The sequence below is a fragment of the Elephas maximus genome, chromosome 4 (assembly GCF_024166365.1).
Source record: "Elephas maximus indicus isolate mEleMax1 chromosome 4, mEleMax1 primary haplotype, whole genome shotgun sequence".
NCBI lineage: Eukaryota > Metazoa > Chordata > Mammalia > Proboscidea > Elephantidae > Elephas > Elephas maximus.
In genome coordinates this window covers 115896987-115952589 of record NC_064822.1, presented here as the reverse complement: position 1 = coordinate 115952589, position 55603 = coordinate 115896987, and the positions used below count along the sequence as shown (strand labels likewise).

The 55603-nt window shown below is 45.7% G+C and overlaps 4 protein-coding genes across 16 annotated transcripts; 2 read left to right on the top strand and 2 right to left on the bottom strand.

Annotated features, from left to right (window-relative positions):
- Positions 1-982: 982 nt before the first annotated feature.
- On the bottom strand, positions 983-7382 carry CDK2 (cyclin dependent kinase 2). Of its 3 annotated transcripts, XM_049883506.1 has the most exons (8): positions 7047-7382; positions 6264-6341; positions 6040-6160; positions 4612-4782; positions 3848-3949; positions 3045-3188; positions 2535-2738; positions 983-2247 (listed from the first exon to the last, which is right to left on the bottom strand). In XM_049883506.1, the coding sequence occupies exons 1-8, from the start codon at positions 7160-7162 to the stop codon at positions 2143-2145; spliced, it is 1041 nt and encodes a 346-aa protein (XP_049739463.1). In that variant the 5' UTR covers positions 7163-7382; the 3' UTR covers positions 983-2142. The 3 variants fall into 3 exon arrangements, with proteins under 3 accessions (XP_049739463.1, XP_049739464.1, XP_049739465.1); XM_049883507.1 differs by lacking the exon at positions 3045-3188 and having other exon boundaries at positions 2535-2795; XM_049883508.1 differs by lacking the exon at positions 3045-3188.
- Positions 7383-8134: 752 nt separating this feature from the next.
- PMEL (premelanosome protein) lies at positions 8135-15737 on the top strand. 2 transcript variants are annotated; one of them, XM_049883504.1, is made up of 11 exons: positions 8135-8211; positions 11147-11257; positions 11413-11559; positions 11739-11873; positions 12253-12414; positions 12621-13304; positions 14069-14185; positions 14413-14497; positions 14603-14808; positions 14912-14999; positions 15596-15737. In XM_049883504.1, the coding sequence occupies exons 1-11, from the start codon at positions 8136-8138 to the stop codon at positions 15735-15737; spliced, it is 1953 nt and encodes a 650-aa protein (XP_049739461.1). In that variant the 5' UTR covers position 8135. The 2 variants fall into 2 exon arrangements, with proteins under 2 accessions (XP_049739461.1, XP_049739462.1); XM_049883505.1 differs by having other exon boundaries at positions 14888-14999.
- A 203-nt stretch (positions 15738-15940) lies between these two features.
- On the bottom strand, positions 15941-35284 carry DGKA (diacylglycerol kinase alpha). 7 transcript variants are annotated; one of them, XM_049883498.1, is made up of 27 exons: positions 34325-34431; positions 32244-32287; positions 31124-31257; positions 30402-30506; positions 29289-29433; positions 28812-28888; positions 28356-28488; positions 28037-28111; positions 27525-27574; positions 27128-27202; positions 26823-26942; positions 26613-26727; positions 25809-25897; positions 25567-25686; positions 25251-25349; positions 24996-25079; positions 24664-24737; positions 24401-24475; positions 23917-24002; positions 23736-23825; positions 18169-18329; positions 17858-17922; positions 17536-17626; positions 17032-17227; positions 16797-16917; positions 16544-16604; positions 15941-16276 (listed from the first exon to the last, which is right to left on the bottom strand). In XM_049883498.1, the coding sequence occupies exons 5-27, from the start codon at positions 29350-29352 to the stop codon at positions 16193-16195; spliced, it is 2205 nt and encodes a 734-aa protein (XP_049739455.1). In that variant the 5' UTR covers positions 29353-29433; positions 30402-30506; positions 31124-31257; positions 32244-32287; positions 34325-34431; the 3' UTR covers positions 15941-16192. The 7 variants fall into 7 exon arrangements, with proteins under 7 accessions (XP_049739455.1, XP_049739454.1, XP_049739460.1 ...); XM_049883497.1 differs by lacking the exon at positions 30402-30506; XM_049883503.1 differs by lacking the exons at positions 30402-30506; positions 31124-31257.
- A 2269-nt stretch (positions 35285-37553) lies between these two features.
- On the top strand, positions 37554-53899 carry PYM1 (PYM homolog 1, exon junction complex associated factor). 4 transcript variants are annotated; one of them, XR_007517224.1, is made up of 4 exons: positions 37554-37972; positions 38245-38621; positions 46748-46838; positions 52408-52493. XR_007517224.1 is itself a non-coding variant. In XM_049883493.1 (4 exons), the coding sequence occupies exons 2-4, from the start codon at positions 38375-38377 to the stop codon at positions 53395-53397; spliced, it is 825 nt and encodes a 274-aa protein (XP_049739450.1). In that variant the 5' UTR covers positions 37555-37972; positions 38245-38374; the 3' UTR covers positions 53398-53897. The 4 variants fall into 4 exon arrangements, 3 of the variants coding, with proteins under 3 accessions (XP_049739450.1, XP_049739452.1, XP_049739451.1); XM_049883493.1 differs by lacking the exon at positions 46748-46838 and adding an exon at positions 52914-53897 and having other exon boundaries at positions 37555-37972; positions 52408-52501; XM_049883494.1 differs by lacking the exons at positions 37554-37972; positions 46748-46838 and adding exons at positions 37980-38142; positions 52914-53897 and having other exon boundaries at positions 52408-52501.
- The last annotated feature ends 1704 nt before the right edge of the window (positions 53900-55603 follow it).

Below are 55603 nucleotides of genomic sequence, written 5' to 3'. Positions count from 1 at the left end.
CATCTAATCAGGTGAGCGATGGAGGCGGGCCAAAGTGAACCTTTAACCAGTACAGCGACAATTGTGGAGTTGACTGGCAAGCAAGGCGGGGTGAGAGAAGCCCTAGGAAGGCCAGTACTGACCTTCGCCCCTCCCCCCCGATTTGGCGGGGGGATGATTCTAGTGCCCCGCCCTCTATGACAAATTCGCGGGTGTTAAGGGAAATACCTCTCTTAAGGACCTGGAGCCTGGGAATTTAAGTAACCCTCACGTCAGTGCTTCCTCCTTTTCGTGGGGCCTCAGAGGACAGGAGTTTTTCGAGTGACCCGCGGGCGGTCTCAGATGTTTTTTGGTGGGGTGAGACAATGGCAACGAGGAGAAATGATAGCTTGGAGACGCTTTACCCCCTTTACAAGAATTTTTCATATAAGCAATTGTTTTCTGAATCGTATGTAGATGTGAATAAAAACATCTTTAGAAAACTTTGCTGTTTGTGATGTGCAAGGAAAAAGAAAAGCAGGTAGTTTTCTGGAAAATGCAGTGTTAACGTGAATTCCCATGGAGACAGAGAGAGAGAGAGAGAGAGAGTGTGTGTGTGTGTGTGTGTGTGTGTGTGTATTGGGAGGATGCAGGTGCGTGGAGACAGTGAAGTGGGAAATACACAGGCTTTGAAATTAGAAAGAGCTGAGCTCTTCCCACCACTGTGGTTATTCTACTTAATACCTGTGAGATCTGGAAAGTTACCTAGCCTCTCTGAGCTTCAGTTTCCCCATCTGTAAATGGGCAGGAAAATACTTTGCCCACTCTCACTACTATCCCAACTGTATCAAAAGAACCCAGAATGGGGTGGAGTGGGTAGCCCTGCACAAAGAGAGATTAGGAAACAAGGGATCTGAAATCAGTTATCACACATACACATTTATATTCTCTCAGGTACACTCTTCTTTCAGTAAAATAAGTAAAAGTAGCTGAGGAAAGAGATGAAACTACACAAAACCAGGAACATTTTTTTTTTTTAATGAATTACAAACTAAATTACAAATAATGTTAATTGCAAGAACATTGAAGGATAAGGGGTGGAGGAAGAGACAAAATCATAAAAAGAAAAAAATACTTTTTTTTAAAAACATTTACATTACAAAACCCCAAGGTGTGTGTGGCAACAAATCTCCCTACCCCAACCCCCACTGATTTTAAAAACTACTATAACCTGAAATATAAATATAATTGTTCATCCTTCTTTTAAAGAAATACTTTTCCCAATGCCCCTGCTCAGTCACAGCCCTGAAAAAGTCTCAACATTCTCAAAATGATGTCTAAATCCTAACTTCCATTTCTGGAGTGGGGGTGGCTTTCAGAAGAAGATGGGAACAGGGATCCCTGGCAACCAAAGGACTAAGAATCCTAAAAGAAAAATTCAAACATCTCTCACCGGCCTCATAAAGGCCTCAGTTAAACAACAGGCCTGGATGCCATACAAATCCTGTCCTAGAAACTCCCACATTCCTCTTGGCCATAGGAGGGGCAGACAAGGGGGTTGGGAGCAGTCATTTTTACTGCAGCCCCACCAGAGTTGGATCTTGAGCCTCCCGGCCTGTTAGGTGAGGTGAAACACTAAAACTAGGGCATAAACTGGTTGGATCTATTTCTTAACTTAATTCCTTAAAACTGACACCTCTCTGTGTTTTTGTTTTGCTTGGTTTTCAAAAGTTCCAACTTAGCCCTCTGCTATCAGTTGGCCTTACAAAAGCATTGGCAGCAGGAGGCTTGGGGGGCCTTGTCACCCCAAACACAAAAAATAACAATTACAGGGCATTCAGAAATGGCCTGGGATGGCAAACCCAATGTGGAGTTCAGGGAGAAGAGTTAGTCTTTTTTGTTTTTGTAAACTGGCCCTCCTCAGTAATGACTAAGAAGAGGAGGAGAGGGTTGTAGAGGCTGGCTTAAGTGCATCTAATACTGAAACTCCCTTTCATTTCCATCCCTCTTTCTCCTCCACTCCCTGCGTCCCCAGAGCTGGCTGGCCAAGAGGGTAAGGTGGGTGTTAAGGCAGTCAGACAAGATCAGAGGGCCCACCTGAGTCCAAATAGCCCAGAGCCAACCCAAGTCAGGCATACACTGGAGGAGGGGGTGAAACTGGGGGTGGGGGCTGGAAGAAGGACATCAGAGTCGAAGGTGGGGTACTGGCTTGGTCACATCCTGGAAGAAAGGGTGAGCCAGAGCTGCCTTTGCTGAAATGCGCTTGTTGGGGTCGTAGTGCAGCATTTGCTGGAAGAAGGAAAGACAGATGTATACTGACTTCAGTTGATATAATAGCGGACTAGGTTTTTTTAGGTAGGCAGTAAGGATTCAGAGAAATCAGGAAACCAGAATTCTTTTTACCCAAGGCAAAGTTTCCATTTCCCTCCTCCCACATCCAAACCCTCTCAGGGTACAGAGAGGGGCTAAGGAACACTGAGATCCAGACTCTAGGGTCTCATCCTTCCTTCGTAATGGAAAAACTACGCTGTTGGGGAGAAAATGAGGGGAAGCAGGTGCCCACCCTCCACTCTCACCGATAACAAGCTTCGTCCATCTTCATCCAAGGGAGGCACAACTTTGCTAAAATCTTGCCGGGCCCACTTGGGGAAACTCGCCTTATAATCAGGCATAGAAGTAACTCCTGGCCAAACTGTCTCATCTGGGGTCCCCAAAGTTCTAAAGATCCGGAAAAGTTGGTCAATCTCAGAATCTCCAGGGAATAGGGCCCGGCGGGTCACCTGAGAACAGGGAGAGGAGAGGCCAAGATCCACACTGACGTCAGTCAAAACTGCCCCCTATAGAAAAGAGGTTCCCACAGGCAGTGGAAGGTCAGCAGGGCCCCATGACTCTCCCCCCTCCCCAAGGCCTTTCATGGGGTCAGTCACAGAGAGCCTGAGACAATGAAGTCCCTTCATTTGTCTCCTCACCCCCTCCTTCCTTCCCCCAACTATGGCTTTGCAGATCCCCAAAGCTGGATGGGGCTGGGAGGGGGTGAATGTCTGGGGTGCCACTGACACGTAGCAAAGGGATCCCAAGCCACTCACGGGGTGTGGGGTAGACACTGCGGTCATCCCCCCTCCTTGTGATGCAGCCACTTCTAGATAGGAGCACAGCGGGCAGAGACTGTGTCTTCCATTTCTTCTGTGTTCCCCACAGCACCTAGCATGGTGCTGGGTACACACTAGGTGCTTAACAAATATTTTTTGATGAATTGAGAGAGGAATATGGGCAATTGTAAGGTAATGTACTAGGGGAAAATATATATATATATACGTATATATATGCTAATAGTCTCTAAGCCCCCAGTTATAACCCAGATAAAGGACCATAAAACAGATTGCTGATATGATTTGAAAATTCGGCTCACTTTGCTGTTGTATTAAAGAGATTGGGCACTCCCACAGATTCTTCAGTCTGAAAAGCCAGAGATTGAGGGGGCACATGAGCTAAGTCTGCAGTTTAAATTAAGGGTGTGGATAAGGTGAATACAGTTGGCTTCACCACATTTCTGCACCCTACAACATGATCTACAGGCCAAACGAAGGAGGTGCTAAATGGAAATCATTTTTCCAAATATACGCAGACTGAAGCTAAAATAGCTGCAGAAATGATTTAGCGTATTTTGGGGATAAGAGATGCATACTGGATGGTGAGGCTGTTTGGGGATATTCTAATATTGTGGTTGACATCAGGGGCAACAGTCCTATCTACCCCCTCGTCCTTGGTACAACTCTAGAGAGATCCCCAAGGGGGACAGAAGGGCCATGAGTCTGAATCAACAGTTAGTTCTGTTGTTCTTAGATGTGGGGAGGAGTGGGCTGGGTGGAACCCGGGCATGCCTACATACCATCTCTGCAAAGATGCAGCCCAGGCTCCAGATATCCACAGCTGTGGAGTAGTATTTGCATCCCAGAAGGATTTCAGGTGCACGGTACCACAGGGTCACCACCTGGCGGGCACAAGAGTAGGGAGGGAAGGGATGGTTTGTAGGGCATGGAAATTCCTACATCCCATTGCTCTCCAAAACTCTCAGCCTCTTAATACATAGCTTCCTTCCCTCCATCCTTCTCGCCCTCTGATTTCCCCTAACTGAGATGACTACAGATGATTTCTTAGCCCAGAGTGAGCCTTATCCTGGCACTGTTGTTTGGTCATGTGCTGTCGAGTGAGTTCCAACTCACAGAGACCCTTTAGGACAGAGTAGAACTGCCCCATAGAGTTTCCAAGAAGCGGCTGCTGGATTTACACTGCCAACCTTTTGATTAGCAGCCCAGCTCTTAACCATTGCGCCACCAGGACTCCAATCCATGGCTCTAAAGACCATATTTTCTGAACCTCCAGTGTGAGACTTTCCTGGAAAATCTAAGACAAATAGTCATGATTTTAAAGGTGTCCCGTTATTCAGCTATCCTGATTTGGCATTATCTAAGCTCAGGTGGCCCCACAAGCCCCACAAGTGAATTCTGTGCATTCTCTAAGATCTCTTAGGGTATCAGAGATTCTTTCCACCTACTAAGACAGAGAAACAGCTGGCCAGATATTTTTAGTAATTTTGTGAATGCACTTGTTATCACCTCTGCAGAGCTCAGAGAAAAGCATAGAGGGACTCACCTCATGGGTGTAAGTACGAACAGGGACTCCAAACGCTCTGGCTAGTCCAAAGTCTGCTAACTTGATGGCCCCCTCTGCGTTGATAAGCAGATTCTGTGGTTTGAGGTCTCGGTGCAGAACTCGATGAGAATGGCAGAAAGCTAGCCCCTGGAGCAGCTGGAACAGATAGCTCTGACAAAGGGGAGAGAGAGAGAGAGAGAGAGAGGACTGAGTTTCTCCAACACAGGGAGCAGATTAGGGCTCTGTGCCCCCAAAGCTCTTACTCTATTGGATTAGAATTACATGTTTTTGTTGATTTTGTTTTTGTTGTGTTGTTGGTTTTTGACTCTGGAGAGACTCCATCTATTACAGAGTAGAACTGCTCCATAGGGTTTTCTTGGCTGTAACATTTATAGAAGCAGATCATTAGGCCATTTCTCGGTGCCACTGGGTAGGTTCGAACCACCAACCTTTTGGTTCCCAGCTGAGTGCAAATATTTGCACCACCCAGGGACCTTTGGGTTAGAATTACATGTAGCAAACTATTTCTCCCATTGGAGTGTAAGCCCAGTGAAGATAAAGACCAGGCTTTATTCAGTTTTGCATTGAAGGCATTCAATAAATATGCATTGAATAAAACCAAAAACCAAACCAGTTGCCATGAAGTCAATACCAGCTCATGGCAACCACATGTGTTTCAGAGTAGAACTGTACATAGGGTTTTCAAGGGCTATGATCTTTTGCAAGTAGATTGCCAGGCCTTTCTTCTGAGGCACGTCTTGGGTGATTCTAATCACCAACCTTTTCGTAAGTAGCCAAACTCTATACAGTGGCACCCAAGGACTCAGTACATTGAATAAACATTTGTAAAAAGATTAAAAGTTACTCAAGGAGTAAAGAATCCAGCCTTAAAACAGACAACAGACTCACTGGCTACTACTCCCACCAAGCAACAGGTGGAAAGGCTTTTTGAAGGAACCGACAAATGCCCTCAAATTTCATTCATCCAGAGTTTCCTCTGACCTCCCACCTGTGCTGCTAAGTTGACTCACTAGAATTTTAACTTCTTTGATCCTCCTGGAAACCCTGGTGGTGTAGTGGTTAAGTGCTACAGGTGCTAACCAAAGGTTCGGCAGTTGGAATCTGCCAGGCGCTCCTTGGAAACTCTATTGGGCAGTTCTACTCTGTCCTGTAGGGTCGCTATGAGTCGGAATCGACTGGACAGCACTGGACTTGGGCTTGATTCTCCTGCCCAGTCCTAGGGTTAGTGAACATAACGAGCAGAGAAAGAACCACAAAAGGTGTGTGTATGTGGGTGTGTGTGTGTAGGGGGAAAGATGAGGGCTGGGAAGGGAACCAAGATCACAAATCATCACTCAGTCTGAATTGCCTACCTCTGGTCCCCCCAAGACATGATCATCCTGGGGAGGAGTTGATGAGAAGTGTTACCTTGATGAGGGGAAGAGGTATGCCAGTGAGAGCAGAGGCATCCATGAATTTCTTGAGATCCTGGTGCAGAAACTCAAAAACCAGGTAGAGTTTGTTTTCTGTGTGGATGACATCCAGCAGCCTAGGGAAGGGAGGTCCGGAGTGGAGGTGAGAGAGAAATGCTCAGACTACACAGACAGAACTCATACCCCTTTGCTATCAGACCACTTCCCAGGTATACTTACTTGACAATATTAGGGTGGTTAAGCTCCTTAAGCAGAGAGATCTCTCGGATGGCAGTACTGGGTACACCCTCTGTTTCACTTGGAGGGGTTGGGAGAGCAGAGATGGGAATTTGGTTACAAATACTCCTTTTCTCCCAGGCCAGTCGTTTCTTTCCCCCAAAGGAAGCACGACCCAAGGACAGTGAGAAAATAGAAAGAGTGCTGAAGGAGTTAATTCCTGGGTGGAGCAGGGATTAGCTTTTGGACACATTAAGGTTATCATTTCCTCTTTTCCAAAGGTATTTAAGTGAGGCCACCTGGTGAAGGTGAAGCAGAGAGAAGGTAACAGAAAAAATGAGGGAGTAGCACCCAGCCTCCCCAGAGGGGCCAGTGAAGTTCAACTGCCATTCCTTTGAAATAGGTAAAGAATTCTAAGATGAGGGTGGGGTTGGGGCAGAGAGGAAGGCCCTTCATTCAGAAAGGTGCTCTTCACTAGTTTCCGAAAACCAACTCTAAGGGGAGTTCTGGACCCCAGCCCCAAGGCCTCCTTCCTCATCTTGAGTCTGTCACATTGCACGTTTGGGGGCATCACCCGGCTCAGTTTGGAGGGGAAGTTTTCCGTGGATTCTAACGCACACTATACTTTCCCTGGGGAAATTCTTTAGTCGGTCCCCCAACCCACCTTCCCACTTCAAAAAAAGTCCCTTCTTACTACCTTCCGGTCTCTGGACCACTGCCCGCCTGCGGAGGGGGGCACTCAAAAGAGCTCCTCAGTTAGGAGTCCCAGGTACAGAAGCCACTCACGTGTCCAAACGGATTTTCTTAAGCGCCACCACTTCTCCCGTCACCTTGTTTTTGGCTTTGTACACAACTCCGTACGTGCCCTCGCCGATCTTTTCCACCTTTTGGAAGTTCTCCATGAAGCGCTAGAGAGTCGGGTCAGCCCGGCCTTGGAGCGGGGGCCTGGGAACCCTGCAAAAGGCGGGCCCCGGCTCTGGAGGGCGGAAGAGGAAGAGACACCGCCGGGCACCGCGGCCCCAGGTCGGGATGGAACGCAGTGTATCTCCAGCTCTTGTCAATTTGTCCAACTTGAAACAATGTTGCCGTCGCCCCAGTTCCCGACCGCCACCAGAGGCCCCGCCCCTCCTTCCCGCGTTTCACTGGCTCCGCCCCCGGCCCTTCCTATTGGCGGACGTCAGAGCGGGGGTGACTAGCCGAGCGCCCGGAGCCCGTGGCCGCAAGTGACCCCACCCCTCGCAAGTTCGACTCCGAGGGCGTTAAGTTTCTGGCTTGTTTGGGCTGCCGATGGCGTTTTTCCAAGTACCTGATTTGGCCTCGAGTTTTCTGCCTGTTTCCCAAGTCTGTGGGGATTCCTTAATCACCCCTGGGGATAATGTATTTCGACCTAAGATTAAATTCCACTTGGCCCAAGGAGCTACCTTGGAAAATCAGAAAGCTGGGAATCTCACCGTCATTCTAAGGAATTCCTGCCCTCAGCCTACCCCGATACTGTCTCTCTCTGTGTTTGGATGCGAAGTCTCTTTCTGTCTTTTTAGGAGGTTCCTGGTTTGACTCAAACAACTGATTAATTCACTCTTCCATGATGAATTGTGTGTGCTCGGTATTTTTTATGTAGCTGCCTTTCAGTCAACTGGGGTGGGGGGGATGGAGTGTGTCAAGATGAGAGAGACCTAGTGAAAGGAGAAACTCATTGGATATGGAGATGGGAAGGGAGTGTCCAGGGGCCAGAAACCCGAGTCAATGCAGCCTCTCCCTAGTTCCCTCGTCCCTCCCCGGCTGAGAGGAGGAAGGGCTATGCAAATAAGCACCCCTTTCTTATAAAGGGATTGCCTCAGCCCCCTGGCACTTTGGAATGCTGGAGAGAAGGACAGGATGTATCTGGTGCCCAAGAGATGCCTTCTCCATGTGGCTGTGATGGGTGCTCTGCTGGCTGTGGGGGCCACAGAAGGTGAGCGTGGGGCAGCATCAACATGGGCGGGTGTGAATTTAGGGATGGACACCTACTCTGGTTTTTTGCCATGTGTAATTGGTAGTTGGTGGTTTTGAACCCACCCAGTGATGCCACGGAAGAAAGATCTGGCAAGTTGTTTCTGTAAAGATTGCAGCCAAGAAAATCTTATTGAGCACTTCTACTCTGTAACTCCTCTCCCAAAATAAATTAATTAATTTATTAAACCCAACTCATAGTGAACCTGCAAGGACAGAATACAACCGCCTCATAGGGTTTCCAAGGCTATAAATCTTTAGGGAAGCAGACTGCCACATCTTTCTCCCACAGAGTGGCTAGTGTCTTGGAACTACTGACCTTTCGGTTAGTAGCCAAGTGCTTTAACCACTGTGCCACCAGGGCTCCTTACTCTGTAACACATGGCATCGACTCGAATAAAACTTTTTTTTTTTTTTTTAATGGGAGAGACCAGCTCTTCCGGGCACTGCTTCAGGTTTCTCCCACCCACCTGATTAAGTGAGAGAACATGGGCACCTGAGCTCCTTCCCCACATGGAGGTTTGAGATTGAGCTTGAAAACAACCCCGTCTGCTTGCTGGGCAAAAGATAGTGGGTCTTTGTGGCCCTAGATCTGAGGCCCCCAGACAATGAGCTAGAGCTCCAAGGGGGTGAAATGGGTGGGAGAACCTTCTAGGTAATGTCTCAGGCACTTGAGGCGGGAGATTTAAAGTGGGGAGTAAGAGAATGTGGTATTGGATAAGAAGGCTAAGGTGGCATCACCTTCCCCCCTTGGGATGGGAGTGGGTGAACACGGTCCAGGCCTTTTGTTCTGGGGCAGGGAGAGACAGGCAGAGGGGTCTCAGCTGAGCATCACATGAAAGGGCTCTCCCAGGATTGAAGCCTCGTGACAGGAGCAAGGGGTGGGGTTAGATGTGGTGAGAGGGTCTGGAATGTCCCATGCTGCCCTAAGGAGAGAGGGTTAGGAATGGAGAAAGAATGGGGCATCTCATGACTCTTGCTGTAGCGGTGGGATGTTCAATGTGATAATTTTGGATCCTCTCCCAGAAGAATCAACTAGGTTTCCAGTACACAGCAGAAAAGGGGTGGGAATAGTTTCTGCCATGCTGAAATGTATACATTATGTTTCAGCCCCCATTTCTCTCTCTAGATCCCTAGGCTCATACACTTCTGGGAGGTTCTCTTTCATCTGACCTCCCTCATGTGTGCTACAGTCTCCACGTCCTTTTCTTTTATTATGTTCTCCAATGTATCCTTTTCTTGGAACATTCTGTTCATACTCACCCACCTGAGGCTCTTAAAAGATTGTGCTTACTTTTCAGATTCTGATTTAAAAAATGAGAAAATGGCATTTTAAAAATATTCATGACAATTTTATATGGACTGCACTTGATCATTTCATTTAGTTATCACGCTTATGCAAGAAAACATTCGTTATTTTTTACAGGTACATACTGAGTCTGTAGGTTTAAAATAACAAGATGCCTGGGATTTACTTTTAAATACTTTAGCCAAAAAAAGCACACAAGCAAAAATCAGATGTAGCAAACTGTTGATGGTTGTTGGATCTGGGTGAGGGCATGTGGAGGTCATTAGATCCTTTTTTTTCCGACCTCTCTCTTGATCAGTTAAAATAATTTTCTGTCTGCTCTGTCCCCACCCCTAACCTCCCCCTGATTCTGATTTATCCTGCTCACTGCTTGCTAGAGTGATCTTTAAAACACAAATCTGATCATGTTCAAAAACCTTCTGAAGGGTGAATTTTTTATGTCATATGTCTTAGTCATCTAGTGCTGCCATAGCAGAAAGACCACAAGTGGATGGCTTTAACAAAGAGAAATTTATTTTCTCACAGTCTAGTAGGTTACAAGTCCAAATTCAGGGCATCGGCTCCACAGGAAGGCTTTCTCTGTGGGCTCTGGAGGAAGGTCCTTGTCCTCAAACTTCACCTGGTGGAGGAGCTCCTCAGGCTCAGGGACCCAGTGTCCAAAGGACAGGACACGCTCTGCTCCTGGTGCTGCTTTCTTGGTGGTATGAGGTCCCCAACTCTCTGCTTGCTTCCCTTCCCTTTTATCTCTTGAGAGATAAAAGGTGGGGCAGTCCACACCTGAGGGAAACTCCCTTTACCTTGGATCAGGGAGGTGACCTGAGTAAGGATACTGTTACAATCCCACCTAATCCTCTCAACATAAAATTACAATCACAAAATGGAGGACAACCACACAATACTGGGAACCATGGCCTAACCAAGTTGGCACATATTTTTTGGGGACACAATTCAATCCATGACAGCATATGGATGAATTATATCTCAATTAAAAACAAACAGACAAGAAATGCCTTCTGAGGTGATCTTGCCCACACGTTAAAGACCAAAGTTCTTAGCCTGGCACTTAAGCCCCCAACCAGGCTTCTAACCTCATCTCTCACAGTGGTGCATCAGCCACATTGCTGTTCCCCTAACATGCCATGTGCTTCCATGCCTTCATGCGTTTACGCATTGCTGGTCCTTCTGCTGGAATGCTCTATCCCACAGCCCAAATGCCAACTCCTCATTGAAGCCTTTCCAAATCTGCCAGAGGGAGATTAATCTGTTTATCTGTCATTTCATTCTATTTTATGGGTGTTTGTTATGGTACATATTAAACAGTGCCTTGAATTATATAGCTATTTACGTATATGTCTATTTCCTGTACTTCACCTTAAATCCCTTCAGTGCCTCCCTCATTAAGCTGCAGCCTCAAGTCTTATTCATTTGTTAAGTTCTCTTTGCCTAGCACAGTGCCTGGTACATGGCAGGTACCCGGTAAATTAAAATGCACTTTTTGAGAATGAGTGGAGTGACATGGGATAGAATGTTATCCTCTGCGAGGGGGCTGAGTGAGGACCTGGTATCCTTAATGGTACACTCCTTTTAGGACCCAGAGACCAGGACTGGCCTGGTATCTCAAGGCAGGTCAGAAACAAAGCCTGGAACAGACAACTATATCCAGAGTGGACAGAAGTCCGGGGGTCTGACTGCTGGAGAGGTAGGAATTTGGCAGTTGTGTGGGGAGGGCATTGCGGGAGTGGGATGGGAAGAGAAGCAAGAACTGGATTGAATATAGCTTGGGAAGGTAGGAAGGGGAAAGGTGTACAGGGAGGGGCAGCTGAGAGTCCCAGCTAATGGAGCCTCCCTACTCAGGTGGCCAGGTGTCCCTGAAGGTCAGTAATGATGGGCCCACTCTGATTGGGGCAAATGCCTCCTTCTCTATTGCTCTGCACTTCCCTGAAAGCCAAAGAGTGCTGCTGGATGGCCAGGTCATCTGGGCCAACAATGCCACCATCAATGGTGAGTACCTCTCTATTTCAGGCCCTCATTTCTAGGGTTCACATTCCCTGGAATCCCCAGTGAACTCAGAGAATTATATGTATAATACATGTGTACCATAGTAGAACTAGAAAACACAGATAAACCAAAAAGAAAAAAGAATGCCATTGTCTGAGGGTTACTCTGTCTCTACCTCTCAGGGAGCCAGGTGTGGGAAGGACAACCAGTGTATCCCCAGGACCCTGATGATGCCTGCATCTTCCCTGATGGTGGACCCTGCCCATCTGGCCCATGGTCTCAGAGGAGAAGCTTTGTTTATGTCTGGAAGACCTGGGGTGAGGGACTCGCTTCTCTGGACTGTCTCCCATCTTGGATTCACCTTTTCCTACTTGATAGCCTTTATTTTTGACCTCACCCCTTAACCTCTGGTTTCCTCTAAGCTTTATTTCTTCCCTGGCTGCTTTCTCCTCCCTAGCATCTATCCCCCTAACTCTATCATAGTTCTTTCTGGGAGCCCTTCCCCATTTGTAGTACCACCCCATGGAACCCCTCCTTAGGACCTCTTCCTTGTCCCCAACATCACAGCCTCTAAAGTAACCATCCTCAACCCACCTCCTGACTTCCTTTCTCCAGTGTCCCTTCTCTAATTCTGCCCCTCACTCTCCTCTGGCCAATAACCTTTCCTATCCCTGCTTTTTCTCCCCAAAACCTCAGGCCAATACTGGCAAGTTCTGGGGGGCCCAGTGTCTGGGCTGAGCCTTGGCACAGGCAGGGCAGTGCTGGGCACACATACCATGGAAGTGACCGTCTACCACCGCCGGGGGTCCCAGAGCTACGTGCCCCTCGCCCACTCCCACTCATCCTTTACCATCACTGGTAAGGCCTTAGGAAGGGGCAAGGCCAGTCATGGGGCAGGAGAAAGTAGGGAGGCTTGACTGGGCTGGAAATGGGAAGACCTGGGAGAGGAACGTGGGGCTTGGAGGCAGTGAAAGGCCAACCAGTCAGGTTGGGGATGGATGGTGTGGCTGTGAAAGAAGCTGCTGCGCAGGCCTGGTTCTCACCTTTTCTGGCTCCCATTCCAGATCAGGTGCCCTTCTCCGTGAGCGTATCCCAGCTGCAGGCCTTGGATGGAGGGAATAAGCAGTTCCTGAGGAATCAACCTCTGACCTTTGCCCTCCAACTGCATGACCCCAGTGGCTATTTGACTGGGGCTGACCTCTCCTACACCTGGGACTTTGGAGACAATAGTGGGACCCTGATCTCTCGGGCACTTGTGGTCACTCACACGTACCTGGAAGTCGGCCCAGTCACTGCCCAGGTGGTGCTGCAGGCTGCCATTCCTCTTACCTCCTGTAGCTCTTCTCCAGTTCCAGGCACCACAGATGGGCACATAACAACTACAGAGGTCCCTGGCACCACAGCTGGGGAAGAGCCTACTGCAGAAGTTACAGGTACTACACCTGGTCAGGTGCCTACTACAGAGCCCTCTGGAACCACAGCTGTGCAAGTGCCAACCACAGAGGTCATCAGTATTACACCTGGGCAGGTGCCAACCTCAGGGATCATAGGTACCACACCTGCAGAGGTGTCAACTGCAGAGGTCATAGACACCACACCTGCAGAGGTGTCAACTGCAGAGCCCTCTGAAACCACAGCTGCACAGGTAACAACTATAGAGTTGGTGGAGGTCACAGCTGGAGAGGTAGCCAGTTCTGAGCCTGAGGGTCCAGATGCCAGCCCATTCATGCCTACAGAAGGTATCACAGGTAAGAGGACAGTGGGAAGGAGGTTTATTGAGGTGGGGCATTTGTCACTAAAGAGCTGAAAGTCTTACACATGACCTGGGTGTCACCCAATCCTCTGCTTAGCATTAGGTTTCCCTCACGGTCCTCACTGGCTCTGAAACCCTCAAGTCCCTCTAAATGGCACAGAATGGATCTGGAGTTCAGAAAACCAAGGTCTTCCCCTAGGCCATGGGGAGAAAGCTTGTTTCTTTCCTATTCCTGAGGGATGTTGGGAAGGCCAAGGAATAGATTATGATAATTTACATAATATTTATATCTCATCTCCTGTTCAAGCATAAATACGCAGAAATCTTTCTCAGATTCTGACACCCTCTTCCTTCCATTTCCCACTCCTGGATTCCCATCCTAAAGTGAGTCAGCCTGGAACTGTGGTAGGAACACTGGAGAAGGAAGATTGTAATACTGAAATGAGTTAATAAGTGACGATATTAGCACAGGACCTTGCACAGTGTGGGGTGTGACAAACATTTGGGGATTTTAGAAAGACCAGTTCTGTCACTAGCTGTGTGGCTCTGGGGCAGTCATTTTCTCTTTCTGGCTCTCAGTCTTCTTATCTATAGAATGAAATTTCCCAGGTATTCCTGGGATTCCACGTCAGTGACTCCTAGATCCAGTAGCTCTGGCTCTACAAGGGGTGGGAGGTGTGGAATGCCTGCTAGGATTCTGCCTCCAGGCGGCCAGTCACCTGTCTCTTGACCTTGCATCCTCCCCTTCTCTCCTGCCAGGCTCCGTGAGCCCCCTGCTGGAAGGCACAGCTGCCTTAATCCTGGTGAAGCAACAAGTCCCTATGGACTGCATTTTGTATCGATACGGCTCATTTTCTCTCACCCTGAACATTGTCCGTGAGTCTGGCCTAGTTTGTGGGCTGAGGGAGGAGGCATGGGCTGCCAATGGAAGCATGCCTTGGGAGGAGTTACTTACCTGGACAGGAAGAATACCCAGACACCAAGGTCCTTATTTGAAGGCACTGGGATCGGACTGGGATAGCAGTCCTAGGGCTTTCCTGTCTATGGGCCTTTGGAGAGGACTGGTGGAAGAGTCCCACCCTTTCAATCTTGCGACTCTGCAGAGGGTATCGAGAGTGCCGAGATCCTGCAGGCTGTGCCTTCCAGTGAGGGGGATGCATTTGAACTGACTGTGTCCTGCCAAGGCGGGTGAGTATCCCATTGGTTGCCCTGGGAATTCTTAGGTTGACTGCTGCCATGCTCTTTGGTGCCCAGTGTCCCTTCCCAGACCCCCTGATGTGACACCTCTCCCAGGCTGCCCAAGGAAGCCTGTATGGACATCTCATCACCAGGATGCCAGCCCCCTCCCCAGAGGCTGTGCCAGCCTGTGCCACCTAGCCCAGCCTGCCAGCTGGTTCTGCATCAGGTTCTGAAGGGAGGCTCAGGGATCTACTGCCTCAATGTGTCTTTGGCTGATGCCAATAGCCTGGCAATGGTCAGCACCCAGCTTGTCATGCCTGGTAGGTACTTGGACAAGAGCTAGGATGAAGAAGGGGAGGGGGCAGAGGCCAGCTGGCAGGGAGTAAATGCTGACTGAAGCCATGCCTGGGATTCTGCTCACAGGTCAAGAGGCAGGACTTGGGCAGGCTCCCCTGTTTGTGGGCATCTTGCTGGTGTTGATGGCTGTGGTGCTTGCATCTCTGATATATAGGTGAGGGTCCCACCATCCAGCTCAGACCTCCTTATGCCTTATTACCACCACGTATTCTTCCTCAAATCCTTATTATTACCTCTCCTGGTGAGGAATCATGATGTCCAGGAAAGAGCCCAGGTTTACAAGTTGGACAGGCCTGGGCTGCAGTCCTGCCTGCAGGACCTTGGGCAAGTAGCTTAACTTCTGAGCCTGTTTCCTCCTCTGAAAAATAGGAAAACCAATACCTGCTGTGCAGAGCCATTGTAAGGATTAGAGACAATGTGGGTAAAGCACCTGACTCTGAAGCCAGAGTACAATGAATGATGCCACTGATGAGTGTTTTATTAATTAATAATATTAAGAGTGGGAGAGAGTTTGGGTGAACTAAGGTTCCCTAGTTGCAAGAAGGGAAGATCCCCAGGCTTGGGCTGTCCAGAGTCCTCAAAGCAAGGAAGCTTACAGGATAGAGAGGATGACCCTGGAGGTGAGGTGAGGGAGTGGAGATCAAGACCAAGTAGACCTGGGATGCGGGTGTGTCCCCTTCTTTGCAGAAACACAGACTGGCTGCCCTTGTCTATTGCTAACCAGTTTCTCCTTTTTTCTCCCAATATCAGGCGAAGACTTATGAAGCAGGGCTCAGCTCTCCCCCTTCTGCAGTTGCCACATGGTGACGTTCACTGGCTGCGTCTGCCCCGGGTCTTCCGCCCTTGCCGCATTGGCGAGAGCAGTCCCCTCCTCAGTGGACAGCAGGTCTGAGTACTCTCATGTGATCCCATGATTTCCCTGAGGTTGGCAACAACTCCTATCTTTTCTCCAGTCTCTCCTTGGAGACTCCTATTACCTGAATTAAATACTCAGAACTTGATGCTGTTTTTTCTTGCTTCTTGAGAAACTTTATGTCATTTAAGGAGTAGAAGTGTGAAGGAAAGAGGTATACCAATTATCAACAGATATCCTAGTGGAAAAAAAAGTCATTTTATTCAGATGAGGCACTTTCAACGTATGCGTTTGTGGTGTGTGTGCGTGTGCACGTGTACACGTGTGTGCATGGCAAGTAGTGAGGTGGTGCAGGACAATAAATACTGTGAAGGTGAAGGAGCACTCCCCTGAGCTGGCAGGAGGGTGTGGCAGCAATGTACAGAGCCTACAGGGTGGAGTCCAGGGGTGGAGAGGTGGGTTCAAGGTTGGCTTGGAGGCTGAAACTGTCCTCCTCAACACAAGAAGCCAAAGAAATTGGAAGAGCGGGGGGGCGGGCCCATGAGCATGGGCATCTGGTTCTTGTGGGTGATCTTGATCTGGAAGGGAAGGGAGCACAATCAGAGGCAGGACTTTGGGGCTGGAACAGCAGAAATTTAGGGAAAATCTGTGAGGTTTGGGCAGGGGAGGGTCGCAGGTCCCTAGAGAGCCCAAGGTAGAAAGGTTGGGGGCTAAGAAATCAGGGTTTAAGAGTAATGATGTACAGGGGTACTTTGGGTATTAGAAAGAAAGAGAAGCTGTTGAAGAGGAGATTTAGGGTCCATGGAGCCTGAGGGTGGTTTTTAGCAGGCAGAGGCAGTACTCACTGTACAGGGTGACTGCATCCAGGGCTCCCCATCGATTTGCATGGGAAGGGTTTTAGTGGTGCTGTGGGAAGATAAGGCAGATTGGCAGAGATTTTCTTAACAACTGAATACCAAAACTCTGCTTCTTAGGTTGGCTTTGGGACCCTTTGATACTGAGGAAGATCTCCTGGTATGGCCCCTCCCAACCATTCCCATAACCCTTCTGCCCTGCCTCTGCCCCCTCTCTCTGCCCCTGGCCCAGAATCTGCCTTACTGGAAGGTGATCTCAGAGCACTTGGCCAGCCGATGTCCAGCATTCTTGAGCTTGGTATAGATCTGGCCCATCTCAATTGCACCTTCCAACCCTACCACTTCCAGCCTCTTGTCACTTAGATCTGGGGATGAGAGGTAGGAAAAGAGGCTTTATAGAAGCATCGCGTCCCCAAAGGGAGTCACACCTTCCCCTTAGTCCCGCCTACCTACTCAGCATTCAAGGCTGCTTCCCTCACCTGGTACACAGGTTTTCAGGATATCAGGGTCGGTGATGACTTTAGCTGTAGCACCAAGGGCCTGGTTGATATGGCTGTCTCCATGGGGCCTCTTGGTATCACCCCAGAGGTTGGAGCCACCATGCATGCTAGGGATATTCAGCACTGCGATGCCTTCTAGGGACAGGTTGCTCAGATCCAAGGGTTTCCCACAGATCTGAGGGGAGGGGGAAATAGCCCCAGTTGGGGAGGGCATAGACCCTCACCTTATGGCATAATCACAGATAGGACCCCTTCTCCACCAGATGACACACTGGGAGGGACAAGATTTGGAGGTTTGCAAGGGGTAGAGGGAAATAGGGACTGGAATACCTTGAGGGTGTGGGAAATCAGGGTTAGAGACTTGGAAGAAGGTCAAAGCAGTATAGGTTCAAGAACATGGGCAGTTTGAGAAAGTGCCTAAGCTGGGGGAAATTTGGATATAAGAAACTAAAAAGGATGTAGGTTAGGTTGTATCACACGTACCTCAACTTTCAAAGACTCCTCCAGCTTTTTGCAAGTTGAGAAGATGGATTCAGATGTGGCAAATTCAAAGTACCATAGTTTGTTCTTCATTCTGTATCAGCCCCACCACATGGTCCAGTAGGAAGGGAACAGGTTACACAGTGCTGGAGGGGGTGGGCTAGGTGACAGGGAAGGGCAGCAACCTCCCAACGCGAGTTGCATGGAGAACAAGGGTAACTTTGGTTGGGGGCAGAGAGCTCACTGCCCATCTAAGCATGCTGAGCCAAACTTGGCCACAACCTAGTTCCTGCCACTGTGTATGCCCATACCCCCTTCTCCTCACCTGCTGTTGAACTTCTCAGGGTACTTCTCTCGCATGATGTGGAATCGGTGAGCAATGGAGGCATCCTAGGAAATTCAAGGCATATAGGATCAGAGGCCTGCCTCTTCTCTCAGCACAGAACTCTCTCTTTACTCCCCAGTCTGTGGGCCGCATGTCCTAAATTCTTTTCTTACAGCTCACATTGTACCTCCACCCCCCAATTTCCCTTTGTCACAGCTCCCTTAACCTCTGCCTTCCCTTTCTGCCCTCTTCCACCATCTGCTTGCTCAGCCCCCACTCTCCCCCTCCGCCCTATGTCCCACTCCACTGACCACACCAATGGAGAAATAGTTATTGATGATTTGAAAGGGGACTGGATCACTCTTTTCTTCAGTTTGTTGGGGTATCACCTCCACGGACCATCGATCCATATGTACCACCTTACTCATCTCTAAATCCTTGAGGATCTTTCCCAAATTCTGTCCCTCATATCCTAGAAGTAGGGGAGAAGACAGGTTAGTTCTGAGCACTATGACTCCTCTCAGATCCCAGCTTCATAAATTCCCAGGGATCCTCTGCTCTGGTCCTGCAGAACCTCCCAGTCCTTGCCAGTGAAATAGAAGGGTGCTCAGTCATGGCTCCCACTGGCCAATCTTAAGGTCAGCCCCTTGTGGACCCATTTCTCCTCACTGTCACGGGGGGTGAACGCTCCCAATATGTGTGCACATCTAAAAATGCTGCTGAAGTCTGTCTGGAACATTGCAGAAAACACCCAGGAAAATGCTGAAAAAGATGAGTAATGAATGGAGAAAATCTCTCTAGTTCTCTCTCTCCGACTCTCCACATCTTACCAGACAGAACACAGCATAAAGCAATAGTATCTAACCAGTGTGATACTGTCACAGTGACTAGAATAAGAAGTCCAATGGTAAAGAAGAATGCCCAGAGATAGACTCAAGTATATATGGGAATTTAGTATAAGATAACATTTCAAATAAACGGGAAAAAGATAATTCAAGAAATGGTGCTGATATATTCCTTATACCAAAATAAATTTAACATGGGTCAAAGAATTTCAATGTAAAATAAACAAACAATTTGCACTAGAAAAAAAATTAGTGAATCTTTCATAATCTTTGAGTGAAAAAGCATAATACAAAACTAGGACCCAAAAGGGAAAAAACTGATAAACATGATTATATTAAAATAAAAACTTCTGTATGTTTAAATAAACAACACCTTTAAAAAAAATAAAAGGACAAAATACAAACTGGAAAAAATACCTGCAACATATATAATAGACTAGCTTCCCTAACATTAAAAAAAGCTTATAAATCATTGTATTAAAAAAGTCAATAGAAAAATGGGCAAAAAATACAAACAAGCTAGTTATAGAAGAAATAAAAACAGCCAATAAGCATGAGAGAGTCTCACTAATAATTAAAAAAAACTATAAATTAAAACAGTTAACTTTTTGTTGCCTATAAACTGGGCAAAGCAGAAAGAGATTAAGAAAACCAAGTGTTAATGAGGTTATGAATAAAGTGGCACTCTCATATGCTGTTAGTTGGAGCATACACTGATAACTTACTTTTGGAAGACAAATTGACAGTTCTTATCAAAATGTTATCAGATTTTATCAAAACATCATTTGACCCAGCAATTCTACTTTGGGGAATTTCTCCTATAGAAATTAACATACACATGCACAGAGATGGACGTATAAGGATGTTTACTGAGGCACTCTAAGTGATAGCAAGAAATTGGAAACCATCTAAATGTTCATCAATATGAGAACAGTTATACAAATTATGGTAAGCCCATGCTATGAAATGCTGTGAAGCTACTGAATACAGGGTGAAATCTATCTACATGGACTAACATAGAAAGATATTCAAGCTATATTATTCAATGAAAAAACAAGTCCCAGAACAATCTGTGTAGTATGACCCCTTTTACGTTTTTTAAAAAGCCATATATACATGTATGTGAGCGTATACATGAATGTGCATGTAAAAACAGAAAAGTGAGTGTAAATAATAATTATGTCTGAGGAGGTACATGGAAGTTGGTGGGGAACAGGGAAGAGGAGACCAATATGTGAAGGCTCAATGCATTTTTCTCCGTTAAATCTTCTACAGTGAAAATGCACTGATGTATTATTTGTGTAATGTTTTAAAAAAGAAAATCACTAGTAAAATGTAAAATGTTCATACACTTTGAAGCAGCAATTCCACTTCTAGGAACCTCTCCTAGAGAAAATCTCACGTGTGTGCAGAGACAGATATACAAGGGTGTTCACTACAGCATGGTTTGTAGTAGTAAAAAAATGAATGTTAATCAAACGTCCATTGATAGAGGGCTGATTAAATAAACCACAATGCATTCACATAGTAGAATACTAATCATTCCAAGAAAGAGTTAAAAACCAAACCCATTGCTGTCAGGTCGATTCTGACTCATAGTGACCCTGCAGGGCAGAGTAGAACTGCCCCATAGAGTTTCCAAGGAGTGCCTGGTGGATTTGAACTGACGACGTTTTGGTTAGCAGCCATAGCTCTTAACCACTATGCCATCAGGGTTTCCAGAAAGGGTGAGGCAAACCTAACTGTACCGAAATATGACAACCAAGAGGAACTGTTTAGTTAAAAAAAAAAAAAAAGAAAAAGAAAATCTATAAAATGCCCTCATTGTTATTTAGATACACATTAGTATGTGTCTAGAAAGAAAACATGAAGGAACAGATCTCAAAACTTTAGGGAGCAGATTACAGAGAACTTCCATTTTCTTAGAAAGTATATGTTTAGTTTTCTTTAACCAGAAGCATATGTTGTTTTTGTAATCAGGGGGAAGAAAAAAAGACTAAAAAGTAAGTCTCCACCTCTTCCATTCATGGCTCAGCCCACTGCACTTTGCCTGTCACGCCTACCACCCCACTGAAACTTTTTTGGCAAAGACTGCCAACGACGCCTGCCAAAATCAATAGTATATCTTTAGCTCTCACTTTAACTCTTGAACACTCCTCACTTGGCCTCTGAAATACCGTTCTCTTGGTTACAGAAGAACCTCTCTGACTGAAAAAGAAAGAGAGATTCCTACTTTTTCTTTTGGTTACATTTTACAAGAGTTCCCCATGGTTCAGGGATTGCACGCTCAAATGCCTCGGGTCTTGGGTCTTAAAACGTAAAGAGGATGAGTAAATAGCAGGGAGCCTAGTAGTGAACTGAAGAATACATGTCCCACTTAGAAATAATCAAGTTCAAAAAACTTTAAAACATTTCAAGACAAACAATACAAATCATTTCTGTGGGCTGTCTGTTTACAATTTTTGGCAGGAAAAAGTTAAAAACTCCTTAACACGGTATTCACGATCCTCTGTAATCTGGACTCTGCCCCACTCAGTCCTCCCTCTTCCCATTCCCACCTCAAACCCTCTCTCCCAATCCTTTCCCAACAGCAAGAACAATTTACAATTCCCCTAATGCACTACCACGTTGTTTGGTGGTTTCTCTGGCCTTATGCTTATACTACTTCCTCTACCTAGAGTGCCTTAAAAAAAATTCTCTTTAGCAGACTCCTATTCCATAATCTCCGGTGAGATCTCAGCTGGACTCAGATACAACATCCTCAGCTCCAAGACAGGTCAAACCTGCCCCACTGACCTCTTTATCTACCAACAGCATCCCTCAAGGCTTTCTCCTATGAAGGGACAAAGAAACTTGACATGAGAGACCAATTAGGAGACTGTTGCAATAGATCCAGAAAGAAATGATGATGAATGAATGAATGATCACTTGGCTAACTGGCTGAATGAATGAAATGAGTCATGGTTAAACACTGCACTATCTCCATCACTCAGCATCTGGCCTAACTCTTATAAACCTTCCTTATTTCCACATTGTTTTACCCCCTTGTTATGTATTGAACTGTGTCTCCCAAAAATATATGTTGTAAATCCTAACCCCTATTCCTGTGGTTATAATCCCATTTGGGAGTGGGTTTTCTTTGTTATGTTAATAAGGCAGTATTAGTGAAGGGCGTGTTTAAAGTGCAGCTCTTTTAAGATATAAAAGAGCAGATTAAGCAAGCAAGCAGAGAAGGGAGAAGATAGATGCCATATCCCATGAAGCTCACCACGATCACCAAGGAACAGAAACTGAAAAGAGACAAGCACATTCCCCCAGAGCCCACAAAGACAGAAAACCTTCTTCTAGAGCTAGTGCCCTGAATTCAGACTTCTAGCCTCCTAAACAGAGAAAAAATAAATTTCTGTCTGTTAAATCCACCCACTTGTGGTATTTCTGTTATAGCAGCACTAGATAACTAAGACACCTCTCATATTTCTCAATTATCTGAGCAAGAGTTGGTTAAGAGCTACAGCTGCTAACCAAAAGGTCAGCAGTTCAAATCCATCAGGTGCTCCTTGGAAACCCTATGGGGGCAGTTCTACTCTGTCCTACAGGGTTGCTATGAGTCAGAATTGCCTAGACGGCATTGGGTAAGGGTTGGTTGAAACAGAAGGATATCTGCAGGTTTGTAGAGAAGAGGACTGTCACCTCTGACCCTTCGGAGCTCAGATTACTTTGCCCCCTGACTGTGGAAGAATAAGCAGGGAAGAAGCCCTGCTTCTTCCAAAGCTCTCTTCCTTTTGGACACTCTGCTTTGGTGCCTACCTATCTGTAGCCCTGGTGGCGCAGTGGTTAAGAGCTTGGCTGCTAACCAAAAAATCAGCAGTTTGCACCCCCCAGCCATCCCTTGAAAACTCTATGGGGCAGTTCTATTCCGCAGAACTCTGTAGGAGGAGATGCTGTCTTTAATTTCTAGACTTGAACCTGGGAATATTTAAGCTTGGAATAAGTGGGAACCATTTTGCCACTACAAAAAGCCTTAGAATGAAACCAATATAGAGGAAATCAATACTGAGAAATGGAAAAAGACTCAGCCCTAGTGACTTAATTTGAGCCCCTGAAACCAGTTGTAATTAAAGTCAATTCTGAGGCAATAAATTCATTTTATTTATCCAGTTTGGGTGTGTTTTCTGTTAGTATCTACTTATAAACTCTACCTGGAGTTGCTTCTTACATTTCATTTTTTAGGTGTTTATCTGAGTCAGGTTTCCAGTTAAATGCAAGAATAATTTTTATACTATTTCATGACCAATATTCAAATTAACATATTGAGGGTTTTCATAAGCTTTCAAAGATAATTAGTACGGATGCACAGGCATCCAGCACCTGTTCAGCACTTGACTGAGAAATGCAAAAGAAGTAAAGTATGACGCTTGTCAGTAAGGAAGTTACAGTCTACTTTGGAAGAAAAGAAAGATATATATCAAGTAAGCACATGTAAAATTCTCACTATGTCTTATAACACTCTCTAGCTCTTATAATTAAGGACTCTGGTTACACACTTCCCCACTGGATCTGTGCCCCTATCCCTCATACAAAAATTACACTTTTCATCCACTAGGGGGCTTGGCTGCTAACCAAAAAGATTCAGCAGTTCCAATCCACCAGACACTCCTTGGAAACCCAACGGGGCAGATCTATTCCTATAGGGTCGCTATTAAGTCAGAATCCACTCTATGGCAACAGGTTTTTTTGGTGCCTCTCTTCTTCTCCAGCCTCTTTCTGCACCAGGGCTTTGAACTAGTTCTGCCATTTCTAACAAGTTTTCAGGAAGTTATACATAAGAATCCCCCGGGGGTCTTGTTAAAACATAGACTTTGATTCAGCATATCTGGGGTGGAAACGCAAATTCTCAGCAGAGAACTTGTTAAGAAATGCAAATTCTCAGCAGGGGTTCTGCACCAGATAGATGCCTAGATTCTTCTCCCTGTGCTTTCCCCCTTCCTATCTCACTTCCCCCATCCCCAGCAAAACAATCTCTAGCCACTTACCTCCTCCCCATCTTAGGCAACGAGCCAGATCATTTCCAGTACCCAGGGGCAACACAGCCACAGGAGGTACAACAGACAAGTTGGCTTTGTCTGGGGAGGCAAGTAAGAAGGTGGGTGAAGGGAGTTGGCTCTGGAAAGCCACTGCCCCAGTCCCCTGGCTGGAGCCTCTCCCTGCACTGACCAATGGTCTCTAGAATCCAGCCTACTGTGCCGTCTCCACCACACACCAAAATCCGGCAATTAGCAACATCTTTGAAGAATTTGAGCCTGAGACAAAAAGGGAGAGAGAAAATGAGGAAAGAGAATAGGACTGAGGCTACTCAACTCCTGGACAGCCAGATTACTTCTTCTCTCATTCCTTAAGACCCTTTCCCCTTTGTCAAAAAACTTGAGTTTCTATTAAGGGTAGAGACAAGGACAATGGGGAAAGTCACAGCAACTCCTCAGTGGTTAGGGAGAAACTGGTATCTCCATCCCTTGAGAGCAGGATAAGGTATCCTGGAGAGCTCAGAGGCAGGATACCCCGGGATCCCAGGGAAAGCAGCATTCCGAATTCTGGCCTCTGGCATCCCCTAGACACCTCCCCACACACACATTTTTTTCTGCTCTCTCCTAACATACATAGATACACAGATATTCCAAAACAGTCCCTAGTCTATACCCACCCTGGCTCAGGACCATCCTTTTGGAGGTTGAACACCTGTCGAGGGTTTAGTAGATACTGGAACTTCCAAAGCACCCTGTGTGAGAGAAAAAGGAAAGCTCTCGGTGGGGGTGGGGTGGGGTGGGGTGGGGGATAGTCTGTACTCCAGTCTCTGAGGTCTCCTCAAGGTACGCCCTCTCCATACAACACCTTCCCGTCTTCCCTCCAACCTCTGTAGGCCCCCCGTCTCCATCTTAGAAGACCCACTACATCTCTCCTCCTCACCTCTCCCCCTGTTTCCCGCCACTCTTAGGGTTGACGAAGACAAGAAGTGGATGGGTGTTGGAAACAGGGTCAATCTGGATTTGGGGAAGAAAACAAGGATAAGGAAAGGAGGATTTTATCAGAGTTAAGATGGGCCCTGGAGACAGAGGCAGGAGGCTGGCATTCCACAAAGATGCTCTTTCCTCTCTCCTCTTTCCCCTCTCCCTTCCCCCACCAGGATGGGGCTTCTGGAGTCCAGGCAACATCCTCCCAGACTGTCCCACTTTGTTCCCTCCCTTGAGAATGAAAAATTGGCCCCCATCAAGAAGCCCAAGCCTCTCTCAGCCCTGTACCCGCAGAGCCTCAGAAGTGCCTGAATTTAAGTCTTCCACACTCTTCTGGTTTGTTTTGCTAGTTTTACGATCCTGTCCAGAGGCCTAAGAAGGGAAGGAAGCAAATAAAAGGAAAGCTGAATGATTCGTGAATACCTAAACATGAGAGTTAGACACGAATCCTGAAAATACAGGTGCTCTATTCTAGATGGTGCTGTTTTGTTTTAACTGGGAAGGCAATTCTGCCCCCTCCCAGCCCCTGCCTGAAGGTCTCACCAGGACGCTGGGGTAGATGGAAGATGGAGGGAGGATGTGATCGCGGTACAGCCCACAGTCACACTCGTGGCCCACGGCTTGCAGGCAGTCATCGTGGATCTGAAAGACAAGGTGGGCACAGAGAGATCACTGAGGCGACCCCACTGCCTCTCAGTTCAGAGGTCTGGTATTGGAAAGGAAGCAGGGGCAACTGTGGCTGTAACGGAGCTGTGTGAGAAGATGACCGAGGAGCTGTGTGGGAAGAGGGTATCTTGGGGAGGAACTCAAAGGCATAGTTTGGAGGGTTATCAGCCTGAAGGATAGCTCCCAAACTGACCTCTAGGTGGCACCACACACAATGTAGTCCAGTTAGACTGTGGTAGGATCGGATTTTTTTCTGACAACGGTCACAGCGCCCGGATACACAGCCTCCTCGCACCCACACATGTGACTGGACCTTTTGGAGAGAAAGGCAAACTCTTTTCTTGGCGGGTCTGAGGAGGAACAGGCTGGGGCAGCATATGGACAAGCGGCAGGGCCAGGATGAGGGAGGTACTAGGTCGGAATAGAGTCACTCACACCAATGTCCTTCCGGGACTTGGCATAGGTGCTGACTTCACAAGGCATGGCTTTCATGGCACACTGGTCATGAACGATGTACTTACAGACTGGGTGAGAGGGAAGAAGGTCAGAGTCTTGGCTGCAGTTCCTCCCCCTACCTCCCCGTTACCTGGGTGCTGGGGGGGGGGACTCCCTGGAATAAGGCATATAATCCCTTGCTGTGAGGGTGGGGTAGAAAATTAAAATTTTGGGGGGCTCACCTCCAAGACCTGTGCCTTTTCCTTACTCTTCCCCCTGAAAGAGCAACTTCTATCTCATACCCACCCTACCCCGTCTATGTACCAGGAATTGATCTGGATGATGCAAGGGAGGCCCAAATATAACTACAATAATAACAGCTAATTTTTATGCAGACTTAATAGTATGTGTGGAAACCCTGGTGGCATAGTGGTTAAGTGTTACGGCTGCTAACCAAAGGGTCCGCAGTTTAAATCTGCCAGGCGCTCCTTGGAAACTCTGTGGGGCAGCTCTACTCTGTCCTATAGGGTCGCTATGAGTTGGAATCGACTCGAAGGCAGTGGTTTTTTTTTTTGGTTAATAGTATGTGCATGTGAAGCTATTTCCTTGCATCAGCTTATTTAATGCTCATAATTACCTCACTTACAGTTGAGGAAACTGATGCTTAAGGAAATTATGTGACTTGCCCAAGGTTACATAATTAGTCAGTGGCAGAGCCCAGGATTCAAACCTAGGTCTCTCTAGATTCAGAGCTCCACAGCTGGGCTGCCCCTCTATTCCCACACTGCCAGGCCCATCACTCACGGTTACAGCTCAGCCCCTGTTTGCCAAGACTAATGCTCGCCTCGCAGAGGTTGCAGTAGACTGGTCTGGAGAACCTCTTGGGTCTCCACATGTGCTGCCCGTTGTCCTTCAGGGTCTGGGAGGGCACAGCAGATGTTGGGAAGACCAATATCTGGCCAGTACAGCCCAAGGCAGCCATCTTACCCATCCTCACAAGCCTCTCCTACTCACCATCTCCAGACCCAGCAGCACTAGCAGTGGCACGGTGGTAGCCCCAGCCCGGAGCCACTCAGTTAGGGAGACAGAACCGCTGCCATCATAGTCAATCTCTTTCATCATCTGCTGAAGAATCTGAGTAGAGAATGGGAAGGGGCTTTTGGTGTGAGTGGTCACAGAGACCTTTCCACTGCCCCCTAGAACACCCAGCCCAGCCATCCTAGCCAGGAAACTAGGCTATCTGTCAGAGATGGGTAAGGCAAATGCAGGACCCCGGAGCAGAAGGCATAGGAAGGTACACTGAGAAAGAACTGCCTTACCGGCCTCAGCTCAAACACGTCCCAATCCAGATATTCAGCCACTCGCATCATCTGTGTGATGATTTTGTCCACTTCCTGGAAGGCAAAGAGGGTAAGAGCCACAGCCATGCCCACCTCACAACCACCTTCCAAACTCCTCTCCAGAAATTAGGGTTCCACCCAGGCCCATCTCTCATTCTCAGGTGCCTCTGCCAACTAAGTGAGTGCTTATGTACGTTTGTATGTTTGCAAGGCAACCCCCAATTCATGTCTCCAGACTCCTCTTTTTGGGGTCAAAAGCTTGAGACCTACTCCCAGATTTAGCCCTAGCTCCTAGGATTCTGGAAAAATTGGGGCAGGAGGGCACAGACAAATGGACACATACTCCCTTGCCCAACATACAGGTCCCCCAACTCACTGAGCTGTCCAGGATCCCATTTCTGTCCGTGTCGTACAGCTTGAAGGTGACTGTGGGTGTTTTAGGGGGGCCAGGGTCAGTTAGTGATGTTTACCCAAAGAATTAATATCAGAATATAAAAGAAACAAAGAGATAGGGAGAGAAGTTTTGGGTAAAAAGCCCACAGTTTGGGGCTGAGAAAAGAGACAAAAAGGGAGGGGAAACAGGTCTGGATTCCACCCTTCTTGAATCTGATAGGGTAGGCAGCACACACCTCCCACATCCCAAGAATATCCCATCGCCCACATAAGAATGTACAAGGTATGGGTACTAGAGTAACTACAGTGGATGGAGTTAGATATAAGGAGTCTAGGGGAACAAATGAAATGGGCCCATTCTCTGGCTCCACCTTTGTCCAGCCCTGTCAGCCTTTAGGAATCCTGAGAAAATGAGGAAGGGAGGCTGCAAATCACCCCTCTATCCCTTCGCTTTCCCTCCCCTACCCAGCCCCGTTACACATCTTGGCAACTCACATTCTAGCTTGTCTTCTGGCCGGCCACCCTCCAGAAGGGAAAAGTAGCAGGAGACATCACTGAGACATACCACATCTGGTCACAAAAAGTACAGCAAAGCTGAGGTTGGGGCTCCCTTCACTCTGGCTCTTCTCTTCTCCTTTGTTCCTACTCTTCTCTTTAACTTTTCCCCCTCTAGCTCCTAGACCACCCTAGCCATCTTCTACCTTCTCCCCGACCCTGCTCCCAACGTGTGACTCAATCCAACTCTCATCCAAAACCCACACTAATTTAACTTTTCTTCCAGAGGCCCAGCCCAGTCCCACCTATATGACCATACCTTTATGTACAGTCTCTTTTGAGCAGTGATCCGCCTGGAAGGATCGAAACAGTGCCAGGCTTAGGCTACTGGGCACATTATCCACTTCCAGATAGATTTTCAGGAATTCCTGGAATCCCTCGTACCCAATTGCCTATGATGAGAGTGAGCATTACACTGGGGAGTCTGTGGGGTTGGGAACTGAAGAATTGAGAGTAGTGAGGACAGGGACAATAAGGGCACAGCTGAGAAGCATCTGAGGAAGGAGTACAGTTTCCTTGGCCAAGTCCTCCTTTAACAGAATCTCTTGCTTTGTGCTAAAGCAATAGCTGAGGTGACAATGGACACGAGGGTATCTAGACCAGAGATAGTAAAGGGTAGACCTAGAATCATCTCTAGAAGCTGGGGGTCCCAATGGAGCAGGAAAAACAAAGACGGGAGGAGTTGGTCAAGGGGGACTTCCCAGCTTCCACTCACATCTCCTTGGAGGTATTTAGCCATCTCGCCATCCTCAGAGAAGAGCTTTAGGACATCACTGACCTTTTTGGTGGAATCTAGGGTGTGAAGAGAGGGATAGAAGAGCGTCAGTCCAGCTCTCCCTGTCTTCTGCCAGAGACCCACCCAGACATCCAGCAAGAAAAAAGATTCAAGAGAGATGGAGGAAGAAGAAATTCCAAGAGGAATTCAGAGAGAAAAACTTCTCAGATTCCCCAATGTGGTATCCCTTTCCTCTTCTCAGAAACTTGGAGCAGACAGTCAAGGAATTTAGAAGGTGGGTAGACAGCTGAGACCCCAGGCATCTCCCCATTTTCCTCCCCTCCCTTTCCCAGTCATGGGCACATCAGGGGAGCTAACTGGCTGAAGGGCACTGGGGAAGGTGGAGTGAGGGGATAATGAGGAGGAGGGGGTCTCTGGGTAAGGTCTCTAGAACTAAGGACAGGGAGGAAGACTTACAGTCCAAGTATTTTTGCAGCTGGGCGAACTCACTGGGGCTTATTTGGCCCCTTTCCTTGGCCATTTTTCTATTTTTCTTAAGAGTGGTTAAAAAGGAGACTTTATACTGCCTCCTGCGCCTGCACTTGTACTTCAGAGGGTGGGCCTGGAGAAAGATGACAAGAGCATGTGGCAGGAAGAGCCAGCTGCCTGCACCTCTTTGCTTCTGTCTGTTCCATTCATTCTCCACTCTCACTATCATTTATTTTCTTTCCTTGTCTCTGAGTCCCTCTCTAAGTCTGTGTTCCTCTTCTTTATGTCTCTATCTCACCCTGACAGAGTCTATCCTCTGTCTCTGTTTCTCTGATTCATCTCTGGCTTTCTTTCATTTCTGGATTCTTCTCTTGCTCTCTGACTTTTATCAGAGAGAATCTATCTTGATTCATCTCAGACGTCCGTCACCTCCTACCCCCACCCCCGCTTTCCCAATCTATATGTGTTTCTGAGTGTGTCCTGCGCCTGTTTCTAAGTTTCTCCCACCACCGCCAGTCCCTGCACTCTCTTCTGGGCCTGCGCTGTCACATCTCTGGGTCCCCCGCAGTCCTGGCGCTCTGGGTGGTTCTTACCGCGTTGGCGTTGCCCCTCCCGGGACACGCCCCCATCTTGCTCCACCTCCAAGCTCAGTCCCTAGCCCCACTCAGCCACCCACGCCCCGCAACGACCTCCAGCGCGCTTCTGACGCGAGACACAGAACCAGCTCTGGTCTGGTCCCCAGCCCCGGCCTGCCTCCTTCTGCTCAGGAACTGGGGAAGGGGGAGGGGGCTTTGGGGAACGGGTGGGGTCCTAGGGGGCCAGGCAGGGAGTTAGGTGGGTAGGGGAAGACTCTGGGTGCCCCTCTGGTTGCCTAGGCCCGGGAGGGTGGAGCTGAGTGCGTGAATCTTCTATGCCAGGGTCTCCTCTCCACTCTGCCAGGTTAGCTGTGTTTAGACAACTCCAACTTTGGGTTTTTGGACCCAGGGTCTAAGGAGGAGCTGTCACGTGGATCCTATAGACCACTGGGCCATGGACCAAGTCACAGAAGGTGACTTGCCTTGATAATTCAATAACAGCAATAGCAATAATTATAAATCTTACATTAGCATAGTACAGTGGTTTTGGAGTCAAACAAAATTAGGGTCGGCCATATCTGGGTTCCGTTCTGAGCTCTGATACTACTTTGTGACCTTGGACAAGTTACATCTGTAAAATGGGGAGAATGATATCGGTCATAATATATGAAAAATACCTAGTATAAAAACCAAATCAAACCCATTGCTGTTGAGTCAGTGCAAATAGTTTGCCCTAGACTGCTAACCTAAAGGCCCACCCAGCAGCATCACAGAAGGAAAGACCCGCGGATCTGCTTCCGTTAAGATTTTTGTTAGTTGCTGTTGAGTGAATTCTGACTCATGGTGACAATTACAGCCAAGAAAACCCTATGGAGCAGTTCTACTCTGTAACACCTGTGGTCACCATGACTTGGAATGAACTGGAAAGCAACCAAGAACAACAAAATATGATAAATGGTAGTTATTATGGTGTTAACAAAATCAAATCCTGTGATTTGGAACTACAGGTATACCCATTTTACAGATGAGGGAACTGAAGCCCAGGGAGGCTGGTAAATTCCTAAAGTAGGTGATAAGTGGAGGAGCCTAGGCTCCAACTGAAGGACCATGTGGTAGGGCCCTTACCTGTCTCTCTGGCTTCCTCTTGTTCCACTTTTTCCTTCACTCACTGCCTTATAGTCTTACTGGCCTCCTCTCTGTTTCTCAGGCATGCCAAGTTCTTCCCTGCCTCAGGGCCATGAGACTTACTGTTCTGTCTGCCTGGAACCCTCTTCCCAACTTTTGGTGGGTCCAGCTTCTTGTCTCAGCTGAAGTGTCAGCTCCTCTGAGAGACCTTCCTGATCATGTCATCCACTGTACCTTCTTTTGTTTCCTTCATAGAACTAATCACAATGGGAAATTATCTTGTTAATTTATCTGCTTCTTTGTTTACTGTTTGCTTTCTCCCAGCAAAACATAATTTCTACAAGGGCAGGAACTTGTTAGTCTTGTTTACCAGTGGATCCCCCGTTACCTAAAACAGTGCCTGCCATGGAGTAAGTGCTCAATATTAGTTGTACAAATGGTTGCATAAAACTGGGGAATCATATTTTGGGAATATTAATCCAGATATGGTTAAATGGGATGCCATAGAGCCCATTCTGACAGTCAAGGGAATATGAGATAATTTGGAGCACATAAACCAAACCAAGCCAAACCAAAGCGACTGCTGTTGAGTCAATTCCGACTCATAGCGACCCTATAGGACAGAGTAGAACTGCCCCATAGAGCTTCCAAGGCTGTAAACCTCTATGGAAGCCGACTCTCACATCTTTCTCCAGCAGTGCAGCTGGTGAGTTTGAACTGTTGACCTTTTGGTTAGCAGGTGAGTGCTTTAACCACTGTGCCACCAGAGGTCCTTTGGAGTACAAAAAAAAAAAACAAGTAGGTGCTAAATAAATATTTGTTAAATGAATGAATGGTGCTAAAAAGCATTTATTGAGGTACTCCATCTAAGGCTCTGACCTTCTGCCTCCCCTCCACCCACCCATTTGGGGCTTATTGGGTCAGACTCAGGGAGGCAGTTAGGACCTAGAAGAATAGCCCAGCCCCTTTCCTTTCTGATGGTGCAAGAGCCTTTTCTGCAACCTCTGACCTTGGGACATCTTTGCTGCCCACTTCTACGCAGTATCACATTCCTGTTCCAGGACTCTCGGAACCCTTAGAAAGGTTTTCTAGGATACTGCCATTCTGGAGAAAGGACTGCACCCATCTCCACCCACCCTTTTCAATGACTATAGTCCAACTTCTGCTGCTAACAGATCTAATGAATACGTAATAGTTTTATGGCTAATGAGGCCTATACAGCTTAATTAGCCTCTCAGATTACCTTTGGGAATTCTTAGATGGCTTCAAGGTTCTGGGAAATTGAAGCTGAGGGAGAAAGTGACAGGGAGAGAGAAACAAGGAGTGAAGAACAGGAGAAAGGGCAGGACGCTTCTACCCTTATCTCTTTTCACAATGACCCAAGGCTTTCTTGCCCCTTCCAAACCTCCCAGGTGTCTTAGACCTGGAGAAGTGGTATATAGTAGAGGTGAAGAGAATGGACCTTTGAATTGAGGGACGTGGATTAGAATCTTAGCTCTTGGGTGAGTTGCTTCATCTCCTTAAACCTCAGTTTCCTCATCAGTAAAACGGATACCTACAGAAATCAGTCACAATGTGGGGATTAACTAAGATAATGTATGTAATGTGTTTAGCAAGCTGCATAGCACAGAGTAAGAGCTCAATAAACGTTAGCTGTTATTATCATCATTATATAAGGGTGGTACCTAGAGAAACACATCTGGAGATTAGGAAGACTGATGTCTTTGACCTAGGAAGGCAAAAATTCTAAAGACTCCCGGTAGCAGTGAATTCCGATTGTACACACACCCTCTCCCAACTTGTGCCATATTGGCACAGACAGGTAATAGCATCAGGATCCTGCGCTATGCCTCTGAGAGGAGGATGAGGCGACTAGAAACTAGACTGTCAGGGTCCAAGGACACCTCTGGTCTGGGATCTTGGCATGTTAAGGGCTCCTGGGATTTTTTTCAGTTGTCCTCCTGACTTCCCTCACTGAAAGTATGGCTGCCCCTGGAGCTGAAGGGCAGCAAACTGCTGGATCCTGGGGCCTTGAAGACCTGGAACAAGTCAGATTTTGTGCTCCAGCTCCATCCCAACCCTGAGGCTATAACCTGGGCTAGTCCAGGCGAATGGCAGGGCTGGGAGGGTGGGGTCTGCTGCAGGCCTGACAGCTATTTGTGACTCATATTTCCCTCCTCTCCCCTACCAGCGTGGGGTGAGAAAGGAAGAAGTTGATTTGGAGGCAGAGAATCCTAGAACCTCAGAGCTGAGGCACCAACTCTTTGTATTTTACAGAAGAGGGAACTGAGGCCCAGGGAGAGAGGGACTTTCTCAGAGCCACACCCAGGCTCCAGATACTGTCTTTAGTTCATTCCATTCAGTCTTACTGCCTCTCATTCTCTAGATTATATTTTAAACATTAAAAACTAAAATGACTGGTAACCAACGGATAAATATTATTTCGAAAGCTAGCACGAACATTTAAAGTTTCCTTTTTTACTTCAACATTCATTGCTCACATTCCAAGTCATATAAATTAACCATCACAGAAGGCTCTTAAGAACCAGCTATGCCCGCAGAACTTTCAGCAAGGAACCCAAAGGGCAGGCACTACTAGTTTGAAGATTTTTAAATCCCTTAACCACATCAGTGGCCCGTATCCTATTCTTCCTTGCCCATCCCTGCTACTAACCAGTGGCACCGGAGAGGGAATCATTTGGCTTGAAGTGACAATGCTTAGGCCTTCACAGGCATTGCAGGTGGTAGTGTTGTCTGGTTAAGGGGGTGGTGTGGGGGGGGGGATGTCATTGCATAGTACAGGAGGAAGTTATGATGTTGGCATGATTGGGGGATGTGGGCTCATGTATTCTGAGGCTGAGGAGATGCCCAATAATATTTGCCTTGCTTTCTCAATCAAGCTTATTCTCCCCATTTAAAGGTGAAAAGTCGGTTCTAGACTCAGGGAGTTGCAGAAACTCGCCGGTGACAGGTGTGGAGAGGATGGGGATGGAAAGTTGGGGACCAGCAGACCAAACAAAAACCCTTCTCCACCCGCGCAGCGCTGTAAAGGTTCCAAAACGGACTTTCCTCCGACTCCAGTCCCTAGGAGGCAAGCTGCATCATCCCTTCGAGTGAGTGGGAAGGATGGAGAGGAAGTTCTGGCCCAGCCCTCCCGCCGGCCGCCGCTTCCAGGAGCAAACCCCTCCAATTCCCCGCTCCAGCTGTCACGCTTTCTCCTGCCCGGCCCAGCGGCCCACACCCAGCCCTCGGAGCGCCCCTCCCGCGGCCCCCAGTCCTCCTCCTGCTCGAGTGGGAGGCGGCAGGGTGCTCGCGGGTCTCTACCTTGCCCGGGAAGGGCGTGCGTTCCGAGCTGAAGCGCCGGCGTCGGAGCTGGAGCCTGAGCGGGGCTGGAGGGGACGGGCCAGGCAGACGCGGCCGCCGCGGGGCCGCCCCGCTCCTGACGACACACCTGCCCGCCCTCCACCCCGGCCCGCCGCCCGCCCGCGCCCCCGCCCGGCGCCCCCAACTCCGGGAACTTCGAGATTGGAGAGGGCCCTGTTTCCAGTTCTCTATGACCTGACTCCCCTCCCCTGCATTTCCCCAGGGCTCAGGTCTGTGCCACTCTCTCCATTTCCTGCTCTCCCCATCTTCCCGCGCCCGGCGCAGCTCTGCTTCTAGCTATTTCCCCTTCTTTCTAATCCCTCACAGCTTCTCCATCCCAACCCTGGAAGGCCAAATTAGGGCTCGGGGCTCCTGATGGGACAGTTTGGCAGCTACCCACCCAGCCAAGGTCTCACTCACCCTTAATTGCTGCCCAACCCCAACTTCCCTGTCCAGCTCCCTTCCCAACTCCTTCCCATCCACCATTGACTTCAGGCTCAGGAGATCCCACAGGGGCAAGGCAAGAGTTCTAGACTTCACATTCTGAGATATAAACTACGCTATCCTCCCATGGCCTCCACACTGCTTGAGAGAAACTGCTCACCTTCTCCAGGTTTCTCACCTCCCTAAACCCCAGATCCCAAACGTCTTATACTCTGAGACCTATATTCCCCAGTCCAAGGACACTTCCTTATTTCTGGGGTGGAGACTTAGGTGCACAGAGCACTCTGACCTGTGTCCCTTTCTCTGTGCTCTAATCTGCCCACTTTGCCTGCTGACCTTGGCAAGTGTTGCAGAAGGCCCTGGCCAAAAGTAGGGAGGGAAAAGTGATCCTTTCAGCTTTTTCCTGCCTGGAATCTGTTCCGGAGTTGTCAAGGCTCTTGGGGCAGCATGGATGGTGATGGGGCTGGTAGAGCAGCGGAGAAAGACAGAGGCCTAGGGACTTGCTGGTAGGAACTGGAGACCCAGGTTTCTTGCCCCTCCCCAAAGCCAGCTACCCCCCCCCCACTTCATCGAAGTAGGGCACAGTAACAAAGGCTTACAAAAACAAAAAACAAAAAACACCCATTGCATTAGCGACTCTGTAAGACAGAGAGTAGAGCAGTCCCATAGAGCTTCCAAGGAGTACCTGGTAGATTCAAACTGCCAACCTTTTGTTTAGCAACTGTAGCTCTTAACCACTATGCCACCAGGGTTTCCCGCAAAGGATTGAGTTCCTGGAATCTTCCCTTTTACACCTAGGGTAGAAGGGAGGGGGAAGGGAGAGCTTTGACTGGAAGAAAACTCTCTCTCTCTCTTTCTGTATACGTTTGTGTATACACACACACACACTTTGGGGGAGGGGTTGGGGAAGAGAGGGAATGAATATGTGAGGCCCTCTAGTGGAAACAGAGGGATCTAAGCAGTTCCTGATTGTTCCCAAGACAGGAAGAGACTACCCCACTTTGACCAGAAATGAAGCTGCTGACTAATAAAGTGGTTGGAAGGGAGTTTGGGAGCATTGTTGTTGTGTCTGAACTAGAGATCTGGAGCAGAATTGGAGAGAATCTGTCTCTCTGCTTCTGTCTTCCCTCCAGGTCTAACCCCCAATCTTAAAAGGCAAGGGCTCTACCACTCCCCATCCTTCATCCTTAAAGTGTTTTCTCCACTATTAGCAAAGCTTTACCTCCTCTTCCTGTATCACCTCCTTAATCAAACATTCAACAAACACTTTTGAGGCCCTACTATTCATCAGGTCCTGTTCTTAGTTGTGCAGGACAGCCAAAAACACAGCCCGGCTTAAGAGTGGCTTGGTGTGTGTTTGTGTGTGCGTGAAGCCTCTCTGATTCCAGTCAACCTAAAAAAAATACAAATAAGAACAAGTCCCCTAACCTTTCTTTCAACCAGTTTTATGCCCCTCAATTAGGAATAATTCGGGAAAGATACTAATCCTTTAGGCACTCAGTTTTCCTTGCAAAGAACACTTGTAAATATCTTGCAGTTATACCTTCCTCTGTATAACTTGTGTTTCTCACTCCATCATCCTCAGATGTCTCTACAGAAAGTTAAAAACAATCCTTTTAAGACTTTTTTGGGGACTTCAAAGAGGAGTGTGAGGTGATCTCTCTCTGATGAGTAAGGTGGAATCACTCTAGGCTCCTTTGTGTCTTCTTTATGACCTATTATGCCATCATATCCCACTCAGATCACTTACTGGTGGGGGGTGGGGGAAGAAAGGCCAAGAAGCATCTAAGGAGGAGGCGTCTAATGCCTACAGTTCCAGGTGCTCATTTCTTTACTCAACCACATCATAAAAATCAGAAAGAAAGAAACCGCAATGAACAAAGGGGGAGGAAAAAACAACAGCCTTATTCTCCCCGGCCTCTTCTTCCCCCTCTTCCTCCTCAGGGTAGGGGGCCACATCTGCGGCCCAGGGCTGGGTTCCAAGCCAGGCTGCTAGGCAGACAATTGAGTTTCACTTCCTGTCAACCCTAGAGCTGGGGCAGGATGTTTGGGGGCACAGTAAGGGCCTGAAGATGAGGGTTAGGTAGTCAACAGAGCCACTTTAGGATTCTTCCTGCAGAAAGGTCCATTGAGCAGCCTACTATGAAGTTGCAGAGACCATTCCTCAGGTAGTACAGTCAGGACCAATGCATCACACTAGTTTTTACAGGCTTTAACCCACACTTTATCTTCAATCATTAGCACCAAGGCTAAGTACAGGATCCTAGATGGAGGCCAAGCTGAGGCACAGTTGGTGAAAGAAGAACAGGGGTTAAAGCTGGCATTGTCAGAACACTTGCAAAAACTGTGTATTATATGCAAACAAGTTTTTAAATGAGTCTTTTTGAGATCTGAGTTGGGCCTAGGGTGGAAATCATGGAGGTAGAGGATGGGAAGTAAGGCAAGTTGTGACTGGAAAAAATGTCTGGGGCTTAACTTCAAAGTTTTAGAAGGTTCCTAGTCAGCCACTGCTCTCAGTCGTGTTTTAATGGGGCATGCAGCCCAGTGTTGGAGGTGGGTCACTAATATACTCCTCTCCCATCCCTGATTCTAGGGGTACTGTTTAACCTAAGGCTAACTACCGCATTAGGAGGAAGGTAAAAGGGTTAATAAGAAAAAAAGCAACGCGGGGCTGGAGCAGGGCACAGTTGATACCTGAGGAGAGGAACCAGCAGCCGGCCCCTCCCAGGCTCTAGGGGAAACAAGTTGAACTGGATTTAGCCCTGAAGGATCTGCTGAAAGGAGCAGGGGGAGAAGAACATTTAGGTTCGCTTAAAGAATAGGGAAGGACGGGGCTGGGCAGAACTGCAAAGAGAGTGACTGTACGGGTCCAGATTATTGGCGAGTTGCCCCGCTTTCGATCCCCAGCGCCCAGAGACTTGGACGAGGTTAATTAGAGTACTAATGGGTCCACCCAGAAGCCTTCACCCTGCCCTGTGACCCTAGGGCGCTGCCCAAGGAGACTCCCGGGGTTGGAGGCCGGGTAAACTTGGGCCTTTGTCACTACGTCTCCTGGCTCCTCGGAGCCACCCCAGCGGCAGGGCCAGGCCAAGGCCGCCCGTGCAACCCGGCCCGTCGCCACCTCGGCCATGGAAGCCGCCGGCAACCCTGCGGCTGCGGGAACAGGTGATAGACCGGCAGCGTTCTCAGCTCTCACGCCCCTCGTACGGGTCTCTGACCAAGAGGGTTGAGCAGGGCGTCAGTGGGCATTCGGCGCGCGATTTCGACCTCCCCGTTTTCTTAGAGAGGGTTAACTTGGGGTCTTGAATTTGCCCCACCAACATTCGTGCGCCCCGGTGAGTTCCCAGAGTTTTCCTGCCCCGCCCCACGTCCCCAAACCGCTGCGGGACCCTGGTGCAGGTCAGGGCCTGAACTTTCTACCTTTCCTCATTTGTCAGCCCGATGGGCTTTGCGCCCTTTTCTCCGAGTTCCCGGACGGACAAGGAGTGGCTTTGAGAAAGAGGGACCGTGCCTCGGAAGTTCTCTTGGCGCCCAGAGGCCTGCTTTATATGCAGCAGGGGTTCAATAATGGTATCAGTGGCAATAAAAGAGCCTACGGCTTTTATTTTACTAACTTCTTCAGTTTCTACTCCCTCTTTCTTCTCCTACACCACGGCCATGAAACAGTGCACTCTCCCTTTAAGACTAAGATGGTGGCTTGCTACGATCAGGACTCCACTTCCGGTGGGGAGGGGGCGGGACCCCAGCCCGCTCACGCCGGAAGTGGTTTGTGTTTTCAAGATGGCGACTCCCTATGTAACTGACGAGACCGGCGGTGAGTGCGGGAGGCGCGAAGCCGCTTCTCCCCGGGCTCTCGGGGCAGGGGTTCGGACTTGGAAAGGGGTCTGTGCCCCGCCCATCCCGGGGCCCCTCCTTTGCCCCGCCCCCCGGACCGCCTTCCCCATTCATTCTTTCCTACGGGGTGTCACCTGCGCCCCCTTCTGGTCTCGTGTTTGGGGGTCCTAGCTTCCGGTCACCCAAACCCTGGGGTCCTGAATGGTGGTACCTGCTCCAGGACTCTCACGGGCCCTAAGCGTTTCTCCAGCAGTTTGAGCATCCTGTATCTCTTCTGGTTACTCCAGCTTTAGAGGCTCCTATATTCTCAATTCCCTCCAATTTTTGCCTCCCCATGTTCCCCTCCCCCATCTTTTAGCGATGCCTACTTTCTGCCCTACTTCACTCCCGTTTAAATTCTTTTTCTCGAAGCTGTATCTGCTGAAGAAGTCATCACTGATACATAATGTCTTTACCACTCCCTCATCTTCATTGTTGAGCCACTGAAGTCCATAGGTGTGAAGGGAGGAGGAACCTAACACGACTTTCAGCTTGGGTTTTCTCCTTGATGGTACCACCCTTCTCTCCCTTCTCCAGTCACTGGTGGTGATAAGGGTTGAGGGTGCCTGAGGTGGGAGAAGGCAAGTAGGATGGTGCCTAGTGGCCTTTCCTCAAGCCTTTTGACAAGTTGATGGACTCCACTATTCCTTCTGGCTAGAGAAGAATTTCTAGCCTGGCTGCTTGAGATGCAGAAGTGTCTGCTGTGTCTGTGAGGTTTATGTGTTGTAAACTGAAATTCAAGGTTTTCACATGGGTTTGGCACATCCTAATTGTCTCGTTTTTAGAAACTTTGTAATATCTACCTAGTGAGGATCAGATAATATATGTGAAAGCAATTTGTAAAATGCTGTGCAAGTGCAAGATGTTACTGTTTTTGTAGCCCTCGTTGTGTAAGTGTAGTCTTCTGTAGAAGAGATGACACTGTGTGTGCTGTGGTACACACAGTCTGTTTTTAAATGTGCCCGTTCTGCTTCTTGTCTGCTGCTCTCCATGTTGCTTGTCCCTCAATCCACCGCTCCTATGGTGTGTAATGCAACCCAGGTCCCTGCTGCTTCTTCCATACCTCACATTTCAAAGTGGTACAGCACCTCCTCTTCTGCCCTCTACCCAGTATGTCCTTCTTCAGTTAGCTCCTTTTAATATGTGCTTCGAAAACCACTTGTTGTCCACCACATGTCTCTCTATCCTTAACCATTTTCTTTACCATCACTTAATGAAAATCATATATCACATCTTGCCCTACTCTCCCACCTGGAGGTATCTTGTGTTTCTTGTGATTATGTGAAAAAGGACAAGGAATCAGACTGCTTACCTGCTTTCACTCTAATCCTTGTGGAAGGTATCATAATGCAGTTATAACCCAATTCTCTAAAATCTTAGTGCCATCATTTACTGTCCACAAGGACCCAGACCTATTGCATCATATTTTTTTCTCCACTGTTTCTTGCTACCATTCTCAGTGTCTCCGGCACCTTTGCGATACTCTGATCTCATAGTTCCTCAGCAGGAGACCGTTGGCTTTTCCTTTCTATTTCAGAGTAGCTACACATCAGAATCACTACAGCGTGGATCTCACTCATGTCACTGCTTCCCCTTCAGGTGCTCCCCATGACGTTAGGCTCTTTTCCACATCAGAATCACTACAGCGTGGATCTCACTCATGTCACTGCTTCCCCTTCAGGTGCTCCCCATGACGTTAGGCTCTTTTCCACATCAGAATCACTACAGCGTGGATCTCACTCATGTCACTGCTTCCCCTTCAGGTGCTCCCCATGACGTTAGGCTCTTTTCCAGCCACACCTTATGCTTTTTGCCTTTCTTTAGGCTCTCTGGAAGGAGCCCTGTGTGGCAGTGGTTAAGCACTTGGCTGTTAACCAAAAGGCCAGTGGTTCAAACCCACCAGCCACTTCGTGGGAGAAAAGACCTGGCAATCTGCTTCTGTAAAGATGTCAGGCTAGGAAACCCTTTGGGGCAGTTCTGTTCTGTCAGATAGGGTCACTATGAGTTGGAATCAACTTGATGACACACAGTGACAACAGGCTTTCTGGTTCTTGACCCTTCCTAGCTCACCAAGTCTACCAGCACCTTTATGGCTACCTTTGATGTGGCCCAGGTAGACCTCTGTGACCAGTCACTTTGGTACTATCTTCATTCTTTATTCATTTATTTTTATTTTCGTAACCATCAACTGTTTTCTTACTTTCTGCTTGTAGGCCACAGCACATTGTTAGAGAAAAAGCACAAAAACTGGCAGAGTTAGTATAATATAACTTAATGTTAACTTATGCGAAGATCACAGCTTCTCTAAAATTCTTTTGACTTGATTTCCTTATGTATTTCCGTGGTTATTTGCCCCAAACTTTCTGGCTGTCTGTGACTTTACCTTCTATTTCACTGAAAAAAATCAAGACCTATCACTTCTGTTTCTTTCCTGTTCACAGTCAGATTTCTTGAATATTAGGTCTATACCTGCTATTTTCATTTCCTTACTGTGTATTTGTTCCTTAACTCTTTGCTGTTTTTATTTCTAGCACCAGCCTCTCTCCTGAGTTGCCCGTGTCTTTTTCACTCTTGGATGTATTGTCACACCTCAGACCTGGCCTGACCAAAATTAGTTTTTCCTTCCTTATTTCTGTTCAAAGGCACCGTTGTTCTAGCCAACCCAAGACCAACTTTTTGCATCATCTCTCCTGTTTTAATTATTTTAAATAGATATTTTTTAGAACAGTTTTAGATTTATAGAAAAGTTTAGAAGATGGTATAGAGTTCCCATATACTCCATACCTAGTTTCCCCTATTATAAGCATGTTAGTATGTTGCCTTTGTTAAAATTAATGAATCCATATTGATACATTATTATTAACTGAAGTCCATACTTTATTCAGATTTTCTTATTTTTTTTACTAATGTCTTTTTTCTGTCCCAGGACTCCACCCAAGATACCACATTACATTTAATTCTCAAGTCTCCTTAAGTTGCTCTAGGCAGTCACAGTTTCTCAGACCTTCATTGTTTTTGATGACATGGACAGTTTTGAGGACAACTAGTCTGATATTTTGTAAGATGCCCGTCTATTGCAGTTGGGGTTACGTTTTCCTCATGATTATACTGTTGTTGTTGTTGGGTGCCATTGAGTTGGTTAGGACTCACAGCGACCCTGTATGCAACATAACGAAATGCTGCCCAGGCCAGGGCCCTTAAAATCATTGTTATGCTTGAGCCCCTTGTTGCAGCCACTGTGTCAATCTGTCTTCTTGAGGGTCTGCCTCTTTTTCGTTGACCCTCTACTTTACCAAACATGATGTCCTTCAGGGACTGGTCCCTTCTGACGACATGTCCAAAGTATGTGAGACAAAGTCTGGCCACCCTTGCTTCTAATGACCATTCTGGCTGTACTTTTCTCGAGACAGATTTGTTCATTCTTCTGGCAGTATATTCACTATTCTTCGCCAACACCATAATTCAAGGGCATCAGGTCTTCTTTGGTCTTCCATATCCATTGTCCAGCTTTCACATGCTTATGAGGTGATTGAAAACAACATGACTTGGGTTAGGCGCATCTTAGTCCTTAAAGTGACACCTTTGCTTTTAAAAACCGTGAAGAGGTCTTTTGCTGCAGATTTGCCCAATGCAGTGTGTCATTTGATTTCTTTACTGCTGCTTTCATGGTCATTAATTGTGGATCCAAGTAAAATGAAATCCTTGACAACTTCAATATTTTTTCCATTTATCATGATGCTGCTTATTGGTCCAGTTGTGAGGATTTTTGTTTCTTTTGTGTTGAGGTGTAATCCATACTGAAGACTGTGGTCTTTGATCTTTATCAGTAAGTGCTTCAAGTCCTCTTCACTTTCAGCAGGCAAGGTTGTTGTGTCATCATGATTATACTAGGATTGTGAATTTTGGAAGGGAACACCACAGGTAAAGTTCCATTTTCATCACGTTGTATCAAGAGTACATAGTATCAGAATGATTTTTCATTGTTACTGTTGACCTTGATCACCTGTCTAACATAGTGTTTGTAAAGTTTCTCCACTGTAAAGTTACTCATTTCTCCCCCTTTCCGTACTATACGCTTTGAAAGGAAGTCACTATTTGCAGCCCACACTTAAGGAGAGGGCAGTTATCCACCCCTTCTTGAGAGCAGAATATCTACATAAGTTGTTTGGGATTCTTCTGCATAGGAGATTTGTCTTTTCTCCTCCATTTATTTATTTGTTTGATCATTTATTTATATCAATATGGACACATTTATTTTTGTTTTGTTGCTCCATCTTTGGTTATTGGGAACTTTTTGAGTTAGCTCTTGTATCTCTTTAACATGCCCTCATCAATGTAGGGTTGTTTTTTCTTTTAGTAGTTTTTTACTTTCTGGCTCTACAATATGCTTCAGGCTTACCTTGTATAGTTCCTGATCCAGCCCTGGAATCAGCTGTTTCTCAGGGAGTCTGATTCCTTTTATTGGAGAATAGTATTAGAAACCAAGATCTGGGTGCTAGGTGTGCTTGTTGCTATTGGGATGTTGTTTTTGTATCATCTTTTACTCTTCTCTTGCTCCCTTCCCCACATCAGTTGTCAAAACATTCTTCTATTCCTATTGCCATTACCCTTACTCCGTCTTCATTACTTGTTAGGTGTATGACCTTGGAATTTTTATTTATCTAACTCTTAGTTTTCTCATTGATAAAATTGGGATAACTCCTACAACATTATTGTAGAATTAAAATTTAAGTGAGATAATGTACATGTCTGGCACACAGAAAGTATCCAACAAATGGTTCAGTGATTATTATGTAAAGGTTATTGTGTGGATTAGAAGAGATTATATTTTCAAAGTACCAAGCATAGTACTTGGGCCATTCTTAGTGCCTGATAAAATTCTAGTTTTCCTTATCTTTCAAGTATTGTTGTGGCCTCCTAAATAGTCTTTCTGTCTCCAGTTCTGTCTTTGTTCCAGTTCATCTGACATAACTGCTGCCAGATGACTGGTCCTTAAGTATAAATTTAGCTATGTAATTTTTATTCAATATAATTCATTCCACCAGAGTCCACTGTTAAATTTGGCATGAATCCTTCTAAGCTTTATTTTTCTGTGCATTTTTTAATGTGGTTAAATCAGATGAGACGTACATTTTTATATCTTAGTTTTTTATTTAATCTTAGTACCTAAATATTTTTGCCATTAAAAATTCTCTGGAAACATCTTTTAAAATACAAGGTAAGATAGGGATGCACCATGTCTTACCTTTCCTCTGTTATTGACCTTTTAGATTATTTCCAGAATTTTTGTTCCAAGAACTCTGAGAATATTTTTATGCATGAATCTTTTCCTGCATTTAGGGTTATTTTCTTAGGATAGATTTCCCAGAAGTAGAATTACTGGATTGGAAAGTACAAATATTTATTTTATTTATTTTTGGTTAGTTATAACATTAATTCATGTTCATTGTAAAACACTTGGAAAATATTTTCACAAGTAGAATGAAATATAAATCACAAACATGACTGGTAATTCTGGAACCCAGAGATAACTACAGTTAACATTTCCTTTTAACTTTTCTTTCTATGCACATATATATTGACATAATTTGGATCATACTGAATGGCTTGTATTTCCCAAAATATGATTCTCGGAACATTTAGTAATCTTGTGAGATGTACTAAAAAATAAATGACTAGCTAAAATAAAAATAAGGTTTTGGGCAAATACATTTGGGAAACACTATAAACCATATTATCATCTTGGATATTCATAGGAATAAGAACATATTAACTCAGAGAAGTCTTGCAGTTAAAAAAAAAAAAAAAAAACTTTTTTAGGGGGTTTAACTCAGGATTTCCCAAACTTACATAATAATTTTTGTGGCAACCCAAAAACCTTTTGGGAATTGACTATCAAATTTACATTTGGACTACCCGCTCATATATTCAAGATACTACTTTCTAATATGGAGCCCTGGTGGCGCCATGGTTAAGAACCTAGGTGCTAACCAAAAGGTTGGCAGTTTGAATCCACGAGCTGCTCCTTGGAAACCCTATGGGGCAGTTCTACTGTGTCCAGTAGGATCGCTATGAGTTGGAACCGACTCGACGGCACATAACAACAACAACTCTCTAATATAAGCACAAACTGCTCTTCAATATAGTATTATCACTTACTATGTCTCTGCCTATACCCTCCAATGAAATTGGACTATGTAATATAGGCCGGGTGGATAAGGTGTGATGATATATAAACTCTAGAGTCAGACCTGTGTTCGTTTACACTGCAGCTACTTACTATTCTTGTGATCTTGGACAAATCTTTAACCTTTTGAAGCCTGTTTCCTCAACTGTAAATGATGCTATCTAACTGTTGTCTAGATTCAACAAGATAATGAATGTAAAGTCCCTGGTATAATATTGGTGTTAGCTGTGGTCAGTGGGCCCCTGACTTATGGTGACCTCATGCACAATGGAACACAGAATGTTGCCTGGTCTTTATCATGCCCGTGATTTGATTACACATCAGACTGTTGTGATCCATAGGGTTTTCATTGGCTGCTTTTCAGAATTAGATCACAAGGCCTTTTTTACAGCCTGTCTTAGCCTTGAAGTTTCACTGAAACCTGTTTATCATCATAGCAACATACAAGCCTTCACTGAGGCTAGTGGATGCACAAGATGTACATTGTCTGGGAATTGACCCAGAACTTTCCTCATGGAAGGTGAAAATTCTACCGCTGAACCACCAAGATGTTCTTTCCTGTTTATGATATACGTTGTGAGTTTTCCACTGCTGTGACTGCTTGTTGTTGTGGCTGTTTTTGGAATGCCCTTTCCCTTCCTACCTCTGCCTGTAGAAATATTAGCCACTGGTAATATTATTATGGAGCCCTGGTGGCACAGAGGTTAAAGTGTTCGACTGTTAACTGAAAAGTTGGCAGTGACTCCTTGGGAGAAAGATGTGGCGGCCTGCTTCTGTAAAGATTTACAGCCTTGGAAACCCTATGGGGTCGCTGTGAGTTGGAATCAGCTCTGTGGCAGTGGGTTTTTTGGTATTATTACTACTACCTAGTCTTTAAGGCCAAGTGCCTGAGGTTTTCCTGATTTCCTCTCTCCTTCCCCCACTAAACTGGGTATGATTATTTATTCCCTTGAAATTTTTTATCACTATGTCAGAAACTTATTGTATTTATATTTATTGCATTTTTATCTTACTCTTTGCCTGCGTAATTTGTTCCCCACCACCCTTAGATTGTAAATTTCTTAAAAGTAGGAATGATTTTACTTATCTTGATAATCCCTGTAACACTTAGTATAGTACTTTTCTCATAGGAGGCATTAATAAATGTTTATTACGTTTTATTAATTTGTAGTGTGGCTTCTGACCACTTACTTTTCTGAGACTAAACAGGGTTTTCCAAATTGTCAAATTCATTAACCTTTTTCTCAGTTCTCCTTGTCCTTGATTTCTCTCAGTACTTAACACTGTTAATCACCTACCTCCTTGTCTGTCTTAAAACCCTTTCGGTCTCCATGACGCAGACTGTCTTAGTATTCTTTTTTCCTACTAATTATTTCCTGTCATTGCTGACATCTTTTTCACCTTGAGGAAAATGATCAGGACTGTTTTCCAGGATCATTCCTTCAACTCTGTGTTCTCTTTTTATGTTTTCTGTATGTTAGAAACTGGATCCAGGTATTATAACTGTTGGCTGAGTCCATCCTTAAGTCCAGATCTGTGACCCAGATCTCCTCCTTCTTTGAAATGGGCCCCAGGGACTCCAAACGCCTTTAACAGTCACTTCCGCCTAACCCCTTGGGGTTCTCCCAAGCCTGGCTATTTTGTGGGACATAGTCTTTCTGTTGTCTTCTTGTTCCTTCTGAAAACAAGGCCATTTTCACTTTAAGGGTTTTTATTGCTAATGGATTTAAGGAAACAGATTGGGGATTACAAAACAGCAGACATGGGGAAATGCCAAAGTTTACAAAATTCTTACAGTAACGGTCTGTACTCTGTAGTTTCTGACTCTCAAAGATATTGCCTGAAAGTCCTGATATTTTGCCCTTGGTTTTTATTTCTAGGGGTGGGAATCGCCAAACCTCTCCCTTCTTTTTGACTTCACCCTTGGATACCATCAAGGCCAGAGGATGGAACCAAGATAACATAAAATAGGTGCTCCTTTGTGATAATGGGCTATTTGTATCTCTGAGGGCTTCCAGACAGGATGGCCATTCAAGAAGCTTCTGCCCTGCTCTTCTTCACACTCCATCTTTACTAGTCTGAATCCTTCAACTATAATATCTATGCAATTAATTTAAGTATATGTTTCTGGCATTGTCCCTTTCTCCCTAATTCCATGTAAAACACTGCTTGTCTAGAATTATTTTCACAAATTTGTCTTCTATGCATTTTTTTCTTTTATGTTAGTAGCTTTTACTCGCCTCCAAATTTTACACATTCAGGAGTGATACTGTAATTAGTTTATTTGTGTGCTTGTTTGTTACCCTTCTTCCACACTAGAATGTATGCTACGAGAAAGCAAGAACCTTGCTTGCTTTATTCATTGTTATATCTCTAGCTCCTGTTACAGTGCCTGGCACAACAGTAAGTGCTCAATAAACATTTTAAATGAATGTGTGAATAAATCTTCTTACCATATGCCCGACTTACCCTCAGGTATGTTGTGGAAATCAAATAAGAGACTACATGTGAAAAGCACCAGATTAAATCAACTGCAGCATTGTTTCAATGATTTCCTCTCACTAATTCAAATCTTGGCAGCCTTCAGATCCTATTAATTTATTCTTCATAATAAATTTCTCTTCCATTTTCCTTCCAACACCCATAGAGACCATCTAAGTTAAGTCTTCTCTCATTGCAGCTATTGCATTCATTTTCTGTACCTTTAGTTTATGTTACATGTTTTCAGGTTAGCCTTCTTAAAGCATTGCTTTGAGCAAATCACCTGTACTCCTTATTGGCCTTCAGTGCTCTCCCACAGCCTCAGGCTTTAGTCCAAATTCAGTGGAGATTGGAGGCCTTTTATATTCTGACTAATTTACCTGTAGCCTCCTTTCCTATTACATATGCCTTTTGCCCAAAACATACTGGACTCTTGGCTGTTACCTAAATATTATACTTAAATTTATTCTTTAATCAACCAATGTTTACTGTTGTCTGTGGGCCAGTCCCTTTGCTACAAAGATCAAAGACACAGTCCCTGTTCTTCAGCAAACAGATATGTTAGACATTAGAGCATGGTAAAGGCTAAGATAGGTGCTGTGGGTACACAAAGGGCACCTCCTAACTTGGCATGGGTCAGGGAGGTCAGGGAAGACCAGTAGGAATTAACTAATACAAGAAGTGAGCAAAGTATACTAAGGCCAAGGGAAGCAAAAACAAAAATGTATAGAGAATATAGGCACAGGTCTGGGCTAGATTTATGAATATTTCAGTGGCTGGAGCAGAGAGTATGAGCAGCTGGGTGCTAAGAGGTTGGAGACTAGCAAGAGCTAGGTCAGGAAGGCCTTCTGTGTGCTGCTCTGTCTTCCATGTCAGTATTATCCTGAGAGCAACAGGAATCCAGAAAGAATTTTAAGTAGGGGCGTGACTAGTCTGATTTGTCCCTTCTTTCTTTTTCCTCACCCCCACCTCCCACTAGTCTAAATCAGGGCTCTGGTTGGAAGCCCTGCCGAGAACTGGCATTTCTAACAAGTTCCCAGGAAGTTATGTATAAGAATCACCTGGAGATCTTGTTAAACTGTAGATTCTGATTCAGTATATCTGGGGTGAAAATGCAATGCTTCTGGTTCGAAGCCCTGGTCTAAATCCTACTCATCTTCCAAGATTTACAACAGATGCTGTGTCACTCATACAGTCTTTTTTAAGCACCTGGTAGAAAGTAATTTCACTCTCCTCTGTACACCTATCATTCTCCCAGCAATTTAGGCTTGAAACCTAAAATCACATTTTTAAAATCCATAATATAACAACAGCACTAATGGGAGTTATTAAAAGAAAATTTATAGTTTTATCACCCCAATACATTTTCATTATTGCACATTCTTTTCTAGACTTACAAATATATGTAACATATTTAATGGTTGAAATCATGGTATATATGCAATTTTATTATGTTTTACATTACATTATATCCTATCACATGATATACTTTTTGATTCTGCATGGTTATTATTTTAAATGGATGTATTATATATATATTTAGCCATTCCTGTATAAAAAAACCAAACCAAACCCATTGCTGTTCAGTCAATTCTGGCTCATAGTGACCCTATAGGACAGAGTAGAACTGCCCCACGGAGTTTCCAAGGAGCGCCTGGTAGATTCGAGCTGCTGACCTTTTGGTTAGCAGCCGTAGCACTTAAACATTACGTCACCAGGGTTTCCATTCCTGTATAACTGAATATAATTTTTAGATAATGCTATAATTTTCACATGATTATCTCCCTCTCTTTTCTTTTGCCTGTTGGAACTATTGTCTTATGCTAAATTCTCAAGATCGAGATTACTAAAACAAAGTATTATCTTCAACTTCTAAGACCCTCAGCCTTCCCCCATCAGTGAGTAAATCACCAAACGTCGATTCTTTGGTAATGTATCTGGCACCAGCCACTTCCTTTCCATTTTCGCAGTCTTAGTCCATCCTGCCCTTCATGCCAGGATTATTGCAGTCTTTTTTCCTAACTAGTTTCCTCAGTCTCCAATGTTTGCCCTTTCCAGACTGCCTTCTCATCATGCCAGATTAATTGGCCTAAAACACTGCTTTGAGTAAAGGACTTATTATTTCAACAAATATTTATTGAATGCATGCCATGAGCCAGATGTTGAACTCCTTAACTGGCATTCAGGATCTGAACATTCTCCCTCATTGCTTTATACCAGCCAGCCCTCTGGCCCAGCCAGACTGCTCCATTCACCGTCTCCTGAACATGTCATATATAGCCCCATGTCTGAATTTTTGGAAACCCTCGTGGCGTGGTGGTTAAGAGCTATGGCTGCTAACCAAAAGGTTGGCAGTTCGAATCCACTAGGCGCTTCTTGGAAACCCTGTGGGGCAGTTCTGCTCGGTCCTATAGGGTCACTATGAGTCAGAATCTACTCAACGGCAATGGGTTTGGTTTTACGGGTCTGAATTTTTGTTTTAGAATGAGCTATTTAGAATCCAGTCTGCCTCCCTTTTCATTTAGTTTGGCTCTTTTTTCAAAGCGCTCTCTAGTCCCAGTCCTCCTTCCACAAAGCCTCTTGGTTTTTTCGTTCGTTTTTACTCAGCCTTCAAGCTGAGGGACCACATTTTGTCACTACTTGTCACTTAACACATGCAACCTTGTATTTTTTTTTTTTTTTATAATTACTTATATTTGATGATGTATATCCTGTTTTAGCTCGATTATAAGCCCTTTGAAGGAAAGGGTAGGATCTTGGCCTTTTATAAATCCAAAGCCCTGTCTTTTGCAACTAGACAAAAAGTATCCTCAGTGGCTATCTTTATTCACCAGATAAAGTCCAGATTCCTTGACCATGTTTTTAAGGCTTTCTAAAACCTGACCCCAATATTTTTTCTCCAGCCTGGGGGAAAAAATGAACTAGCATGAACTGTCTGATTCCCCTGGACCCTTCTACTTTCTGTTCCCTAAATACTCCACGCCCACTCCCATATCCATGCCTTTCTTTGCTAGTGTTTGAGCGCCTTTGTCCATGTTTTTTCTTTTTTCCTTCCCTTCCACCTGTTAAATTTTATTCATTTTCTTAAATAACTTTTTTTATTTTAATTTATTAATGATATTTATATTGTGAACAGAAAACCAATTCTTGTACCAATGTTTAATTCATGTGAGAGGCCCTAGATTTGACTTTTTACTTTTAAAAGTCTTTCTTGTTTTGAAGTAATAGAAAAAGATACATTTTTTAAAAAAAGTTAATGGTTCCTACCTACCATCTCCCCTTCCATGTTATCTCCCTTAAGGTTACCAACATCAAAGCCTTGATATGTGTCTTTCTAAGGTCCTTATACACAAAGTGACTGTATAGACCTTTAAGTGCTGCCCCTTCCCCCAACAAAAACGGAACCCTACTCTACACCAGCGGCTCTCAAGAGGTCAGCAAGCAAAGCTGTTTTCGTAATCACCACCACCAGCTGCCCTCAAGTTAATTCCAACTTGTAGCGACCCCATGTGTGTCAGAGTACAACTGTGCTCCATAGAGCTTTCGGTGGCTGCTTTTTAAAAATTTTTCATTAGGCTGACGTTTGTTTGCGCTGATGGTGCAAAAGCAGTGGTGGGTAAAACTGCTGGCTCTTTAGCACCATTCTAGGCAGTGGCACTAAACTGTATTTGTTATTGTATTCTTCACTGCAACACACTTGAAGTAAATAATGACAGTTTCACTTAAGAATATCCTTAATGAAGCAGTAAAAATTATTAATTTTATTAAATCTCAACCCTTGGATACACTTAAAAAGGATAAACTATATTTTGATACGTGTCTTTTTAATGTTCTCTGTGACTAAATGGGAAGTAGGCATTAAACATTTCTGCTTGCATACCAAAGTAAGACGGTTGTCTCAAGGAAAAGCACTTGTGCGATTGTCTGATGTGCAAGCTAAACAAGCTTCTCTTCTCCTGGAATACCATTTTTACTTGAAAGAACCACTGATAAACTGGTAGTTCAGACTTAGGTATCTGACAAGCATTTCCTAAAAATAAACAAAGTAAGCTTGTCATTTCAGGAAAATAACGGACAGTTTTTATTGGCAATGATAAAATTCAAGCTTTCAAATGAAAATTAGAATTCTGGAAAACTTGTATCTGGTGGTATGTGCTTGACAGCTTCCCAGTACTGGAGGACTTTTCTGATGACATTAATGAATATAATTTTTTTTAATATTGGAAAATGACATACATAATATTATAAGAGTGTAAAGAGGGTCCTGAAATAAAAAGTTTGAGAACTGCTGCTCTGTAAATTATTCTGCAACTTGATTTTTCACTTAGTATGTCAACGCCATCTGAGGTCAGAAGATTTAGATCTAACATTCTTTTTAATAAGAGCGTGGTTTTCCATTGTATAAGTGGACCAAATCCATTCAATCATTCCTGTATTCATGGCCATTCAAGTTGTTTCCAGCTTTTTGCTAGTTTAATGCAGCAATAGGTATCCTTTAGATATATCCTTGTGTACTGCTGCTTTTGTATCTATAGTATAGATTCCTAAGGTTGGCCTATTGTTTCAAGCTCTATCTAAATAAAATTTCCCCTTCTTTATGAAGTCTCTTGTCCTTTCTCCTCCTGTGGTTCTTGTTTTTGCCCACTTTTTTTAGCCTCCTCTTCATTTACTGCCTTTTGATGTACTATGCTGTTGTGTTGTGTTTTTTTTAACTCTTTCTTTGTGTCTGACTTGTCTTGCCAACTAAATTGTAAAAACAGAAGCTCCTTGACAGGGAGGGTGTATTATACTGCATATTCCCCATACAGCCTAGCTTTAAAAACAAAAGTAGGCACTTAGTAAATAATGGCAGGAGAGGGATTAAGGGTAGATGTGAGGTACCTTAGGGTCGCTATGAGTCGGAATCGACTCGATGGCACTGGGTTTATGAGGTACCTTAATGGTTGAATTTGGTGGAGGGATGGATACTGAGGGAAAATGAATGCATTCATGAATTCTCTCATCTCGGGAAATGTTTGAAAATAAGAATAACTCTCCAACTTAATTTCTGTCATTTCAGGGAAGTACATCGCCTCAACACAGCGACCTGACGGGACCTGGCGGAAGCAGCGGAGGGTGAAAGAAGGCTATGTGCCACAAGAGGAGGTCCCAGTGTGCGTGCTTAGTCCTGAGGAGGGGGTACTTAATGGATTTCCTACAGAAGGATAGAATGGGTGTGCCTTTGAGTTCTGGGAAGACTCCTGAGCCCCCAGGAAATGGAAAGAGAGGTAGCTGTTTGAGAGGAGAGGAGAGGGTAGGATCCAGGGGTGAGTGAGGATTGGAGGTGATTAAGGCTGTTTCTGTGGTCTCTGTCATCAGAACCTCCAGATAGCATTCAGAGCTCCAGAGCTTCAGTCCTAGGGACCCTCCCACCGCTCCTGCTGAACAGAGGAAAGTTGGGGAGGGACCACGGAGAGAGGACGGAAGTGGGAATGTGATTAGGGTGAAGTGGTTTGAAGGTTAAGAAAAGGGCTCAAAACGCCAGTGACTCTTTAAAACTGTGTTGACATCGTCTGTTCTCTTCAGGTATGAGAACAAATATGTGAAGTTTTTCAAGAGTAAACCAGAACTGCCCCCAGGGCTGAGTCCCGAGGCCGCTGTTCCTGCCACCCCATGCAGGCCTGAAGGTGGTGAACCAGGTCTCTCCAAGACAGCCAAACGCAACCTGAAGCGGAAGGAGAAGAGGCGGCAGCAGCAAGAGAAGGGAGAGGCAGAGGCCTTGAGCCGGACTCTGGAAAAGGTGTCCCTGGGAGAGACAGCCCAACTCCCCAATGCTTCGCAGGGCTCCCGCGCAGTCCCTACAGCTATCTCTGATCAGTCCGACTCAGCTGCCACCACCGAGAAAGCCAAGAAGATAAAGAACCTAAAGAAGAAGCTGCGGCAGGTGGAAGAGCTTCAGCAGCGGATCCAAGCCGGGGAGATCAGCCAGCCCAGCAAAGAGCAGCTAGAGAAGCTGGCAAGGAGGAGGGCACTGGAGGAAGAGCTGGAGGACTTGGAGCTAGGCCTGTGAGGCCTTTGGGGAGTAGGGAATGGACTGCAGAAAAAACCGTGGGGCTCTCTGGGGTCCTGGGGAATATGGGCAGCAGCAGTCACGAGGGGTATCCCCATACTGGCTCATTTCCACCTCTTGCTGCCCAACTCTGTCTTCCAGAGTCTAGCCTCCCTCATTTCTCCCCTTTTCTTTCCAATGCCTACTTTTTGGACTTTCACCTTCCTATTTCCAGTGTTTAAAATCTCAGTGACTACCCCAGGTACCTTTGCTGCTGGTTTGGGTGTTTTGTTTAAAAGAAAATCGGGTGGGTGGGAATCTCTCAGCTGAGATTGGGGGTAGGGGGACTACACCCAAGTCTTGGAGTCTTGGTTCCTGTTCACAGTGTTTAGGGGTTATTTCCCCCTCCATCCCCACATTTTTTTTCCCCCCTCTTTTTTTTTTTTTAAAGAACAAGAATAAACTCAAGTAGACATGTCTTGCTTTGCCTCTTTGTTTTCAGCTCCTAAGTAGGAGTTTTGTCCTCGTAGGTTTGGCATAGGAAGACAAGTATTGGGAATATTATTCCATTTAATTTTTTAAAATTATGAGCACATGATTAAATTAGCAACACTGATTTCTGTACGTGTTTCCTCAGACTTCATGGAACATAAATTAGTACTTAAATGAAACTTAGAACAAATTTAATTTGACATGTTAATTTATGTCATTATTATTGTAGCTGTATATTAATTTGGCCATTGTACCTCTGTTACTATTTCTACTTCACAGCTTTCAGTGAAAAGTCACTTAATTGCATATCCTCTAATTTCCACACCCTGACTTAACATAGTCTCTTTCCAGCTAGCTTAGAGACCAAGAGAGGGGGAAGTAGCTGTAATGAACTATCTCTGGAGTTCTAAACTCTTAGTCTGGCACGTAAGGTTCCCCCGTAATCTGGCCCCTACTTAACTCCCCAGCCTCATTTCTATTCCCCAACTGTGTCAAACTCTATGGCCCAACTGTACTGAACTACTTTTAGTTCAGTGAATGAGCCATATCCTCTTCGAGCCTCAATCCTTTGCCCTTGCTGGTCCCTTTGCCTAGAACATTTTTCCTGACTCCTTTTCCCTAAACAACTCTTTCTTAGCCTTTGGACCTCAGCTTAAATGTTATTCTCTCTGGAAAGCCATCCCTTGCCTTCAAATATTAATTTACTTCCTTAATACTCAGCACTTACCTTTGTTGTTGATAGTGCCATCTAGTTGGTTCCAACTCATAGAGACCCTACGTACAACAGAGCAAAACACTGCCCAGTCCTGCACCATCCTCAAAATTGTGGCTATGCTTGAGCCCATTGTTGTAGCCACTGTTTCAATCCATGTTGTTCAGGGTCTTCCTCTTTTGCTGACAACCAAGGATGATGTCCTTCTCCAGGGATGGTCTCTCCTGATAACATGTCCAAGTTGCCATCCTTGCTTCTAAGGAGTGTTGTGGCTGTACTCCTTCCGAGACACATTTGTTCGTTCTTCTGGCAGTCTATGATATATTCAATATTCTTTGCCAAAGCCACAATTCAAATGGATCAATTCTTCAGTCGTCCTTATTCATTGTCCAGGCTTCACATTCATATGAGGTGATAGAAAATGCCATGGCTTGGGTCAGGCTCACCTTAGCTCTCAAAGTGACATCTTTGCTTTATAACACTTTAAAGAGGTCTTTCGCTGTAGATTTGTCCAATGCCTCACTTGATTTCTCGACTGCTGCTTCCATGGGCTATGATTGTAGATGCAAGTAAAAATTAAATCCTTGACAACTTAAATCTTTTCTCCTTTGTAGTGGCACTTATTACACTATATTGGCATGCTTGTTTATTTGTCAGGGAGCACTGGTAGTACAGTGGTTAAGAGTTTGGCTGCTAACAGAGAGGTTGTCAGTTCGAACCCACCAGCTACTCTGTGGGAAAAAGACGTGGCAGTCTGCTTGCATTAAAGATTACAGCCTTGGGAACCCTATGGGGGCAGTTCTACTCTGTCCTATAGGATTTCTATGAGTCAGAATCAACTTGATAGCAATAGGTTTGCTTTTGGTTTACTTGTCAGCCCTTCTCATTAGACTGTGAGCTCCTTGTTTATCATCATTGCATCCCCAGTGCCTAATAAAGTAAGTTCTCAGATATTCTGTGACTAAGTGAATGAATGAGGTCCTTATAGAAACTACGTGTAGAAACCAAAGACAGGAGGAGGGG

What these genes read in the sequence shown, in the direction of transcription:
- CDK2 (XM_049883506.1), bottom strand. Translation starts at nt 7,162, where the DNA reads ATGGAGAACTTCCAAAAGGTGGAAAAGATCGGCGAGGGCACGTACGGA. An exon ending in TACCTCTTCCCCTCATCAAG is followed by an intron (nt 4,783 to 6,039) that starts GTAACACTTCTC and finishes CCCCTTTGTCAG; the next exon opens with AGCTATCTGTTCCAGCTGCT. An exon ending in GCTGCATCTTTGCAGAGATG is followed by an intron (nt 3,189 to 3,847) that starts GTATGTAGGCAT and finishes ATATTTGTTAAG; the next exon opens with CACCTAGTGTGTACCCAGCA.
- PMEL (XM_049883505.1), top strand. Translation starts at nt 8,136, where the DNA reads ATGTATCTGGTGCCCAAGAGATGCCTTCTCCATGTGGCTGTGATGGGT. An exon ending in CTCATCCTTTACCATCACTG is followed by an intron (nt 12,415 to 12,620) that starts GTAAGGCCTTAG and finishes CTCCCATTCCAG; the next exon opens with ATCAGGTGCCCTTCTCCGTG. An exon ending in GCCTACAGAAGGTATCACAG is followed by an intron (nt 13,305 to 14,068) that starts GTAAGAGGACAG and finishes CTCTCCTGCCAG; the next exon opens with GCTCCGTGAGCCCCCTGCTG.
- DGKA (XM_049883502.1), bottom strand. Translation starts at nt 29,352, where the DNA reads ATGGCCAAGGAAAGGGGCCAAATAAGCCCCAGTGAGTTCGCCCAGCTG. An exon ending in CTAAATACCTCCAAGGAGAT is followed by an intron (nt 28,489 to 28,811) that starts GTGAGTGGAAGC and finishes CTCTCATCATAG; the next exon opens with GCAATTGGGTACGAGGGATT. An exon ending in ACTATTTCTCCATTGGTGTG is followed by an intron (nt 17,923 to 18,168) that starts GTCAGTGGAGTG and finishes TGAATTTCCTAG; the next exon opens with GATGCCTCCATTGCTCACCG.
- PYM1 (XM_049883493.1), top strand. Translation starts at nt 38,375, where the DNA reads ATGGTATCAGTGGCAATAAAAGAGCCTACGGCTTTTATTTTACTAACT. An exon ending in TGTAACTGACGAGACCGGCG is followed by an intron (nt 38,622 to 52,407) that starts GTGAGTGCGGGA and finishes CTGTCATTTCAG; the next exon opens with GGAAGTACATCGCCTCAACA. An exon ending in CCACAAGAGGAGGTCCCAGT is followed by an intron (nt 52,502 to 52,913) that starts GTGCGTGCTTAG and finishes TGTTCTCTTCAG; the next exon opens with GTATGAGAACAAATATGTGA.